We start from the raw sequence: 72,089 nt of genomic DNA on the forward strand, positions 1-72,089 counted from the left end.
AAAAAAGAAAATCTTAGGACATAAACAAATGAGAGGGGAAATTGAATGATCCTCGTCACTTTTGGGTGCGAGATTTCAATATATCTGCAGTCTTTTGGATACAAATACATCCATTGTTTCAATCTAGAGCTCTAACAACACAATTGTCCCCACTGTTATAATGTTATGGTCAGGCATAATAATATAATGGAAAAAAAATAGTAGAAACGCAGATTAGATAAGTGAAGACCTCGCATTTTTTGACTAAGATGGTGCTGCCATCAGAAAACAGGTAATCTGTAATGATCTCTGATATCAGATTAATTCCATACTTTTCTCACGCTCGAGTTGCTTTTACAAAATATTCTTGCACAAATATATGACGTTCGGAGCAAAGCAAATATGGGGCAATTTCAGGAAATGAAATAAACAGTTCTTCCCAGAACAAGACAAATTCATACTGGTTTCCTTCACCAGGCCACGGGCAAAGCATCATCAATAGACAACCCTTTGACCTTCAAACTTCCATTTACTTGGAATAATGAAACCATGAGAGATATCACCAATCACAGCTTCCCCTAATATAGAAAATAAACATTAATTGTTATTATAATTAGAAGCCAATATGCATTTATTTCAGCATATACCAATCGGAGTTGGCATAGCAACAAGCTATGTTCAATCTCTCCCGCCATGATGCAAAATTGCAGCAGAAGCATTTACAAGCTGTGCAGCTGATCTGATCATAGCCATCCTGCAGAGTACATCATATTCCAGAAGCAGATCAAAAAATTAGCAGATGCTCTCATTAAATAAAGATCAACCATTGGATGTGGCAGCACATTCTTCTCAACTAAAGTAGCAAGAGAGGTTCAGAAAGCATGATTTCAATGCAAAAAACAAAGTGCATATTTCTTCAATGAAGATCTTTTTGTTGAAAAATGACCTAAATTCAAGGGAGCACATCCAAGATACAGCAGAAAGCATATAAAAATGATTCAGACCTAAATGGAGAACCAAATAATATTAGAGAAGAGGTGAACGACAGTAACAGCACACTGAATTAAGCAATCATGGTACTCACTGGATGATTGTCTGGCATCTTCAACAGTTTGTATCATCAATTCATACAGGACATATCCACCGTGATGGCAGCCAGGCATCCTGAGAGCCATTTTCCCTAATTCATCCTAATTTGCAACAGCTTACAAGAAATTAATATACAAAATAAACAAAAAAAATCAACAAAATATAATACTGAAACTAACCCTTGAAACGGTGTAAAGCTGAGTGGACTCAAAACCATCTTGAGCTCTAGAATACAGCTGGTAAATTTTCTTTGACTCCATATTACATTTCAGAAAGAAAAAAGCTGTCGGCCTCACATTCATTTCCCTGCGAGATATTCCAATAAAGACTGGATCTGTCTGCATGCAGTTAAACACCTGTCAGCAACATGCATGGACTATAACATGTGCAATGCAATTTGAACGATCAGATGTGAAGCATCCATACTTGGAGTATATTTTATGGGAGAATATTAAGTTTGAAGAGAGAGACAAAGTAGAGACTATGATGGTATCTAGGACTTCACCCAAAACGGCTAGCCATAAGGTATTTTTTTGGGTTCCTTAATCCTGTATAAATACCAAAGATCTTCTCGGTGAATAACCAATGTGGGACTAAACATGTGCCGGCACAAGTCCGTACATACTCTCCGTTTAAGCTCGTCAGGCTAATGATTCAAATCCATTCAAATCTAATCACAAGCGTCATGATCATCCCATGGTCAGCCTCCACAAACTCTTGCTGCAGTGCCCCCTAATCCACTATGGGCCGCGTTCGCTCTGATACCATTTGTGAGGACCCGCGTGGGCATGTTTAGTCCCACATCGTTTATTCGCCGAGATCTTGGGTACTTATACAGGACCAAAAAAAATATATTCGGCTAGCCATTTTGGATGAGGTCCTAAGTTGTTACAAATGGTATCAAAGCTTAAGGTTTAAGTCCACTAGGGACTGTGACATAAGTGGCGTCAAAGTTTGAGGTTTAAAATTATTGGGGATTGTGACAATTGAAATCAGAACATAGATTAAATAAATTCAGTGCTTAGGTGTAAGATCACTAAACATTGTGATAAAATGTATGTATTAGATTTGGTAAACGATGAGTACAAAAGGACTAAATAATGTCTCTGATCATGATAAGAGAGGTTAGACCTAAGGTAAATATAGGAAGGTTAACCATAGCATACCTTATTAGTTGGTTATACTATACCAGCTAAATTGGTCCATATGTTGTTTAAATGACTCGGAAGTTTAAATTTGATGTGGGTTCAGATGTGATCGCACTTTTGGTTTTGCTGCAAACTATTAGAGTGGAATTTGTATATGGATCTTTTATAGTATTGGAGTGAGCTAAGAAAGATTTTTCATAATATTAGAAAGAAATATTCTTCGAAGTTAAATCCGTATGTGGATTATATTTGAAATTGGCATATTTGGATACTACAAATAGGTGAATTTGTTTTGGTGGAGTTAATTTTATATCTAAGGCCACAGAGTACGCAAATTGGTGGAGAATTCTAATTATTTGAATTTTTATGTTTGGATTGGGATACTATACCTTTCTCATTATTATTGGAGACTATTGGATGTGTTAATTTAAACTCAAGTCTAGATTTATGATTTGAGCAGGGATCTTTCATCATTGTCAATGAAACCATAAGTAAAATGTCATATTGAGTAAAGATGCTTACATGAGTTATTATATGTAGCATGGATGATAGATATTTAGAATCTTTGTGAAGAAAGATTTGGAGGTTAATGGAGAGAATTCTACTCATAATGATATTGGCTCAAAGACTTCTAACCCATTGAATTTGAAGTATATCCTGTTGGAAAGAAGATCGATATAGATTGTCTAATCAAATTGTTAAGGGAATTCAAGGTTAACCTACTCTAAATTAAACCTAGATATTCTGGATTTTAAGAAGGTTGTGGAGATCGTGCAGTGATCTTAAACTTGACTAATGGCTTAAGGGTTAGTTATGGTAAGTACACTCTACATAAATTGAGGACAAAGAGATCTAAAGGTTGCTAAAGTTCTACTTGAAAATTTGAAATTTCTTAGCCCCAATACGAACTGATACTTCCGTCATAAATCATTTAACCGCCTGAGAGTATTTGCCAGGTTAGATCAGACTGCGCAACGAAAGTGTGATTGTGGAGTACTTTCACAGTATGAGTCTCAAGTAAGTTAATTTCAAGGATAATTATTTTAAGGGGGGAGAATGTAAAAGCCCATAATAGGTTGGGCTTGGGTCAGCTTGGACCGGCCACTTGGGCCGCCAATGTGCGCCGACACATGCGATAGGGAAAGGACTCCCGATGGGAGTCGTCTTCTTCCTTAAGTTCGTCGCGGAAGAGTAATCCTAGGGCTCGCCAGACTCTGGTGAAAGCACTAGGAGTCGACCTATAAAGCACCTCCACTCTTCCCTCAAAGCCCTTGCTCACGGATCCCAAACAATCCTTGCCGGATTTTCTTTCTTTTTCGAGTTCTAATTCTAAATCTCTTTCCCAATTCGCCAGAAAAAGCCGTCGGACCACCTCACCGGACCGAGGTAAGAGTCCCTCATCTTCTTCTCCTTCTCCATCGTCTTAGCCTTTGATTCACTCCAATTTGAGCCGAAAATCACTGAAATTTCATCCGAAACAGGGCACCTCTGTTTCGGTCATCTTCTCCAAATCTTGCCACCGCTGATAGTCGGTTTGGCCGAGGCTGTGGCCGCCGTGGCCACCATCAAATGGGGGCAGGCCACCTGGCTGCCACCCCCTTGGATTTGCGAGGAGGATGAGAGGAGGGGCGGGCTGTTCGTGAAGAGAGGAGAGAGTTTCTCTCTTCTCCTCTATTTTCTCTCTTCTTCCTTTTTTCTCTCTTGGTGTCTCTCTTTAGTTGACCTAGTTAGATGGTAAAAGGGTCTCGGGGGACCAGATGATGGACCTCTGGGGAACGCCGGTAGGCGGGCTAGGTTAGTAATCCACTATTTCATTTGTTTTTGATAATTGAGTTTGATTCTGTAGAGAGTGATGTGCGCAAGAAGATTCTGATCGGAGTACTCTGGACCCAACTAGAGGCTTCCAGATGCTCTCATTGTAATCCCAGGTTGACCCCAGTAGAGAGGGCCTTGGCCCAATGTCCCTACGACTATCAGTCATGCTAGTCTTATCCTGGCCATTGTCGAGCACCGTTGGATTCTATCATCATGAATCTCTATTGTGTTATCTGTACCATGGCCTAATTCTTGTTTCATGATTTGACTGTGGCATAAGTGGCATCAAAGTTTGAGGTTTAATATTATTGGGGATTGTGACAATTGAAATCAGAGTATAGGTTAAATAAATTCAGTGCTTAGGTGTAAGATCACTAGACAATAGACATTGTGATAAAATGTATGCATTGGGTTTGGTATACTATGAGTACAAAAGGACTGAATAATTTGTCTCTGATCATGATAAGAAAGGTTAGACCTAAGGTAAGTATAGGAAGGTTAACCATGGCATACCTTATTAGTTGATTATATCGAATTGTGTTTATTGGTCCATATCTTGTTTAAATGACTCGGAAGTTTAAACTTGACAGGGGTTCAAATGTGGCGCACTTTTGGTTTTGCTGCTAACTATTAGAGTAAAATTTGTATATGGATCTTTCATATTATTAGAGTGAGCTAAGAAAGATTTTTCACAATATTAGAAAGAAATATTCTTCGAAGTTAAATCCGTATATGGATTATATTTGGAATTGGCATATTTGGATACTACAAATAGGTGAATTTGTTTTGGTGGAGTTAATTTTATAACTAAGGCCACAGAGTAAGCAAATTGGTGGAGAATTCTAATTATTTGAATTTTTATGTTTGGATTGAGCTACTATACCTTTCTCGTAATTATTGGAGACTATTGGATGTGTTAATTTAAACTCTAGTCTAGATTTATGATTTGAGCAGGGATCTTTCATCATTGTTGATAAAACCACAAGTAAAATGTCATATTGAGTAAAGATGCTTACATGAGTTATCATATGTAGCATTGATGATAGATATTTAGAATCTTTATGAAGAAAGATTTGGAGGTTAATAGAGAGAATTCTACTCATAATGATATTGGCTCAAAGACTTCTAACCCATTGAATTTGAAGTATATCCTTTTGAAAGGAAGATCGATATTAGATTGTCTAATCAAATTGTTAAGGCAATTCAAGGTTAACCTACTCTAAATTAAACCTAGATATTCTGGATTTTAAGAAGGTTGTGGAGATCGTGCAGTGACCTTAAACTTGACTAATGGCTTAAGGGTTAGTTATGGTAAGTACACTACATAAATTGAGGACAAAGAGATCTAAACATTATGCTTTAGTTCTACTTGAAAATTTGAAATTTGAATCTTCTTAGTCCCAATGCAAAGTGATACTTCAGTCAGAAATCATTTAACTGCCTGAGAGTATTTGCGGGTTAGATCGGAGTGCGCAACGGAAGTGTGATGCTGGAGTACTTTCACAGTATGAGTCTCAAGAAAGTTAATTTCGAGGACGAAATTATTTTAAGAGTTGAGAATGTAAGAGCCCGTAATAGGTTGGGCTTGGGCCAGCCTGGACCGGCCACTTGGGCCGCCAACATGCGTCGGCACATGTGATGGGGAGAAGACTCCCGATGGGAGTCGTCTTCCTTCTCAAGTTCATCACGAAAGAGGAATCCTAGGGGCTCACCGAACTCCAGTGAAATCCCAAGGACTCGACCTATAAAGCACCTTTCCTCTTCCCTCAAAGCCCTTGCTCACGGATCCCAAACAATCCTTGCCGGATTTTCTTTCTTTTTCAAGTTCTAATTCCGAATCTCTTCCCCGATTGTCGCCAGAAAAGGCCATCGAACCACCTCACCGGACCGAGGTGAGAGTCCCTCATCTTCTCCTTCTCCGCCGTCTTAGCTTTCGATTCACTCCAATTTGAGCCGACAATCGCTGAAATTTCATCCGAAATAAGGCACCTCTATTTCGGTCATCTTCTTCCAAGTCTTGCCATTGATGGTAGCCAGTTTGGCTGAGGTTGCGGCCGCCGTGACCACCGTCAATTGGGGTTGGGCCACCTGGCCGCCACCCCCTTGGATTTGCGTGGAGGATGAGAGGAAGGGGCAGGCTGTTTGTGAAGAGAGGAGAGTTTCTGTCTTCTCTTTCTCCTCTATTTTCTCTCTTCCTTTTTTCTCTTGGTGTCTCTCTCTAGTTGATCTAGTTAGATAGTAAAAGGGTCTTGGGGGACCTGGTGAATGCGGGTAGGCGATCTAGGTTAGTAGTCCACTATTTTATTTTCTTTTGATAATTGAGTTTGATTCTGTAGAAGAAGAGTGACTTGCGCTAGAAGGTTCTAATCGGGATACTCTGGACCTAGCAGGTGGGTGCCAAATGCTCTTATTGTAGACCCAAGTTGACCTCAGGAGAGGGGGTCCTGGACCAGTGTCACTGCGACAATCCGTCATGCTTGCCTTACGTCGACCATTGTCGAGTACCGCTGAACTCTATCAACATGAATCTGTATTGTGTTATCTGTACCATAGTGTGATTCTTGCTTCATGATTTGACTAACTTGATTGGCCAGAGCAGACCGACCTAGATTGTTGAAAGATGTTACTTAGTCGACCCTGTCCGTCTTACACCCGACTGTTGACAACTACCAGTTGAACCCATAATTGAAACCCCTGATCTATTCTCTTGATTTAATAAATGTTTCTTAATCAGATGAATTGGATTACATTGTGCTGGCCCATTCAAATAATTGAGCGTTGTTATCTAGTTGGCCTCATATATCTTTTTATATGAATCTATTTTTACAGTTGATTTTGTATCGAGCTACAGCCATTCGAGCAGGAAGAAGCCCAATGATATCTTATACTCTAGTTTCTTACTCTTCCTGTTTCTTTCTCTTGGTATTCTCTCTTTAGCTTGATTCAAGAAAATTTTTGGTTAAAGGGACTCGGAGGGTAGTTCTAGATTACTACGTGATGGTGGACCCTTTAGTGGACCAGTAGAGGATTCTAGGTTGTCGAATATCTTGGATAATTTTTTATGTTGATTTGATTATGTAGAAGAAAAATCTTTGGGGCAAGAAAATATTGAGTAAGGTTCTGCGCACCTCAGTTCGTACATCACAGTAGTCTGTCTGGGTTGTTAGCAAAGTAAGAATCCTTATACACCGACCTGCATGATATAGATATTTTTGTACCTATATATGTATGATATGTTAATGATCCAGATAAGTAAGAAGCAAGAATAGTTTTATGACGGTTTCTGCATTAAATCATATTTTGATCATGTATACTTGTGATTGATAATATGATGGATGCATATATTAACATAACTTACACTTGCATAATCGGACTAATGGATGTGGTGCTCTGGACTAACCATGTTATATTGATTACTCCATCACAGGCGAGAAACGTGACTGTGGTTAGTCTAAAGTCGGAAATAAAAAGAAATTGATGTGTGGATGTGAACTTGATTGAATGAACAAGGACTTAGGACTAATCTCGTTATCATCAGTTGCCCCATCACAGCTGAAAATATGATACTATGGCAAATCCTGTCATAGGTTGAAAATGTTATTTACATCTTAAAAAGATTGTTCGGGACGATCAATCATGAAGGATCCATTTTTCTCGAACAAATAAACTATAAACCTCAAAAGAAAAACTTTTAATGTTAATAGATTTGCAATTCCGAAAAAAATCAATTATTAATAAAACTTTTTTATTTTATACAATACAAATTTTGTTTTACTTGAGGTTCAAGAATTCTTCTTTTCCGTTAATTCCACAAAGTCAAGTAGGTGCAATATACGAATTTCCCCCCAATCGTTACATTACATTGATTTACAATTATTCATTTGAACCGAATAAGATATAAGATGAACCAGATAAAATACAAAAAAATGGGTTTTAGATCAATTCATTTTTACTATTTTTTTTCCTACACCTAATGGTAGATTTCGTCGATACCTTGGCAGACCTCGTGACGGAATCGAAATGTGATTCTATTGGTTGCCATGTTACCGGTTGAAAACGTGACCGAAATTTGGCCCAAAGTCAAAAAGATAATTGATCCGGATCAAGTTAAAAAGGAATGAAATGAAAAACATTAAAAATACTATTGAAGAATTATGAAATATCGTATGATATATTACTCTTTAGTGACCGAATTTTTATTCATATTTGATGTACATATTTATACTGATTATTCGAGCATTATTGTTGGTTTGTGATTTCATGATGTATGCAACGATATAAAGCTCAAACTTGTGTTATTATTGTGTTGGTGTGGATGTGTGGAATTTTTTACTAGGCTATAAAGCTCACACCACCTCTTTTGTTTTCTTTTCTTTTCAGAGTTACAGGTCGCTTGATACTTGGTTATAGTGAGGATCACGAGTGAAAGGATGAGCAGATAGACCATTACTGATACTGGTTGGATAATTAAATTTTGTAATTGTACCAGTTTTGTTAATTGTTATGAATTGAGATCATTATTGTTCAATGATATTGAAGTCCTCGGCGAATAGCCTGTGACAGGACTTGCCATAGTATCACATTTCCAGCCTGTGATGGGGCCTGCCATAGTATCACATTTTCAGCCTGTGACGGGGCAACTGATGATAACAAGATAAGCCCAAAATCCTTGTTCATTCAATCAAGTTCACATTCACACATCAATTTTTTTTTATTTCCGGCTTTAGACTAACCACCATCACATTTCTCGCCCGTAATAGGGCAATCAATATAACATGGTTAGTCCAGAGGACCACATCCATTAGTCCGATTATACAAGTACAAGTTATGCTCATATATGCATCCATCATACCATCAATCACAAGCATACATGATCAAAATATGATTCAATACAGAAACCATCATAAAATTAATCTTGCTTCGTACTTATCTAGATCATTAACATATCATACATATATAGGTACAAAAATATCTATATCAGGCAGGTCGGTGTATAAGAATTCTTACTTTGCTAACGACGCAGACAGATTACCGTGATCTACAAACTGAGGTGCGCAGAGCCTTACTCAATATCTTCTTGCCCCAAAGATTATTCTACAGAATCAAATCAATATCAAAAATTATCCAAGATATTTGATAATCCAGAACCCTCTATTGGTCCATTAAAGGGTCCACCATCACGTAGTAATCTAGAACTACCCTCCGAGTCCCTTTAATCAAAAATTTTCTCGAATCAAGCTAAAGAGAGAATACCAAGAGAAACAAACAGAAAGAGAGAGAAACTAGAGTATAAGATCTCGTTGGGCTTCTTCCTGCTCGGATGGCTGTAGCCCCATACAAAATCAGTGCTAACTGTAAAAATAGATTTATATAAAAAGATATATGAGGCCAACTAGATAACAACGCTCAATTATTTGAATGGGCCAGCACAACGTAATCCAATTCATCTGATTAAGAAACATTTATTAAATCAAGAGAATAGGTCAGGGGTTTCAATTATGGGTTCAACTGGTAGCTGACAACAGTCGGGTATGAGACAGACAGGGTCGACTAAGTAACAGCATTCGATAATCTAGGTCGGTGCGCTCTGATCAATCAAGTCAGTCAAATCATGAAACAAGAATCAAATCATGGTACAAGTAACACAATACAGATTCATAATGGAGTTCAATGGTGCTCGACAATGGTCGAGGTAAGACTAGCATGACAGATTGTCGCAGTGACACTAGTCCAAGACCCCCTCTACCGGGTCAACTTGGGTCTACAATGAGAGCATGTGGAACCCACCTGCGGGATCCCGAGTATCCCGATCAAAACCTTCTAGCGCAAATCATTCTTCCTCTACTGAATCAAACTCAATTATTAAAAAAAATAAAATAGTGGACTACTAACCTAGATCGCCTACCGGCATTCACCAGGTCCCCCAAGACCCTTTTACCATCTAACTAGATCAACTGATAGAGACACCAAGAGAAAAAAAGAAGAGAGAAAATAAAGAGAGAAGAAAGAGAAGAGAAGAAGAGAGAAACTCTCTCCTCTCTTCATGAACAGCCTGCCCCTTCCTCTCATCCTCCACGCAAATCCAAGAGGGTGGCGGCTAGGTGGCCCACCCCCAATTGACGGTGGCCACGACGGCCGCAGCCTCGGCCAAACCGGCTACCAGCGGCAGCAAGACTTAGAAGAAGATGACCGAAACAGAGGTGCTCTATTTCGGATGAAATTTCAGCGATTGTCAGCTCAAATTGGAGTGAATCGAAAGCTAAGACGGCGGAGAAGGAGAAGATGAGGGACTCTTACCTCGATCCGGTGAGGTGGTCCGACGACCTTTCTTGGCGACAATCGAGAAAGGGATTCGGAATTAGAACTCGAAAAAGAAAAAAAATCCAGCAAGGATTATTTGGGATCTGTGAGCAAGGGCTTTGAGGGAAGAGGAAAGGTGTTTTATAGGCCAAGTCCTAGGGTTGTCACCGGAGTCCGGCGAGCCCTAAGATTCCTCTTCCGTGATGAACTCGAGAAGGAAGATGACTCCCACCGGGAGTCTTCTCCCCGTCGCATGTGCCGACGCACGTTGGCGGCCCAGCGGCTGTTCCAGGCCGGCCCAAGTCCAACCTATTATGGGCTCTTACATTCTCCCCTCTTAAAATAATTTCATCCTCGAAATTACTTGACTCATACTGTGAAAGTACTCCACCATCACACTTCCATTGCGCACTCTGATCTAACCCGGCAAATACTCTCATACAGTTAAATGATTTCTGACGGAAGTATCACTTTGCATTTGGACTAAAAAAATTCAAAATTCAAATTTTCAAGTATAACTAAAGCAGAGCCTTTAAATCTCTTTGTCCTCAATTTATGTAAAGTGTACTTACCATAACTAACCCTTAAGCCATTAGTCAAGTTTAAGGTCACTGCACGATCTCCACAACCTTCTTAGAATCCAAAATATCTAGGTTTAATTTAGAGTAGGTTAACCTTAAATTCCCTTAGCAAAATAATTAGACAATCTATATCGATCTTCCTTCCAAAAGGATATACTTCATATTCAATGGGTTAGAAGTTTTTGAGCCAATATCATTATAAGTAGAATTATCTCTATTAACCTCCAAATCTTTCTTCACCAAGATTATAAATATCTATCATCATGTTACATATGTTAACTCATGTAAGCATCTTTACTCAACATGACATTTTACTTGTGGCTTCATCAACAATGATGAAAGATCCCTGCTGAAATCATAAACCTAGACTTGAGTTTAAAGTAACACATCCAATAGTCTCCAACAATTATGAGAAAGATCCAATAGCCCAATCCAAACATAAAAATTCAAATAATTAGAATTTTCCACCAATTTGCGTACTCTATGGCTTTAGATATAAAATTAACTCCACCAAAACAAATTCACCTATTTACAGTATCCAAATATATCGATTCCAAATAATTCCACATACGGATTTAACCTCGAAGAACATTTCTTTCTAATATTATGAAAAATCTTTCTTAGCTCACTCCAATACCATGAAAGATCCATATACAAATTCCACTCTAATAATTACCAGCAAAACCAAAAGTGCGATCACATCTGAACCCATGTCAAGTTTAAACTTCCGAATAATTTAAAAATATAGACCAATAAATACAGCACGGAATAATCAACTAATAAAGTATGCTATGGTTAACCTTCCTATACTTACCTTAGGTCTAACCTCTCTTATCATAATCATAGACAAATTATCCAGTCCTTTTATACTTATAGTATACCAAACCCAATACATACATTTTATCACAATGTCTAATGATCTTACACCTAAGCACTGAATTTATTAACCTATGCTCTGATTCCAATTGTCACAATCCCCAATAATATTAAACCTCAAACTCTGATGCCACTTATGCCATAGTCAAATCATGAAACAAGAATTAGGTAGAAAACACAATAGAGATTCATGATGATAGAATCCAGCGGTGCTCGGCAATGGTCGGGATAAAGCTAGCATAACTAATGGTCGCAGTGACACTGGGCCATGACCCCCTCTACTGGGGTCAACCTAGGCCTACAATGAGAGCATCTGGAACCCTCCTGCTTGGTCCAGAGTACCCCGATCAGAACCTTCTTGCGTACATCACTCTTCCTCTACAGAATCAAACTCAATTATCAAAAAAAAACGAAATAGTGGATTACTAACCTAGCCCGTCTATCGGTGTTCACCAAGGTTCCATCACCAGGTCCCCCGAGACCCTTTTACCATCTAACTAGGTCAACTAAAAAGAGACCAAGAGAGAAAAAAGGAAGAGAGAAAATAGAGAGAGAAGAGAGAAACTCTCTCTCCTCTCTTCACGAACAACCCGCCGCTTCCTCTCATCCTCCTCAAAACTCCAGGGGGGTGGTGGCCATTGTGGCCTGCCCCCACTTGACGATAGCTACGGCGGCCGCAGTCTCAACCAAACTGGCGAACGACATCAACAAAACTTGGAAGAAGATGATGGAAATAGGACTGCCCTATTTTGGATGAAATTCTGGCAATTGCCAGCTCAAATTGGAGTGAATCGAAGGCTAAGACGGCGAAGGAGAATAAGATGAGGGAATCTTACCTCGGTCCAGTGAGATGGTCCAACGGTCTTTTCTGGCAACAATCAGGGAAGAGATTCGGAATTAGAACTCGAAAAAGAAAAAAAATCCGGCGAGAATTGTTTGGGATCTGAGAGCAAGGGCTTTGACGGAAGAGTGGAGGTGCTTTATAGGTCGAGTCCTAGGGCTTTCACAGAGTCCAGCGAGCCCAAAGATTCCTCTTCCGCGACGAACTCGGGAAGGAAGACGACTCCCATCGAGAGTCCTCTCTCTGTCGCATGTGCCGGAGCACGTTGGCGGCCCAAGTGGCTGATCCAGGCTAGCCCAAGTCCAACCTATTATGGGCTTTTACATTCTCCCCCTTAAAATAATTTCGTCCTCAAAATTAACTTACTTGAGACTCATACTGTGAAAGTACTCCACCATCACACTTCTGTTGCGCACTCTAATCTGACCCGGCAAATACTCTCAAGCGGTTAAATGATTTATGACTGAAGTATCAATTTGCATTGGGTAAGAAAATTTAAATTTCAAATTTTCAAGTAGAACTAAAGCAGAACTTTTAGATCTTTGTCCTCAATTTATGTAGAGTATACTTACCATAACCCACCCTAAGCCATTAGTCAAGTTTAAGATCACTGCACAATCTCCACAACCTTCTTAAAATCCAGAATATCTAAGTTTAATTTAGAGTAAGTTAACCTTGAATTCCCTTAGCAATTTGATTAGACAATCTATATCGATCTTTCTTCCAAAAGGATATACTTCAAATTCAATGGGTTAGAAGTCTTTGAGCCAATATCATTATGAGTAGAATTATCTCTATTAACCTCCAAATCTTTCTTCACCAAGATTCTAAATATCTATCATCAATGCTACATATGATAACTCATGTAAGCATCTTTAGTCAATAGGACATTTTACTTGTGGCTTCATCAACAATGATAAAAGATCCCTGCTCAAATTATAAACCTAGACTTAAGTTTAAAGTAACACATCCAATAGTCTCCAACAATTACGAGAAAGATCTAGTAGCCCAATCCAAACATAAAAATTCAAATAATTGAAATTTTCCACCAATTTGCGTACTCTATGGCCTTAAATATAAAATTAACTCCACCAAAACAAATTCACCTATTTGCAGTATCCAAATATGCCAATTTCAAATATAATTTACATACGGATTTAACCTCGAAGAACATTTCTTTCTAATATTATGAAAAATCTTTCTTAGCTCACTCCAATGCTATGAAAGATCCATATACAAATTTCACTCCAATAATTAGCAGCAAAACCAAAAGTACGATCACATCTGAACCCATATCAAGTTTAAATTTTCAAGTTATTTAAACAACATATGGACCAGTAAACACAATACGGTATAACCAACTAATAAGGTATGGCATGGTTAACCTTTCTATACTTACCTTAGGTCTAACCTCTCTTGTCATGATCAGAGACAAATTATCCAATCCTTTTGTACTCATTGTATACCAAACCCAATACATACATTTTATCACAATGTCTAGTGAGCTTACACCCAAGCACTGAATTTATTTAACCTATGCTCTGATTCCAATTGTCACAATCCCCAATAATATTAAACCTCAAACTGTGATGCTACTTATGCCACAGTCAAATTACGAAACAAGAATCAGGCCATGGTACAAATAACACAATAGAGATTCATGATGATAGAATCCAACAGTGCTCCACAATGGTCGGGGTCAGGCTAGCATGATGGGTGGTCGCACTGATACTGGTCCAGGACCCTCTCTACTGGGGTCAACCTGAGTCTACAATGCGAGCATTTGGAACCCTCCTGCTAGGTCCAGAGTACTCCGATCAGAACGTTCTTGCGCACATCACTCTCTCTCTACAGAATCAAACTTAGTTATAAAAAAAAAAAGAAATAGTGGACCACTAATCTAGACCGCCTACCGGCATTCACCAAGGGTCCGTCGCTAGGTCCCCCAAGATCCTTTTACCATCTAATTAGGTCAACTAGAGAAAGACACCAAGAGAGAAAATAGAGAGAGGAGATAGAAGAGAGAAACTCTCTCCTCTCTTCACGAACAACCTGCCGCTTCCTCTCATCCTCACAAATCCAAGAGGGTGGTGGTCATGGTGGCCCGCCCCCACTTGATGATAGCCACGGAGGCCGTAGCCTCAACCAAACCGGCGACTGGCGGCGGCAAAATTTGGAAGAAGATGACTAAAATAGGGGTGCCCTATTTTGGATAAAATTCGGGCGATCGCCGGCTCAAATCAGAGTTAATTGAAGGCTAAGACGACAAAGAAGGAGAAGAAGATGAGGAACTCTTACTTCGGTCTGGCGAGGCGGTCTGACGGTATTTCTCGGCGACAATCGTGGAAGGGATTCAGAATTAGAACTTGGAAAAGAAAAGAAATCCGGCGAGGATTGTTTGGGATCCGTGAGCAAGGGATTTGAGGGAAGAGGGGAGGTCTTTTATAGGTCAAGTCCTAGGGCCTTCACCAGAGTCCGACGAGCCCTAGGATTCCTCTTCCGCAACGAACTCGGGAAGGGAGTCCTCTCCCCGTCGCACGTGCCAGCGCACATTGGGCGGCCCAAGCGGCCGGTCCAGACCACTCTTAGGCCGGATCAGGCCGGCCCAAGCCCAACCTATTACGGGCTCTTACATATCACATCTAAAGATGCCCGTCCCAGCAAAACCCACATCAAACTAGCAACTAACATGCTCAAATATCACGCAATGCAACAGATAATGACAAAATGAATGTATCAGATCAGTAATGAACTGACAGACTGATGTGTATACAAATGCAATGTATGTATGTGTGAACAAATGATATGCACAAGTACATAACAAATGTATGTATGTGTTGAGATCTGTAGTTGGAAGGTAAACTATGCTATGCACAAGTACATATCATGCATAATTGATACACATACAATTCAATGTTAAAATCTAGACAAGACTAATCTGAAGTTAGCCTCAATCGGGCACTATCATACAAGTTACAACTACGCGACAAGACCTTACTATTTCCAACTGGTAATAAAGATCTGTAAATGAACTAGAAAACTGAACACCAAGCATGGAGCATTTTCTGCTGCTATATATTAGAGCATAACAGAGAAATAAGGCAAAGTTATGACTCGTAGCAATATAAGTATAACAAAGTTGAGAAACCAAGTACCATGAGAAACACAAAATAAAAGAAAATTAGGGAAGACACTTGACCAGAGATTCTGCAGGAACCCCAATTTCTTCAACCACTTCGCGGACGATGCCATCAAACATCTCTTGAGAAACCTTTCGATTTAGATCTTCAGATTCTGTCAAACCTTTGTCATTTTGATGGTCTGAAATTCCAAGTTCCTCGGGCTGCAAGAGACAAGAAAACAACCTTACTTGCATTGGTTCGAAATAGAAACTATATACTACTTAGTCAGGTTTCATAAAGTTTGCAACAGCTGTTCGTTGCTCTCGCATATTCTAAAGTTAGATGGATTACATTGCTTATTTATTTCAAAAGAACCTTGATATCATCAACGTATTGATATGAAAGAAATTCGGTATTTCTGCAGTCACAAGAACATGCTTTCCTTCCAAACTCATTCTTGAGAATGTAACTAGGTTATTAAAACCATCTACTGATAAGCATATTCAAATGAGTAGAAACTTGAATTAAAAAAAACATAGTTTGGCTTAGAATTCAGTATTGCCTATTGATATCACATAATAGGACACAAAAATTCATTCCAATGGAGCACCTCTTTTAATCAGGTGGTGTCCTTGACAGCGTTCAATAGACCCATGCCTACACAGCTACACCACACAGAGAGAAGATATGAGGCTATTTCAGGCTTTCAGCCGTTACCCATAAATAAAAGAAGAATCTTTATTTCCATGATGCATGGGCTTTTATGAAGCCAAAAGGTTTCTCTCTGAGGCCAACTTGTCCTGCATTTTTATTTGTTTCTTTTATGTTTCCTCAAGTTAAATCCAGCTAGGCTGCTAAAGTATGCAGTAGACTATAAAATGCTGAAGCAGGACTGAACAATTTCAATAGAAAACCAATGGCTACAGTTGGAAGGCTGATGAAAGTTGCTGCTTGGGTTGCAAGAGAAGTCTCTAGACAATTGTCAGTGACTAGTGTAGTTTTCTGCAGAAAAACACAGTTTCCTGCTATTGTCCTCTCATGCATATAAAAGAAGAGGTGATTTGGTTTAGAAAACAAATGTTTATCAGCAAAAGCATTTAAAATATTATATATGTTTGCATATCAATTTCCAAGTACCGGATCTCAGTTTCATGTCTATGTTTCCACTATCGCTCAGATAACGTAAGTTCACATTGCCTGTATCAGATGGCTTCCAAAGTACAGTTAAAAGTAACATAGGGATGATGAGGAGACTCACTGTTCACTGCTAGTTATCTAGTGGTTGACTGAGATGTTGAGGTACATCGTAGCCCAAAATACAAACATATACATAACACAATATATCTCGAAGAGGTTGAAAGTAGGCATTTAGAAACCACTATGCAATATGCAGTGGACTGAACTTTGACTAACATTTGTCTACCTATGATGAAATTATGAAAATCTCGGTAAGAAGCGCAAGCTAGGAGGTAATATAGGGCAAGATTGTGCAACAAAACCTACCTAAAGTTCGACGGTATGGACATATAAATGGAAGGGCTGCTCCAAGATGATTCTAGAGTTACACAAAAGGCTCTGCATGAAGACATAGCAGCAGCCAATCTTAAGGGTACCACAATAGCATTCTCTTGAATGATTGGACGTCAATGAATTACCTCTGAATGACCTCCAGGGAACACGAAGTATCCTGGAAATTCCCCCACATTATAGCTTCTTTGTAATACAAGAATCCTTTTGTCAGATGTTTCCACAATAGCACCATTACCTAGGGGACTTGATGTGTGTTGGCAACGCACAGGGTCATCTACAAAAAAACAAAATAAAACAAAAGCTTTGAATTAGTAATTAGCAAAAAAAAAAATAAGAATGAGAAAACATTGCCTGTATCTCTACTGATGAATGCAGCAAACTACATATAAATGATCTATTCATAAGAGAATGTGATATGAGCAAGTATCTGCTTTCATTTTGAAAACAAATGTAGAACCAAAACTATGACCCATCAAGCATCGTAACAATTTGGGGTTGGTTTTGTCAATTCTCTTTTGCCAAATTAGTTCCTAACTAGTGGTAGCTCTGATTTTATTGCAAGCTCTCTAAAAGCTAAAATGAAAAAACGAATACAAAAAGTAGTAAGATCTGTGCCTCTTATGTGTCTCATCTCAATTTGAAATTCAATTCAGCATTTTGCCAAATCTAGGTCGATTTGTTGATGGAGTACCACTGGCATTATTGATTCAGCCACTTACCTAATTACTCAAGAAAAGAATGGGGGAAGAAGAATAATAATCCACAGCAACACCTGGCACCTTTTATGCTAAGTGGAGAATAAAATAAAATGCCAAAAAAAGCAAGTGATGCGCACTTCAAATTTCCATGGTATGCTCTTCTTTATAAACAAGCCCAAAACAAGGCTCTCTGTATTAAAACTGCCTAAGTAACCATACACAGAAGTAATTCAAGCTCATTAACATAACATGTGGGACACAATTTTGGATTAGGAAATCAGCAGCCACTATTAGTGGGTTTCCTACTTACTTAAGCAACTATTTTGTGAAGGAAAAGGTGCCATACAACAAATTAAAGTATCAAAGGAAGATGGCTACACATGTGGCCACACAAGTTCAATTTTCACTTTGGAACCTTAAACATGCTTCAGATTTTAACCTTGTATACTGGGAGAATATCACCCATGTCCTCCTTGCTTATCTCCAATTTCCTTTTACCACTGCCAACTTCAAATTATAAATGAACTGCTGGGGTGAGAAGTACAAAAGGGAATTTTAAAAGCAAAAGGTATATGCATTTTTGGCCTCTTTCTAGTTGGTATGATCAGAAAGAAAGGGGCCAACAATGTGTAATGACAAACCTGACTGCATCAACAAAAATCAAATACAAGCACTATATATAAATTCGGCATAAATAGGTGAATCAGTTAGTTCACAAATACAAAGAGTCTGACTGCCCTTTATCAAGAATTGATCCTGACTTCAGAAACCTAACCTAAAAGAAAATCTGGCCTTTTACTAACCCTGAAGCACTAGTAAACTCCATGGCTTCTTACCTTTTTAAATCAGCTTTCTGGACCTAGTTAATAATGAACACCTCTCAATAAGGTACATAATCTTTAAAGTCTAAACTATGTAAAACAACTGCCAAAAAAGGAAAAAAGCAAAATTTTCGAGTTGCTGCTGAATTTCATACACATGACAAGCTTCACTAACCTGAAGGTCAAACAAAAAGATGACCTCTACAAATTATATGGACAAACATAAAAATTGACACTTCTTTAATATGATTAGAACTTGTTCGATATGTATCTATCAAAATGATGCATCTTGATGCAATCAATGTGATTTGATGTTACTCCAACATGATATGGTGATATGGGCTGCATTATGGCCCCAGGCTGAAAGGGAATTCCATCCTTCTACTACTTACTGATTAGTTTCAAAGAAGTGGCCTCCCTGAGACGCTCTTCCTTTGTTATCTTGATCTCTTCTTAGTTAAATGGATCTTCTTTCTGATGACCCAAACCATTAATAGTTTAATGATGCCAAGAAAACAAATCACACCTTTCTTCCGTAGCTCCACCACGACTTCACATAATTCGAAAATTTCTATTTAACATCTTGATTTGGATTTCCTTGCTTGCCCAAGCTGTCATTACTCTCCACTTAAAGCTTTTGGTGCCTGTCTGTGGACCGCTCTCCTAAAATCTCAATTAGGTGCTTCAGAGACAGCCAGCCAATGAGTCCACAAAAGCCAAATCTTACGTGCAACCAGCTACTTTTTGAGTCCACGCAAACCAAATCTTACGTGCAACCAGCTGCTTTTTGAGTCCACGCAAACCAAATCTTAGGTACAACCAGCTATTTTTCACATGCCTTCAGACTGCCTGAGAGAATAAAACAAAAAAGATAAGTCCTAAAGTTGAGCAGAAATTCCTGAACTGCACAAATTCCCTGATTGGATGCTCAGGTGTTGATTTTCTATGAGCAAATGATTTAAAATTTAAATTCACCCTCTTGATGATGTCATTCACTTTTCCCATTTGGTAACAAGAAAATCGATGCAACCTGCTGCAATTTTTCTCTGGTTTCATGCCATGTCTTCCCAATCTGATCACATGCTCTGGGATGCATCATTCTCTCCCAGTCAGTAGAAATTTCATCCTCGGGTTTTTACCATGTCAAGCATCAAAAATTGATCTCCGGAGCACCTTATCTATGATTTTTATCTGTGTTGCTCAAGGAAACTCAGACTAGACATGTATCGAGTTGCACATACGAAGTTTATTCTGTGGCAGGTCATGCACCATTAACATGACCACTTTAAAAGAATTAAGATGAATAGTCTGCCCTAAAATCCACTAGCCCACCTTTAGATGCTAAAGGACATGCTGATGTGTGACAAACTAGGAGAGGCCCAAGAGGGTTCTCACAATCTCAAATTCAGAATAATGAATGGTGTGGAGTCATCAACATGGACAGTGATTACTTTAATTAAAAGTAGATATTTACATAGTTAAATAATGATAAAGTTGCCAACATTCTCAAGTGAATTCTTACCACCCATCAGTAACCATACAATGGTGCAATACAAGGTAATAGTTTCAGAGCTGAACTGGCACTTATTGATCTGATCTAGTGATGCATCAAGATGCCAACATTTGCAGTTCATCAGATAAGTTTGTTCCATGATTATTACTCACCCTGTACTTCACATTTATACAAGATGGAGAATTTATAAAACAAGGGTACACAAGGATTGTGTTCTAGGCAATAGTATATGCATGCAGAACTTGATTCTACAATGTAAAGAGTAATTACAATATCAGAAACATGAAACTTCAGATTTTGACACAATTAACTATAATAACAACCTGCTCTTAATTTTCAGATTATATGATTTCATAGATACATATAAGCATCGACATCATGCAGCATCCCAATATTATCTGCACGCTTTACCTTCTGAAGGAATGAGAAACTTCTCCCATAGAGGATTCAAATTTGTACCCACAAATGTCCTGAAAAGTATACAAGTTTAAGGAAAATAATTGCCTGCAACCAGCATTAATATCCAAAATTAACAGCTCTAACAAACACCATGAAAATGAAAAAAAAAACAGACCATTTAGTACAACCAGTACCTTGGCGACCAATCTCCGAATGAATGATATTAAACATTAGAATGTTAAGATGATACTTGATAATATGAATCCCCTGACTAAAGAAACATGAATCTGGTACATCGACATGGACAGGTGATGAGAGTACAAAAGTGAAATTTTCATATTATCTTAATTAGTATTATAGCTAATCTTTATTGATAAAATTAATTAATTAATGTTTTATTTGTGTTTGAGTGCAAGTAATTCAAAAGACCCAATAACGCTGGATTTGAGCCCAATGCCTGGCGTTCCGAGCTCAACAAATCCTTAGCATCTCATCTGAGTCTCATGCCGTCCGTCATCCGCATGCAATCCATATCACTGTATCCAGATGTTTCAGCTAGCACAAGTGCCTGCGTCGTGGAGTTTTCCAGCATCTTCAAAACCGTTCGTGTGGCTCTCCAAGCATCATGGCATCTCATCCAAGGGACCTAGTCAAACCCAAGGAACCTAAGCCACACCGGCTCTTCAATTCAAGCCACATCTCATCCATAGTGTCCGTCTCCCCTGTTTCAAGAATATTCAAGCCGTATTCAACATCCGATTGTTTCATCTTCAAATTCCCTTCCCACAATTCCAAACCTCCATGCATTTCAGCCGCATTCCATTCTTCCCATCATTCATCTGAGGAGTCTTCTCAACTTCCCAACATCAATGTCTTCCGAAGTTCCCTAGTCCTTCTTCTCCAACGGTTTCGTCTGTGTTTCAAAATTCTCAACGGCAGCGAGGGAACTCCAAAGCCAATCCATCCGTTCGCATCCCTGCAGCCGAAGAGTTCCAAGCAATTCATGGCATCCAGATTTCATTCATCCCGTATCTCAAGCAACCGCGGATCATCTCCAAGCTACGAAGTCTTGCATTCAAATCTAACATCAATGTCTACAGTTGCTCAAAATTCTGCAACGTTCCCAGCCGAGGAGTCCCAAGCCATGTCTCATCCGCTCCCAGTTCCTAAGCGTCCGCAACGCATCCTTCGGTCTTCCCAGCCACACTGCTGAAGGTGTCTATAAAAGGAACCCAAGAGAGAGGAGCAAGGGATCATCCGGTGGAGGTAGAACCAGCCGACGGGAGAAGAAGAGGAGGATCTATCGGCATTTTTCCAGCCGGACGGAATAAAACAGAAAAGGAGAAGGCCGGATCCATCCAAGTTCGGGCGAAAGAGGGAGAGAGGAGAGGAGGACAGCCGGCCGTGCGACGAAGGAGGAAGAGGCCAAGGGAACCAGGAAGCTCCCTCTTCCGATCTACCTTCTCAGCCGAACAAGAGAAGGAGGAGAAGCAACGGGAGGAGAAAACCCAAAGAAAGAAAACAGAGCACCCTGTTTTCTTTAGAGGAGAAAGAAAAAAAAAAAAAGGATTTATATTTATTTCATTTACTCTATGCTAATCCTTTTTATAAAATTGCTTGCATCTCATATGGATAGCTAAATATCTTTTAGCTAAGGCTAAGGAAAAGCCTAGCATTTTCTTCATGTATTTCATTTAATCATCAATGGGATTTTAATGTTTTTGATTTAATTTATGGTGCAGTAAATTTATAGAAATTATTTCAAACTTAAATATTTTCTTTGATTTGTTATTACCTCCGGGTATAACAGATGCTTAGAAATCCCTGTAGTTTAAAATAGAATTATTGTAATGCTGCCCATAGAACTAAATCTATTTTATTATGATTAATAGATGATTTTAAGAAAAGCATGATTAAGTGCTAGGCTGAATCCTAATGCCTTAGTTATATTTTTAAATCTGAATATTATTTAGCCTTAAGTTTTTTTTTTTTTTCACTATCAAATCCCTGTGGATTCGATCTCGGACTCACCGAGAATATTACTTTGCTACACCCAATACTTGGGGTATTCTACATTTAATTTTCCTTTTTGAAAGAGCAAGATTAAAATCGTAGCAACAGGTGTGTCAGGTGTTGCATATCTAAGGGTCAAAACCTTCCAATATCTAAGAATTTCTTCTTATGGATGAGCATCCAATATCATACTAATACTCTATGTCCAAGTGTCAGGTGCAGGTCCTTGAGGCTAAACCAAAGGGTCAGGGTAGCATTGCATTAATCTCAATTTAACCCCACAAGTTGACTGATGGAAAATAAAACAAGAACCAGCTTTAACCAAATCCCTCACTTATCCAACTGATCTACTCCAACCTTGACATAAGCACACAAGAAAAAAGAAAGAAAAAAAGACATAAGCAGATCACAGCAACTTAAACCTCCCCCCACCCTCCATAACAAGTAAATATGACCAGTAATATGAGAACATGTCGCGCATAGGTCTTCTGGCATAGAATAAGAAGAATTTTATATCTGTGAACTAAGATTTGACTGATGGGAATTTAGAGCTGATTGCATGGGTGTATTGCATGGTTAATTCATATTTCAAAAATAGATATGGTGAAATTAGGCTGTTGGAGAGGTGCCGTACGCCAATTAGAATAGGTGCTTCTAAACAAGCTCAAAGGGGTGACTATATCTCCTCATTTAAAGAAGACCCATATAAATACCTCGTTAGTAACTAGTAAGATGGTATCCTACAAAAGATCATACGCTACCGCAATATCGTGTACTGACTATTGCTTCATTTCCCGATGCAAATTGCACTTATCAATAGTAGATACATCAAATATTAGGTTTACGATGATTTCTGATATGTGGACCATTACTTGATAAAAGGTATCTTTAAAAGAACCTACAAATGTTTTCAGGATGACCATTACTTGTCACATCTGCTCAGAAAGTGAATTATTACCATGTGTGATATGCAATGCTTAAACAAACTAAAAAGGATGGTGTGAAAATTATGCTTTAAGAGGATTACATGCACAATAACATTATAAATATGTCAGCATTTAATTCTCATAAACGGTATGAACAATTTCATTGAAGCAAGAGTCTTAATATATCCATTGGACATCGTCTGGAAAATATAACCAACAAAAGAAATAAAATCAAGAATATGGAGAAAAAAGAGAAAACCTGTAATCTGTCAGACCTAAGTGAAGGCATACAGATGACTCTTGGTCCAAGCCATCCACATGATGCAGAGTATGTCCAGCATACTGAAATGCAATGTACCAGTTAAATGAAATACCCAATCTCATGCCAGGAAAAAACTACCGAGCAAGAAGGCATGACAAAGCATTGTAAAATGCATGTGCAATTAAGTCAACTAAAAAAAAAGCTATTCCAGACAGACAAGCCTCTGTATAAAATTTGAAAGCACTGAAAGGTAATCCAATTTATGATAAATAGAACCAACTTAATTTAGTATCTCTGAAAATTTCCAACATCTCCAGAAGCATAAACTTGGAATTTCTAGATTAAAGTTAAGACAAAAGAGTATAAAAAATGGTTGCCACTAACATTGAGGAAATGGTCTTCAGTTGTAATTTAGGCACTTAAAACAAGTATCACCAACTAAAGACATTTAATTTCACAAGGCAACAGCATGATAAACTACTATCAAGATATATCAAAAAGACAGACAATCCTCTGTTATAAAAGAAGTACCCATACACATGTCAGGGAAAATTACTGAGCAAGAAGGCATGACAGAGCATCAATCTCGAAATACATTGTAAAATGCACATGCAATTAAGGCAACTAGAAAAAAAAACTATTCAAGACAGACAATCCTCGATTATAAAATTCAGTTAAAAGCACTGAAAGGTAAACCAATTTATGATAAATGAAACCACCTTAAGTTAGCATCTCTGAAAATCTCCAACATCTCTAGAAGCATAAACTTGGAATTCTAGATTAAAGTTAAGACACAAGAGTATAAAAATAGTTGCCACAAAAATTGAGCAAATAATTTTCAGTTGCAATTTAGGCACTTAAAACAAATATTACCAACTCAAGACATTTAATTTCAACAGGCAGCAGCAGAGACAAACTGCCAGCAAGATATATCAAAAACAGGCATACTAGTAAAGCAAAAACTACAGATAGATTAAGATCAATATACATCAAAGGCAGGCAAACTTGCAGAAAACTACCAACCCTGAACTTTTTTCCATTATACAGTGACGTATTCTCTTTCAGTCGTCGAATCCAAATCTACAATATATGAAAGAAAATCTGGTAAGAAGAGATACATATATCTGATTTAAATGCCAGTTCAACTGCTGAAGCTATCCAGCAAATGTAAGATTGCATCACAGCAATCGACTAATGTTCAATTTGAGATGATGCCTAATATAAGGCTAAACAAAGTTAAATGGGTAAAGAGGTTAACTATATACATGCATGCATACATCAATTGTCCCAAGCATAAAACTGATTTGAAAAACAGTTTCAAGAAAGAAACCAGTGCTATAGAGTAGAAACTCTTCACTAGAAGCCAATTATTCCCATTGTCATGAATAGCATTGATTCGCTAATAGAAAACATTACATGATTACCATTTAGAGCATTCTTTGAAGAAAATTCTGTAGGAAATAGGATACCCTGGTAAGTGCTGGATGCAGCTCTAGCATAGTTTGAAGGAGGAAATGGGGCTGGAAACTAAAAAAAATACAGACTTCGTACCTCATTTATCGATTCTTCTAAGTTGGCATCTGGATGAGGAATTCTGTCGTAAGACGGATTAAAGTCGACATAAACCTTCATAAACATGGTACAAAACTTTAATATTCAGTAAAACTTGGAATTTCTTTGAAAAAATAGAACTGCAAAGCAAATACAAATTTCTAAAAAAATCATAAATTACTTTTTAGACACGAGGCATTACATAATTCCTTGCGTCGATAACCCTATTCGCACAAACTAAGAGAGAAATCAAGTATACACCTCAATAAACATCTAGGAAAATTATTTGGTAATCAGAACTAAACATTACAAGAAGTCTTGCTACCCAAGTTTAGAACCCATATGAAGGCATCAAGATCCGGCTGGATTTTAGGAAAAAAGAATATCCGCTTCTGTATCATATATATATTACAAAGAACCAAGAATCAAATCTAGCACATGATACCATGTTGCGAAAAGAAAGTAAACAAAGAAGAGTTTGCCAAGGAATTTCTTTTAGGAACCTATCCTAACTCCAAGAATGTAGCAAGGACAACATCATTCCAAAAACTCCAACGAATTTGACATCACAATTCTCATTCTTTTCTCAGTCTTGAAGAATGCAGCAGGAGAAGCGCTATCGAGATCAGGCTACGGTTTACAAACCAAGAATTCTGAATTGTTTCGTAACTGGAACCCAAGAAAACCCGAGAGTAGATAAATCCAAGATTGATGTCATGAAAAAAGAAATGGGAAGAGAGGGGGAGCGTGAAGGCAAAATTATTGCTACCCAAGTTTAAAACCCATATGAAGGCATCAAGATCAGGCTGGATTTTAGGAAAAAAGAATATCCGCTTCTGTATCATATATATATTACAAAGAACCAAGAATCAAATCTAGCACATGGTACCATGTCGCGAAAAGAAAGTAAACAAAGAAGAGTTTGCCAAGGAATTTCTTTTAGGAACCTATCCTAACTCCAAGAACGTAGCAAGGACAACATCATTCCAAAAACTCTAATGAATTTGACATCACAATTCTCATTCTTTTCTCATTCTTGAAGAATGCAGCAGGAGAAGCGCTATCGAGATCGGGCTACGGTTTACGAACCAAGAATTCCGAATTGTTTCGTAACTGGAACCCAAGAAAACCCGAGAGTAGATAAATCCAAGATTGATGTCATGAAAAAATAAATGGGAAGAGAGGGGGAGCGTGAAGGCAAAATTATTGCTACCCAAGTTTAGAACCCATATGAAGGCATCAAGATCAGGCTGGATTTTAGGAAAAAAGAATATCCGCTTCTGTATCATATATATATTACAAAGAACCAAGAATCAAATCTAGCACATGATACCATGTCGCGAAAAGAAAGTAAACAAAGAAGAGTTTGCCAAGGAATTTCTTTTAGGAACCTATCCTAACTCCAAGAACGTAGCAAGGACAACATCATTCCAAAAACTCTAACGAATTTGACATCACAATTCTCATTCTTTTCTCATTCTTGAAGAATGCAGCAGGAGAAGCGCTATCGAGATCAGGCTACGGTTTACGAACCAAGAATTCCGAATTGTTTCGTAACTGGAACCCAAGAAAACCCGAGAGTAGAGAAATCCAAGATTGATGTCATGTAAAAAGAAATGGGAAGAGAGGGGGAGCGTGAAGGCAAAATTATTGCTACCCAAGTTTAGAACCCATATGAAGGCATCAAGATCAGGCTGGATTTTACGAAAAAAGAATATCCGCTTCTGTATCATATATATATATATATATTACAAAGAACCAATTATCAAATCTAGCGCATAATCCTATGTCGCGAAAAGAAAGTAAACAAAGAAGATTTTGCCAAGGAATTTCTTTTAGGAACCTATCCTAACACCAAGAACGTAGCAAGGACAACATCATTCCAAAAACTATAACGAATTTGACATCACAATTCTCATTCTTTTCTCATTCTTGAAGAACGCAGCCGGAGAAGCGCTATCAAGATCAGGCTACGGTTTACGAAACAAGAATTCCGAATTGTTTCGTAACTGGAACCCAAGAAAACCCGAGAGTAGATAAATCCAAGATTGATGTCATGAAAAAAGAAATGGGAAGAGAGGGGGAGCGTGGAGGGAAAATTACCCGAGATGGGGGAAGACCGGAGGGGCAGGAGAGTAGTAGCTTGAAGGCATTCCCTGAATCAACGGGATCGCCGCTTGCTCCCTCTCCCGCAGGCATGGATGTCATCTTCCGGCGCGAGCGGAGGCGGAGGGGACTTCGAGGAAGAAGAAGCTGGAAGAGAGGGCGGCCAAAAGGACGACTCGGTCTCCAAGGGCGGCATCCAGCGCACGCCTCTGGGCTTTGTAAAGGAGCTTATATAGCCCGGTGGAAAAGTCCCAGAGTAGATGCCTCGCGGCAGTACCTTAGCTTAAGCCCTCCCCCTAGGTTCCTTGGTGCTGCAAATTCTAGATAAAGCGTATATACAATAACATTACGTGGCCGGAAATGCTCTAGGCCCAACTATAGCAGTAGGGCTGTTAAGGAGCCGAGCCCGAGCATGAGAGAGCTCAGTTCAGCTCGTTTCACAAAAGCTCGGGCTCGGGCTCGGTAACGAGTTCTATATTGGGCTCGAGCTCGGGCTTGCTCGGCAAAGCAAAAGCTCGGACTTGAGCTCGTAAAGCTTGTTTTAATTACGAGTTTCAGAACGAGCCGGAGCTCGGGCTCGTAATCGGGCTCGGGCTCGATAACAGAGCATTTTTCTCTATATGGTCAGATTTTTATGAATTATAGTGCTAAAATAAGATTTTTTAGTGGGAGACCAGAGCTTGTTTGGGTTCATAAGCTGTTCGGGCTCGGGCTCGGATGTAAACGAGCCTCGTATTGGGCTCGGGCTCGTTTGACTAACGAGCCGAATCCGAGCCGGGCTTTTACCAGACCGAGCCCGAGCCTAGCTTGAGCAACTCGGCTCATTAATAGCCCTATATGGCACCTCACTTGCTCCAAGACTACGTGCCAGGCGGCTTGGCGTCCGTTCTTTTGTTGTTCTACAGCTGAGATTTAATTAAATTGGAACAGGCTATCTCCCGCTAAAAATTTAAATTTCTTTTTCTTATTTTGTCAAAAATTTAAATTTATTCAAATTTATTTACAAGTGCTATAATAAGCTTTAGATTATGGACCGGATCCACTCATAACTCTATCCAAAAAAAAATAGTTAAAAAATATTATTTATTTTTTTTAATTCTATATAAATATCAAAAAAACTATTCAGGCTAAACCAATTGTGCCCTCACCTTTCTCCTTCCTGATCCCATTATGCGGCGCTCTGCTCCGGTCCCCTCCAAGTCACCCTATTCTGATTTATCATCATCGAGATGTCTGTCGCCTCTAAATTAAAGCCCCTTCCACTGCCAAATTTTAAAAAAACTCTTTGTTTACTCTACTCCACTCAATCTATCGTCGACGTAAACCGTTGGATCGTGCAATGCAAAAAAAATTTAGAGTACTTTGAAATCTGTGCAATATGTGATTCGATGGTTGATATACTAAAATAAAATCAATCATTCATTCATGCAAAAAGACACAATCCTATCCCCGGATTGTGCCTTTGAGATTCAAATTTTGGCTGACTTGGCAAATTCTAAAGAGCCTTCAAATTTTGGCTGACTTGGCAAATTCTAAAGGGCCTATTCCATAAAATGCATGACATGGCCATCTTCAAATAGATTCTTATTTAGGGATGACAATTTATGACCCAAACTATTGATTCAACCTATGAACAAATAGCTTGATTTGGATTTGACATAAACAAATTTAGATCGTAAATGGATAAACCCATCTAAACCTATTTCTTAAATAAGTTGAATTCAGATTTAAACCTTTGACCAATTTAATAACTAGATTAGATCATAACCTAACCGATTTAACCTATTTAAAATTTATTTAACCTATTTTCAATATGTTTAATCCGACCGACTTAACCTATTTTTATCCATTTAACCCATTAAAAATTCGTCTAACCCATTTAATCTGACTTGATCTATTATACAGGATCAGGATGGGTTACTAATTTAATAAATAAGTGGAATTCAAATTTAAAATTCTAACCTACTTAATAAATAGGCCGGATTTGAGTTGATAAATTTTTAATCCTATACACCCAACTCGACTTGATTGCCACCCCTAGACTCTTATCATGTAAGATAACAATGCAGAGCATTCTTGGAACTAAAACATTACCGGCTATATCAAACGTTGCTCGCATGCCAGGATTTCTATGTTCCAATAAGTCCCACCATTCATGCCAGAAGGATTTTATGCATTCTCAATTCTCATGCATCAAGAATGTAACCAAATAAGCAAGATCATTGTTCGCCTACGTAAAATTAATCCCAAGAAGAAAGCATACTGGATATCCTGGTCAACTGCAGCATGAAAAATAACTACTTCACATGAACAAACCAGCAATCCAACTCAAGCCCCCAACAGATCCCATCTCATGGTGAGACTGCTAATATAAAGACCCATCATCAGGTTTACTCCATGGCCTGATAAAATGGATGTCTTTGTATTTTGCGATGGATATCATTTTAACATAAGTAGATACAAGGAATCATAAGGAGGTGCGAGCATATATTCCTTCCATAAATCATTAAATAGCAGACCTCACCAGGTTTTTGTACTTGGACAGAGAAGGAATCAGCCAAAGGGATTGAATCACAAAGCTTCCTTCAAATGGCATAAATTTTATCGACCTCAGATTCAGAAAAATCAGAATTATGATGCCATGAGGTTGAGCCACTCCTTGATGATTTCGCTCTCTTCCTGATAGAACGGGTGTGCTTGGACTTCACTACATAGTAAGTCATGGTCCCGAGAACTCCAGCCATTGTCACCCCGCCTATTAGTGTAACCAAGATAGCTGCCCATTGGAAATGCCGACCCACCACAATGTAAGAAGAGGCGATAAATGCAACAGTTGTGCACACAGAAGCCAGCCACATCAACTTGTTAATCACCTCCACAACCCGTCTCTCTGTTTTTGTTTCCCCCCTAACAAGGGTGATCTGCACCACCACCACAGCCAAAGATGTGAAAAGGGAAATAGCATTGAAAATGAAAAATATTTTGAACGACGCGTACTGAACAGCTACTGCCACTCCGTCATCTTTATTTCCACCTGGCACTGTAAAGATGGCAGAAAATGCCACCGTGGCAAAGAGCACGGCAACCACGGTGACCGAGTTGGTGGCATTGTTGATGCCTGCCCTGTGGAGTTTCCTGAGCCCCTTGGCAATTCCATGGACATTCTTGTTGGTTTTTCTAGTCTGCTCTAGCTGTGTATGAACATCTTTCTTGATCTCAGTTACAGTCTTCCGCAGCTCATCTCGAGGCTGGTTTAGATCATTAGCCCTGACTGCGCCATAACGAGATAAGCATTCCTTAATATCAGCAGACTCTTCTGAGAGAGGTAGACTTTCCGCTATGTCAAAAGCTGTTTTGTGGTCTCTCGTCAGTGCATTTACGTGGGTGTCTGGTAGGAGCAACAGAACATCAACTATCTGCAAGAATAAAGAGATAAATCTAATTTTAGCAAGATAACAGAAACTGCAAACTTCTCATTGCTTGAAACTATTGAACTCCTCATGCAAGATATGTAACAACTCAGGACCTCATCCAAAATGACTAGCCGGAAAGTATTATTTGGGTTCCTTGATCCTGTATAAGTACCCAAAATCTACCCAGCAAATAACCGATGTGGGACTAAACACACGCTCGCACGGGTCCTCATATACTCCCTCCATTCAAGCCCTGACGTCTTCGTCAGGCTAAGGGTTCAAATCTATTCAAATCTAATCACAAACACCACGATTGGCCCGTGTCAGCTCCAATGGATCCATGCTGCAGTGTCCCCTAGTCCACATAGGTTATGGGTCAGGTTGGCTCTGATACCATTTGTAACAACCCAGGACCTAACCCAAAATGGCTAGCCGGAAGGTATTATTTAGATTCCTTGATCCTGTATAAGTACCCAAGATCTACCCAGCGAATAACCGATGTGGGACTAAACACACGCCCGCACGGATCCTCACAAGATAATATGCTCAAAAACACTGCACTCGAGTTTTTGAGTCCTTAGTTTTCTGTTTATAGCAGTGCAACTTAGTATGTTTTTTGGTTATAGCAAAAAATAAAAAAATAAATAAAGGGTATCATATTCAAGCTCCCTTGGTTTTACACATATATGGACCCAGAAATTGCAGTAACAAAATAGATAATAAACTTGCGCATGATTAGTTATTATTTTACAGTAGATTAATACTACAAAATATTAATAAACCAAATATTTTCATAACCAAGAGTTTTCTTAAAGAATTGGCATTTTCCAGCAAATCTTATGCTGGCAGTGGTGGAGACAACTCGGGATGATGAACTAACTTTCACTAATATCAAGGTAACTAACCAAATAACTCCAATTCGGAATAAAAAACAATACTAGAATTTCAAGACTATAACCGTTCTCCGTTCCATGAGCAAGTAGATTTGCAGAAACATGTAGAAATTTCTACCAAGTAGCAACAAATATAAGTAAACAGTGATAGAGGATAAAGCAGATGAAAACCAAAACCCATAATGGTCATATCCATGGCCCTTCCTAAAGAGTGCCACATGAAGTAAGGGGATTAAAATATTCTAAATTTCTTCATTATTATTATTATTTTTAAGATGGGTGTTTTGTTTTGGATCTACTTCCATTATTTTAAAGACAATTCAATCTTTAAAGGACTGAAGCACCAAAATGAGATGATGCACTTGATAGTTACAATCTAAATACCTAGAAGTAGATGATAGGCATATTCATTAACATGAGCTTGCTCTGGTTTATTCTAGAAGGGTAAGCTTCCTCTCAACAGCGTTTGTCAAATGGATACTAATTCTTTAAGATCTTCCAATCAGAAAAGCTAGGCCTACGACCGATGACGTGGCCAGATGGATTCTTAGTTATACAACTAGTGGATAAAGGAAGAAACTGAAACATTATATAGAAATGAATGAATATGATGACAGGAAAACTCTTGACTAATTTGATATGGGGAAAGAACGGAAAAATGCTGTGAAAAGCCAACTACTCCATATGACCGATGCTTTAATCACATCCAAATCATCAGTCATTGCCAAATGGAGTGTTATCCAATGGTTCAAACTATGTAATCTTCACTGGCTTGCAAAATAACTGATCAGAAGGTAAACTTTTCATAAAACATACTTCAAAGTCTCTGGTTCCAGCCTATTTTAAGTGTCAACACTTAAAGCAAATGCAGTCAAGGAAAATATGGAAAGGGTGTTAATGTCCAAACATCAACCATGTAGGAAAACTGAATGCAGCCAATCTAGAAAATCCCAAATCCGAGTTCGAATTCATAGAGCATCAAATGTGCATTTAAACAAAAAGTTAAGATGAATCAGTGATAACCACAAAAGCATCATAAAGCAGTACCTCTGCCCTCTTCTTTCTTGTAGCAACATGCAATGCTGTGTTCCCAGCTCTGTCGGGTAGCATTACAATAGCTGGATCAGCATCCACAAGGGCTTTAACAACTGCAGTACTTGTTCCCTTCACTGCCATGTGCAAAGCAGTTTGCCCCTTTTTATCAGTCCTTCGGGCAAGTTGTGGATCCTTTTCTAGCAATGCTTTTACAATTTCGACATGCCCCTGCCGAGCAGAAAAGTGAAGAGCATTTTTCCCATTGTTTTTTGACAGCTCAATTAAGCTAGCATCATGTGCTAGCAACAGATTCACTATTTCAGTATGACCTCTAGTTGCTGCAGATATAAGCGGAGTTGCATTTGATGGACCAAATGTTCTGCAAAGGGTTGGGTCATGGTCCAAAAGTACCTTGACAATAGCTGCATATAACTAGTTAGTAACAGATGTGCTACGTAAAAGGCGAAGAAATGGAGAAGAAAGATAGGGAGGGGGCTGGACCTTAAACAACAAATTAGAGGAGAGTAGGGTGAAGGGAGGTTGCTTAAACATCAATTTGAGACTTATGAATAAGCAGAGTTTTTTTTCCTAAATTTGGTCAATCACCACAAGCATGGAGTTGCTACATTTGGAGCCAAGGTTCACCATACCGGTACCGGACTCTGTACCGGTACCACACTAGCATAGTGTCGGTACGGTACGGTGCAAAAAAATTTTGGCATACCGAAGATCGGTACGCCACCCGTACCGGTACCAGTACCGAACCGGTATGGTATGGTACACCCAATACCGTCTGATACGAAACGACATACCATGTTTGAAGCTCATTTCAGCATTTATGGCTACACCATCAATGGCAATAATTAACAAATTAATATCATCTTCAAGTGAATCACATCCAGCTCTATAGGTGTAGACTTGTCGGCTTGCACATTCAGCTTAATATTTGGTCCATAGCACCCTATGCGCAGAGTCAAACTAAAGATAAGAGAAACTTTAGAATTCTTAATACATATTTAAGGAGTACAGAGCTTCCCAATCTTTAACAGTCTGACAGCAATAATTCAAAACTTCAGCACCCTTCGTACCAATAATAAATAGAGTGAAATCATTCACGGAGGACACAATCGGAAGAAGGTTACCTCGTCCAGGCCAGGTTTAACTTAAAGTTGACCTACAAGAACAGCTAAAGACAAAAGCACAAATTTAACAAAAGAACTTGCACACTGATACAGAAAGAATTATCAGCAAGACTAAGTGAACAGCTTATATCACTGCAGAGTATAAGTTGGGCAGTTTGGACCATTGCTAAGACATACCTAATGTGTGCCAGTTACAAATCAACCACTAGATGTCTTCTATTATCATGAATATTATCGACATAACACATGACTAATGATAACTGCACAAAGGTGTAAATTGTCACAAAACCATACATCAAGTAGGTAGTACAAAATTCTTGATGAAAACTTGTTGATAAGAGTGATTAGTGGGTTGCCTGCAACTTCACCAACAGAAGTACAAAACCCTCCTATCTCTGACCACCTACACCAAATTTCATGATTCAATTTCAACCCGAACCTATTCGCTGATTTTAAGACCAAGCAAGTAACAAATAAATTTATCTGAGATAGAAAGGTGAGAAGCACGCAGGTTTCTTATTCATCTGATAGATCAAGTACATTCAAGCTCTGCATCTAGTAGAGAAAAAGGATATTATAAAGAAGTATAAAGAGATGCAGGTAGCCAATCAATTCCAAAATTTTGAAAAAGAACTCTAGTGCAGTGATTAAGAGATTCATTAACATCTTTCTAGTGAGTCTCAAATCCAACTTGATTTCAGTTTTTCCCTCCTGAGGTCACCTGTCCAGCTTGGGACATAAGTTGTACACCAAACTAATTCAAGGGAAAAGCATACTTGTGAAAATTATAAAACCTTATAAGCCATAACAAATTTGGTAAGGACAAACTATTCCAGACCAACGTAATAGATAAGACATGACTGAAATTAAACACATTCTAAGCTCCACTCACCTTGATGCCCTTCTCGCACAGCGATATGGAAAGCATCATAACCCGACCTGTTCTTCCTCAAAAGACTCTCCCGATCAGTGTACTTAAGCAGCTCGACCACCACGTCAAGGAACCCCTTCTCCGCTGCTATAAACAAAGCGGTCTCGTCCACTTCATTGATGTCATTCACGACCGCTGACCGAATCTCCGCCACCTCCGCATCGAATTCCGCCCCGACGGCCGTCCCCGTCATCTGGGCATCGATCTCGCCCAGGATCCGCCTCACTGCTGCCAGATCTCCTCGGTGCGCCGCCAAGTGAAGCTCCGTGTCGTTGTGCCGCCCGGTCACCTGCTTCACATACTTCTTTTTCCCGGCCTGGTCCATCTTTTTTCCCGAGTTTGAGAGCACCAGCGACGGCGACGCCTGGTCCATCCGCTTCCCGGAATTGGAGAGCACCAGAACCGGGGTGGCGGGCGACGCCGACGGTGACGCCTGGTCCATCTGCTTCCCGGAATTGGAGAGCACCAGAACCGGCCCGCAGGCAGACGCCGTCCGTAAAATCGGGGATGCCGACGGTGATCCCGGGTCCATCCGCTTGGCGGAGCTGGAGAGGACCAGCGCCGGTGAGTGCGCCGCCCGGGGCGACGGCGACGGGAGCGGCGAGTTGGGGCTCCGGCCGGGGCTGACGCTCGTCGTTCCCATCTCCAGATCCCTCTCTCCTCCTTCATCGAAATCAATATAAATTAAAAAAAAAAAACCCATCAAAATTGGTTCGAAAAATCGGAAATTTAGACTAGAAAAAATGAGGAGAGGGTTTACCATCCTCCATCGTCGTCCTCTCCGCCATCGGTTCAAACCCTAGACGCGAATCGCCCTCGCTAGGGCTTCGAAGCCATGGGTCTTGGACAGAAAAAAGACACGGCCGAAGAGAAAAAGAGAGACAGGACGAACGGGGCGAACGAGGAAAACAGAAAATTATATTTTTATCTGCATTTTAATGTTTCGTTTTTCTTGCTTTCATGGAAAATTCGCATGAGACAACGAACTACCTGTTTCTTCACGTGGTTGCAGGGGATCGGGGTGGTGCGTTTCGCGCGAAAGAGGGATTCACCTTTCTTCCCGCGAATCCACCGTTGGATCGTCCATCACACAACTCTCAAAGCACTCCGAATTCGGCTCCCTCCATATTTGGGACGTGAAATCTTCGCGCGAAAGATCCAGGTGGATCGTGTCGGGGCCGGGTCTAGTTTGACCTGGAGCGGAACTTCAGTGGACTACGGGTCCGACGTTTGAATCCAGATGGAATTAAGTTTTGGGTTGGTCTCGATGAGGTCGGTCCTTAGTTTGGGTCCATACGACTCGATTTTATTGGTCGATCGAGTTCTATTAGGATATTGGTCTGATCTTGGAAAATCCATAGCCAAAGGTTTAGATTTGTCCTCTGTTGAAACCTGGAGAAAATATAGGCTAAAATAAATCTAATCTTAATTAATATCTTGTTTTCTATCTGAAAATAACAACGGAATATCTTTTTGTCTTTTTCCTTGATGTCTATAATGGATTTAAGAGTGTTTGGCGTTACATGAAAGTACTACTGTTACAGCTCAAAGTTTAGAGTGTTTGCCTGTATATTATGTTATATACCTCTGCAGCTCAACTTGCATAGATTTGCAGTTCACACTCATGCCATCGGTCTACATTGAATTCATCCCTTTGCAATCTTTCGGTATAATTTTTTACACTTTACGATCCATAGTATCATTGGCATCACAAATCAACTTTAGCGATCATTACTTCGATAATATGATCATCTCATTTAATAATCAGCTGAGACGTTCTTAACCTTGATAACGGTTGTTTTGATTTGGATTCATCAGCATGGTGAATATCTAAGAACTATTTGGCAGTATGAGGTTGTAGGGACGACAACTGCAATGGAAAGGACAGGCAGATTAATTGGAAGCATAACATTACAGAACTGCCTAGAAAGAGGCATTTCTCTTTGCATGGTATTTTGTATGGAAAAAATAGTGTAGATTTGGTGACCAAGTGATGAGGACATCAGAGCCCTTCATCCAGATGATCCTGAGCCCCCGGATTGAGCCAGACCCGTTTATTTGCATATTTATTTTATTATTTTATTTTTGGGCTTATTTGCATTTTAGGGCTTATTTGTGGTTTATTTTATTTCTGGGCTTATTTGCATTTTAGGGCTTATTTGTGTTATTTGTGGGTTCATTAGGATTTATTTCTGTGTAAGGGGGGTTTATGCAAGTTGTGTATTTGGGCCCTATATATAGGGAACTATTTTCATGATTAGGGTTTAATGAATGATTAAGAATTTCTTTTCCCCCCAGATCTTATTCTTCCTCCTCCTCCTCCCCTTCTCTTCTTCCTGTGTCTCTAGAACCTCTTCTTCCTTCTTCCTCTCTTGTTCTTCCTTCTTCTCCTCTTTTTCCGCATTTGGTCCGGCATCAACTTGGTATCAGAGCCTCGGCTTTGCCCCTGTGCCAAAGCCCCAGATCCTACACAGCGCCTTTCTTCTTTGCTGCCATTTGAATAGTCACCCCCACGCCCGCTGCACAGCTTCACCCCACCGCCTCCGCCTCCGCCTTTCTCCTTTGACTTCCCACTGCCCACTACCACCCGCTTCCATCATCAAGCCTTCCAAAAAAAAAAAAAACAAACCTTTGCAGGTTCCCTGTTCCCGTGACCACCCGTCACCGCGATCGCGGCCACCGCTTCCATCCCTCACCGACGACAACACCAGCACCGCCGCTTCGACTCGCTGCCGGAGGTCGCCGTGACCCCACGGAAGCCCGCCGTCCTGATATCAACCGCGCGGCAACCGTCCTGACGGAGGAAGCTCTCGGCCGTGACCCCTGTGGCCACCGTCCGTGGCCAGATCCAGAAGTGGGACACCGCTCTCCTTCTCCGTCGCCGCCCTAACGCCTCCCTCCGCCGCTGCAACCCGGGTCGCCCGCGTCTGCCGCCAACCGCCTGCATCGGGTCCATAGAGGGGACCGCCGCCGACCTTCGCCGCAGGCCACGAAGCCGTGGCCGTGACTCGCCGCCGCCGCAGGTCGTGGAGCCGCCGTCGTGATCCCTGTCCCGGCCCGCAGCCGCCGCCGCGAAGATCGACGCCCTCCCGAATCCGTCGGGAGGTTGAAGAAAGACTCAGGGTAACGGGGAGTTCTCAACCCGTTAACCCACAACCCGTAACCCGGGTCCAAAAAAAAAAAAAAAAAGTTTCACGTGACCCACACGTGACGGGTCCGTAAAGGGTATCGGATCGGGTCAAACCCGTTAACCCGAATCCTAACGGGTCTGAGTTAAAAAAAGTAAAAAGAAAAAAAGAAAAACAAAAAGAAAAAAAAAAGGAGAAAAAAAAAAAAAGGTACCTGTTCATCTTCCTCACCGTGAGCACCCTCGCCACCGCCTTCGTCCGCCGTCGCCGCCCGCCTCGCCGCCTTGCCACCGCCTTCGTCCGCCTTCGTCACCGCGGCCGTCCACAGCGCCGCCCGTCCTTGCCGCGACCGCCGTCGCCGTTCCACCGCAGCGCCGCCTTCGTCTTGCCGCCCTCGCAACCGCCGGTCCGAGCATTTTTTCCACCACGCCGCTCCGCCTGGCCGCCTTCGCCACCCCCACCGCTTCTTCTCCGATCGCACGCCGCCCACTGCTGCCTCCGCCTCGCCGCAACCTTCCGAACTCCCATCGCCGTCCCCTCCACCAAAGCCCCTCGCCGCCTCCGGCTTGCCCTCCGTTTGCCGCTGCACCAGACCGCCGCCACCTGCCTGCCGCCTCCTCTGCTCCGCCGCCGGCCGTCCCCATCTCGAACCCCTGTCACCTTCCGCCGCCCCTCTTCCCCTCAAACCCCTTCCTATCTGGCCGATCCCACGCGCCTCCCACCCTCCTTCTAAAGTCAACACGGGCCGACCCCAGGCCCACGCAGCAGGAGCCTGCCCCGACTCTCTCTCACGAGCCCAAGTCAGCAGGCCGAGCCACTGCAGAGCCCCTTTCAACGGGCCTTTTCTTCTCCAGGGGGGCCACACCACCCCCTCCCTCCTCCCTTTTCAAGCCCATCAGCTGCACTTCGCTTCTGATAGTCGCCCCAGACCTCGAACGCACCATTCTGGTTGACTGCATCCGCCACAGGTGATAGGTTTCCATTTTTCTTGGATTTGTTCATTTAATTATGTTCTAGTTCTCTTGCATGATAGCCATATACTTGAAAATTTATATTGTTGTCAAAATTCAGAACATAGAACCCCTACTTTCAAACCCATCCTATTTGCCCTATTAAAATCTAAATATTAAATTAGCACACCCTAACAACTGGATGCTTCTCAACATTCTTCGATCATATTGATTTAGGATCAGAACAACTGTACTACTTGATTGCAATCTAACTTCTTAAATTGAATAATCTTAATCCTTAATTCTGAATAACCGAAGTAAAAATCAGCAACATTTAAATTTTAAGTTATTATTGTGAAGACTTGCTGATTTCTGAAGTCATAACAGATTGCATTAGTAGGTTGTCCAGCATCAACTTTTGTCACGACCCCCGTCCCGTTCCCGGCGGGCCGCCGCGACGGTCCTAGGGTGCGGGTAGGCATAAGGCCACCAGCCACCGCGTAGAACCCTACTACCTATCAATCATCAATAAATCTTGAAAAATTTGGCATGATGCATGCACAAAATGATCACTTTTCCTATAGTGACCTGTCAGGATTATCTCAATACATACAACACACTACCTGTCAGAGCAGCAATCACATAATCCGTCACATAATGAACCTGGACAATATATATCAATACAATATCTCAGGCATATAACTCATATGTATAAAAATCTGGTTCCCATTCCATCCATGGTCAAACCCATATCCACAACAGGATCTATGACTGTAACTATACACTATATACAATAGAAGGTTTATAATACACCAAAAGGGTATAAACCTCTATCTACATTATACTATACTATACTATGGAGCGGCACAGCTAGCAGGCAACCACTAATCCTGCTCTTCTCTATACAATACCTGCCCTGCAATCAAAAACACCAAACTGGGGAGTGAGTATATAAATACTCAGTGAGTGGAGTAGAGAGTACTATGCACATGAGACAGAATATAATCATGGCTCGAGATGAAATCTCAAGATCAATAACAAGATGAACATGAACTCAACATAAAGAATATGGAGTAAATCATCAATATCACCACAATCAATATCAACTCATCTGAAGCATATATGGAATAATCAAGTCAACATATATGCTACTCATGAATATGTTCAACAGGTCATAGTACTGAATCATATAAATCAGGTGTCAATAGGCTGAATCATCAACAAGACAGCTATCGGGAGGTGGGTTTTACGCCCCAGGCGAACCAGCAACAACTCCCTACTGCCATATGCATACATCGAATATGACACCACACCAATATGTAAATCATCACTAGACAGCTGTCGGAAGGTGGGTTTTACGCCCCAGGCGAACCAGCAACAACTCCCTACTGTCACATGCATATGCAGGATAAGACACCATACTGATAACATAAATGCTAGACAGCTATCGGGAGGTGGGTTTTACGCCCCAGGCGAACCAGCAACAACTCCCTACTGTCACATGCATATGCAGGATAAGACACCACACTGATCATATAAATGCTGGCCAGTATCCAGAACAGAAATCCATCTCACATCTACATACTAAACGGCACCTCGCGGGAATTCTACATCCGCGGAAAGCCATACTGCACCTCGCGGGGTCTTACTATGCCCGGCGGCAAGCAGAATATAAGTCGTAGGACCGGCCGATCCTACGCCTAGGGCCGTGTCCCCCCCTAGGAAGGGACTGGGCTCCGCCCACCCAGAAGGCTACTATGTGCACAAAGGCCGATGTTCAACCCCATCGACTATAGGTGTCCTGCAGATACTGTCAAGCCATGCATGAATGCCATAATGCACCCTCCCAATACTCTACTAAAAGGAGCATAATTAAGACTACCACTCACTCGACTCCGACCCAATCATAAACTAACATCAGGTTTGGGAGTGAGGGGTCAAGGGTGTGCAATGCAACTCAATATACCACTTACAAGTCTTTGAAATAGAGGAAATGAAATCAATTTACAAAAGAAGTCATTTCACAATTCAGATCCAATTTAATTACTCATAAAGAGTATAATCAAGGTTACCACTTACAAGTATTTGAAATAGAGGAAATGAAATCAATTTACAAAAGAAGTCATTTCACAATTCAGATCCAATTTAATTACTCATAAAGAGTATAATCAAGGCTACCACTTATAAGTCTTTGAAATAGAGGAAATGAAATCAATTTACAAAAGAAGTCATTTCACAATTCAGATCCAATTTAATTACTCATAAACCCCTCGTAATTCTTCTCAATGTTTCCTCAAATGCATGTACAGAATAATCAAGCATGGAGAATCAAGATTATAGAGGAATCTACTACAATATCAATCAATATGCTCAAGTGGAATCAATTCACACTTGGCGACATTTATGAAAATGAATTAAGAAAGCTCATGGTGCAAAGTACATGACTCCCACTCACCTGTCAATCTGGCACAGCCCTGATACGCCTCCAAAACTTTATGGTAGGCAGTAGGGGCTTCTTCTTCTTGCTTCCTAACTTCTTGCCCAACTGTGACATGCATTTATAATACATTTAGTCTTGTATCAAGGTCATAATCTACGTGTCAATTATAATATAGGGAACTTTAATTGATTCAACTCCCATGTTCTCTAAATCTTTTCTTTTCTTTCTTTTTTTCCCTTTTTAATTAATTAACTCACCATTTATGTGTATTAGGGACTCCTTTGCATGAGTACAAGGTCCCTTTTTGCTTGATCTAGGCTTAATACTCTATTATAGCATGAAATCCCTTATTTTCCACCCGGATGAACAGTAACCCGGACCGACAGCCGGTTACTTCATCCCGGGTTTGATCCACTTTTTAGACTTCAAATTTGATGAAATTTTTACCTAACATTCTACACTCATAGAGGATTCCAGAATAGTAATATGCATCACTATCGGAGGCCGTTTGACCCCCGAAATAATTCGCCGAAGTTGAGACTTCGACACAGTTTTTCCGTAATACCGGAAAAATTTGTCGAAATCCGATTCTTCCTCTTTTAACCACCTCTACAACCCTTATCCGACCCCTCTAGACTATATCCACCCTTTGTATAGCCTAATGTCACCAAAAGACTAGATAGGGACGGATATTTACCTTTTTCTTTTTGGAAATCGAGGTCCTTGCGTAGAGGGGAAGGAGATCTACGTTTTTCCCTTCAGCTAGAAGTGCAACCGGAATCTCCTTCCTCTTTCTTTCTTCCTTTCCTTTCCTCTTCCTTTCTTCCTTTCCTTCTTCTTCTTCTCTTTTTCTTTCTCTCTGTGTCGTCTGAGAACCCCCTCCCTCTTTCTCTCGGTTTCATCAGCTCAAACCCTCCAATTAAATCACATCAAAACACTATTCACCCTTTGTTTAATATTATTAAATTCCCATTTTGCCCCTAACACTTCAACATATCTACCGTTATGCCATTAACTTTTGATTCCTTCCAATTTTACCCTTACCACTTCAACGCATCTATAACTATGCCATTATCTTTTGATTCCTTCCTATTTTACCCCTATATCAATTTTAAAGGACTATTCTATCCCTTTTTATATATAAAAAAAAAAATTTGGGGTTATTACATCCTCCCCCCCTTATATAAAATTCGTCCTCGAATTTAAAAGAGTAAATTATCTGATTACTCAAAGGGGTGAGTGTATCTGCTCTTCATATTCTGCTCGGTGTGGTATTGGAAATCAAATCAATTAGAAGTGTTTTACCTTCTATCTCTACCACACAGGTAGGATACACATACTTCGCTTTTATACTATCCCCTTAAACTCCGAGGTTCTGAGCCTCAGAAATTCCTGTACAGTAATCCCCTCATCATCTAGAGCTCGCCTGGCCAAACTTCTTGGCACAGGTACAGGAGGTGGGATGGATACTACTGACGGGGCAGGAGATTTCCCCCGAGCAATCTGCTCCCTCAGAGCCTGATTCTCCGCCAGTAACTGTTCCATCAATGTATCTCTACTTCCTACCTCTCCTTGATCATTAACCCTCCGTCTATCAGCAGGAGGAGATTTTTCTCTTTGGGGCTCGACATGTGCGGAACCCGCATCCAATACTATATTTGGCTCCATCCTCTTTCCAGGACGAGCAGGTCCTCTCCTTGGAGGTATTCTTTATATGTCTCTAAAAGAGTTAAAAAAAAGAGGGTAGTCGTTACACACTGAGTCATAATATATTTTACTGAATTGTAAATGACTCATAAATTAATATATAGAAAAATCCTATGCTCCATAGTATAATCCTATACTTAATCCTGACTCATCCTATTGCTCTGACAGGACTCTTCTTAACCTTTGCTCTGATACCAAGCTTTGTCACGACCCCCGCCCCGTTCCCGGCGGGCCGCCGCGACGGTCCTAGGGTGCGGGTAGGCATAAGGCCACCAGCCACCGCGTAGAACCCTACTACCTATCAATCATCAATAAATCTTGAAAAATTTGGCATGATGCATGCACAAAATGATCACTTTTCCTATAGTGACCTGTCAGGATTATCTCAATACATACAACACACTACCTGTCAGAGCAGCAATCACATAATCCGTCACATAATGAACCTGGACAATATATATCAATACAATATCTCAGGCATATAACTCATATGTATAAAAATCTGGTTCCCATTCCATCCATGGTCAAACCCATATCCACAACAGGATCTATGACTGTAACTATACACTATATACAATAGAAGGTTTATAATACACCAAAAGGGTATAAACCTCTATCTACATTATACTATACTATACTATGGAGCGGCACAGCTAGCAGGCAACCACTAATCCTGCTCTTCTCTATACAATACCTGCCCTGCAATCAAAAACACCAAACTGGGGAGTGAGTATATAAATACTCAGTGAGTGGAGTAGAGAGTACTATGCACATGAGACAGAATATAATCATGGCTCGAGATGAAATCTCAAGATCAATAACAAGATGAACATGAACTCAACATAAAGAATATGGAGTAAATCATCAATATCACCACAATCAATATCAACTCATCTGAAGCATATATGGAATAATCAAGTCAACATATATGCTACTCATGAATATGTTCAACAGGTCATAGTACTGAATCATATAAATCAGGTGTCAATAGGCTGAATCATCAACAAGACAGCTATCGGGAGGTGGGTTTTACGCCCCAGGCGAACCAGCAACAACTCCCTACTGCCATATGCATACATCGAATATGACACCACACCAATATGTAAATCATCACTAGACAGCTGTCGGAAGGTGGGTTTTACGCCCCAGGCGAACCAGCAACAACTCCCTACTGTCACATGCATATGCAGGATAAGACACCATACTGATAACATAAATGCTAGACAGCTATCGGGAGGTGGGTTTTACGCCCCAGGCGAACCAGCAACAACTCCCTACTGTCACATGCATATGCAGGATAAGACACCACACTGATCATATAAATGCTGGCCAGTATCCAGAACAGAAATTCATCTCACATCTACATACTAAACGGCACCTCGCGGGAATTCTACATCCGCGGAAAGCCATACTGCACCTCGCGGGGTCTTACTATGCCCGGCGGCAAGCAGAATATAAGTCGTAGGACCGGCCGATCCTACGCCTAGGGCCGTGTCCCCCCCTAGGAAGGGACTGGGCTCCGCCCACCCAGAAGGCTACTATGTGCACAAAGGCCGATGTTCAACCCCATCGACTATAGGTGTCCTGCAGATACTGTCAAGCCATGCATGAATGCCATAATGCACCCTCCCAATACTCTACTAAAAGGAGCATAATTAAGACTACCACTCACTCGACTCCGACCCAATCATAAACTAACATCAGGTTTGGGAGTGAGGGGTCAAGGGTGTGCAATGCAACTCAATATACCACTTACAAGTCTTTGAAATAGAGGAAATGAAATCAATTTACAAAAGAAGTCATTTCACAATTCAGATCCAATTTAATTACTCATAAAGAGTATAATCAAGGTTACCACTTACAAGTATTTGAAATAGAGGAAATGAAATCAATTTACAAAAGAAGTCATTTCACAATTCAGATCCAATTTAATTACTCATAAAGAGTATAATCAAGGCTACCACTCATAAGTCTTTGAAATAGAGGAAATAAAATCAATTTACAAAAGAAGTCATTTCACAATTCAGATCCAATTTAATTACTCATAAACCCCTCGTAATTCTTCTCAATGTTTCCTCAAATGCATGTACAGAATAATCAAGCATGGAGAATCAAGATTATAGAGGAATCTACTACAATATCAATCAATATGCTCAAGTGGAATCAATTCACACTTGGCGACATTTATGAAAATGAATTAAGGAAGCTCATGGTGCAAAGTACATGACTCCCACTCACCTGTCAATCTGGCACAGCCCTGATACGCCTCCAAAACTTTATGGTAGGCAGTAGGGGCTTCTTCTTCTTGCTCCCTAACTTCTTGCCCAACTGTGACATGCATTTATAATACATTTAGTCTTGTATCAAGGTCATAATCTACGTGCCAATTATAATATAGGGAACTTTAATTGATTCAACTCCCATGTTCTCTAAATCTTTTCTTTTCTTTCTTTTTTTTCCTTTTTAATTAATTAACTCACCATTTATATGTATTAGGGACTCCTTTGCATGAGTACAAGGTCCCTTTTTGCTTGATCTAGGCTTAATACTCTATTATAGCATGAAATCTCTTATTTTCCACCCGGATGAACAGTAACCCGGACCGACAGCCGGTTACTTCATCCCGGGTTTGATCCACTTTTCAGACTTCAAATTTGATGAAATTTTTACCTAACATTCTACACTCATAGAGGATTCCAGAATAGTAATATGCATCACTATCGGAGGCCGTTTGACCCCCGAAATAATTCGCCGAAGTTGAGACTTCGACACAGTTTTTCCGTAATACCGGAAAAATTTGTCGAAATCCGATTCTTCCTCTTTTAACCACCTCTACAACCCTTATCCGACCCCTCTAGACTATATCCACCCTTTGTATAGCCTAATGTCACCAAAAGACTAGATAGGGACGGATATTTACCTTTTTCTTTTTGGAAATCGAGGTCCTTGCGTAGAGGGGAAGGAGATCTACGTTTTTCCCTTCAGCTAGAAGTGCAACCGGAATCTCCTTCCTCTTTCTTTCTTCCTTTCCTTTCCTCTTTCTTTCTTCCTTTCCTTCTTCTTCTTCTCTTTTTCTTTCTCTCTGTGTCGTCTGAGAACCCCCTCCCTCTTTCTCTCGGTTTCATCAGCTCAAACCCTCCAATTAAATCACATCAAAATACTATTCACCCTTTGTTTAATATTATTAAATTCCCATTTTGCCCCTAACACTTCAACATATCTACCGTTATGCCATTAACTTTTGATTCCTTCCAATTTTACCCTTACCACTTCAACGCATCTACAACTATGCCATTATCTTTTGATTCCTTCCTATTTTACCCCTATATCAATTTTAAAGGACTATTCTATCCCTTTTTATATATAAAAAAAAAAAAATTTGGGGTTATTACAACTTTGGTCCTACATTATAGTTATTAAGGTTTCATTAGTGACACTGCATTTCACATCATCACCCAGTGTCATCATTGCATGCCAACCTGTAGTGATATGGAGTACTATCTCAGTCAACCTAAAACCCCTGTAGCTACCATGAATTCCGACATTTTGAGGTCTATCAAGGAACAGATCGTTGCCATACGGGCTGGATACAAGGAATTCAGACAAGAGATCCGTGAGCTTGTGCAAAATTCTAGGACCCCTAAATCGCCAACCCCTGTTACAGCCCAACCTAAAATCAGTTTGGTCGCACCACCTGTAGTCCTTCCCCACTCTCCTAGGCACCAAACCCAATACTCTAGGTGTCAACAATTCGGCCACATAGCGCCCCAATGTTCCACTAAAACCTACTCGATTACTGAACCAGAAGTTAGGAACCAAGAGGCCGAATATGTCGAAGAAGTCTATGAACCAAATATAGAAGACTATGAAGAAGACTTTGAAGACGAACTTACAGAATTAGACTTTGTCCAAAATGATTCCCAAAGGGAGACTAGTGATCTAAGTACAACCAAGCCACTTCACATCACAACTGTGGAAGAGGTAGTGACAGATATTGAGAGCCAATCATCTGAATTGGCACTTGTAGCTAAAGTTACCCATGCGGAGTCCAACCTTGAACATTCCCCGGTAGTAGTTTTCCTTCTAGAGGAGTTTCATGATGCACTCCCTGATGATCTTCCGGATGCACTTTCTCCAATGCATGATATCCAACGCGCAATCGATCTAGTTCCCGGAGCATCTCTGCCCAACCTTCTACATCATAGGCTCAGACCGAATGCATATGCTAGGACCTGGAATTTAATGTTACCGACAGTTGAGTTTGCATGTAATAGTTCGGTTAACAAGTCCATAGGTATGAGTCCATTCGAAGTAGTGCATGATTACAAACCTAGGCAACCCATAGACCTGTTTTTCATGTCTCATCAGTATAGAGTCTTTGAGTCTGCACAATCAATTGTATCACATCCACATTCATTGCATCGAGAAATCAGCAATTGTAGTCACTTTAATAACTTAAAATATAAATCCTTTGCTGATTTACACAGACGTTATAATGAGTTAAGTGAAAGAGATTACATCATGATAAGAATTAGGTTTGAACGACTTTCTTCGGAAACGTTTAAGAAATTGCAAATTTGTAGTGCAGAACAGTTCAAAATCTTAAAGAAAACCAGTTCGAATGCATATGTTGTGGATCTTCCTGATGACTATGGGATTAGTGCGACATTTAATATTGAAGATTTAGTCCCATACAAAAAGATAATATTCCTGCCTTTTGACCCCTTTATTGCTATACCTGCCCATGTTGGACACCCTGCCCTATTACCTGCTGTTGAGCCACCACCTCCCAAATTTCATGCACGCAGAGAACAAATAGAACATATATTGGATGAGCAGGTTATTTCAAGCAGGAACGGTGGTTACCAACGTTACCTTGTTCGGTGGAAAGGTCGACCAAAGTCTGATGTGACGTGGATTTCCAAAGCACAGTTGCAGCGCATTGACCCCGATCTTCTGGAGCAGTACGACAGCCGGCCAGACCTGTACTCGACGGGGTCGAGTTTTTCTCACCCGGGAGGAGTTGATGGGGACATCAGAGCCCTTCATCCAGATGATCCTGAGCCCCCGGATTGAGCCAGACTCGTTTATTTGCATATTTATTTTATTATTTTATTTTTGGGCTTATTTGCATTCTAGGGTTTATTTGTGGTTTATTTTATTTCTGGGCTTATTTGCATTTTAGGGCTTATTTGTGTTATTTGTGGGTTCATTAGGATTTATTTCTGTGTAAGGGGGGTTTATGCAAGTTGTGTATTTGGGCCTTATATATAGGGAACTATTTTCATGATTAGGGTTTAATGAATGATTAAGAATTTCTTTTCCCCCCAGATCTTATTCTTCCTCCTCCTCCTCCCCTTCTCTTCTTCCCGTGTCTCTAGAACCTCTTCTTCCTTCTTCCTCTCTTGTTCTTCCTTCTTCTCCTCTTTTTCCGCATTTGTGCGGCATCACCAAGGGACTCGATCCACATGAATACTTTTGAGAAGAGTGGGAGGAATAGCTACCTACGATATGAGATGTTACTGTGGAAGAAATTTATTTTGCCTATGACTTTATTTTTTCTACCTTTTTTTGAGTTATTTGCAGCAGCACTTAGAAGATCTCGCTGGATACTGTTAATGCTTACTTGTCATAAGGTATTTCTTCAGTCTAACAAAAGGAATGAGAGCAGAAGAACAGTTACATGGACAGAGAAAGGACGTATGAAAAGAAAGGAAGCACCGTTAACATCACGAAACATCCAATGTGCAAACCACAAAAAAGGATTTCGAGTCCACCTCCACTTTTAGAAGGAACACACACCAATATTTTTATTTTATAGAAGTATTATAAAAAAATAATTTACTAGAATAAAATCAGAAGTTTGAAAAGAACATACCTGAATTGAGACATGTGATATACATTGTTCTAAAAACGTGATTCGTCCTCTACATATAGACCGATTTAGCCCGATCCAATCTGGCTGTCCCAAATGTCTTGATCCAACCTCTTTATCCCTAGCAGCCCTTGCAGAGATAAAAAACTAAAAAGACCAATCAAGTGATCAATCAACCATCTGATCAAAGAAGGATTAATCACCTGATAGCGTAGCTGGTATATTTTTAGCTCTTGTCCAAATTCCTCCAAAAACTGACATGAGATTGGTATCAGAGAGAGAGAGAGAGAGGGAGGGAGAAGACCGAACGTTAGAAACCTGCAGGCCTTCAGCAGCCACCCGCATGCACTATGGATTGCCATTTGAGGAAGATTCTCAAATTCTTCTCTCCAACATCCCCAAGCTGGAGCTGCATACAGCATGAGAATGACCAGCTAAGCTGATTTTGGAAAACTCCTTCTCCAGTCAAGATCCAGAGAAATTCGAAGAAGGATAATAATAGATGCATGCAGAACCCCTACGGAGGAGAAAGCAGCCTTTCAGATAGTGGAGAAGAAATCACAGTTCGAGAAGAGGCGATCATCAACCGTCTCGAGTGCCTGGTGGCACAAAACACATCGATCCACCCACATTCTCTCCAAGTTTTCCTAGCAAGCAAGTCGATCTCTGGTTTTCAGTTTCTTCTTCCAGCATAGCCACATGAAACATTTGATCTTGAGAGACACAGGGAGGTTCCAAAGAGAGGCATTTAACTCCCCGTTGTATTCGAAAATTGATGAAGAGATACAGAGGAGGAAGTGTCTTTACCATGCATCTTCCAAGCAAGCTGATGCTCTTCCTGTACATTAGTGCACTGCTCATGATGTATGGATCACTGTAATTTTAGATGCTTTTAGATGTGCCAGACGTATGAACCAGTTGAGAACTCTCTCTTTATAAATCACGAAAAACAAAATCAGTTTCTCCATGGCGTGGTGGTGCAGGCAGAAGATAAAGAAAAGAGGTCTCATCTGGATGGATTAGGTATGAAGGTCACCTACTTCTCCATGGCGTCCAGCCTTGTTTAGTGCTAGATGCTGGTGTCCAATGTCTAGCCAACGCCCATGAGCAGCGAGGTTCTCCAGTTGTGGAGACGATGAAGGCCAAACCAAAGCCACGGAGTTTTAGTACGCGAAATTGTTAGGTGGATCGAATCTGCCAGCTCAGCTGTAAACCAGATAAAATAAAGAGAGACTTCGAGGAGGCCGGTCATCCTCATCCTCCTCTTTCGCAAAGCAGCGGTGCTGCTGGTCATCATCTCCATCGAGGACGATGAGCTCGTCGGTGCTGTGGAAGGCACCGTTGTCGGCGTCATCACAAAGGATGGCGGGATCGGATGAGGAATAGCTATCGGTAATCATGCAGTCTAGAAGACATTATAATTTTCCACCATCCAACTAATGTTGTATGGTAGAGAATTTTCATCCCCTCTATCCCTCATGTTGCTGGTAGACCGTCTCACTCAGTATTTCACGTGGTGGAGGAGCGGCTAGCAAAAAAACCGACTCAGTCTGCAACCATATTTGTCTTTCGGTATACATACATAGTTTGGAAGGCATTACAATTTTCCACCATCCAACTAATGTTGCATGGTAGAGAATTTTCATCCCCTCTATTCCTCATGTTGCTGATAGACCGTCTCACTCAGAATTTCACGTGATAGAGGAGCGGCTAGCAAAAAAAACGACTCAGCAACCATATTTGCCTTTTGGTATACATAAACAATCTGAAAGGCGTTACAATTTTCCACGATCCAACTAATGTCGTATACTCGTATGGTAGAGAATTTTCATCCCCTCTACCCCTCGTGGTGCTGCTGCTCCTCACCGCATGTTGCCTGCATCTAAAACATGTGGCTTAGGTATTCAAGTCCACGTGTTATCATGCACCAATAGAAGCCTTAAACTTTCATAGGGACTGTTTTGTTTATTTATTAAATATTGCATATTAACGTTACTTGCCCCTCTATGGCCCAATTTAAGATGTGATGTTTGCCATTTCGTTCTTTGACTTTTGTCGTCTGGCTTTTCTCCCATACGTTAGCTTTTGAGTTTCTGCACGTCCTTTAATTACTGTTTTCTCTTAAACTTCTCTCACTTTGGATTTCTCCTTATACCTTTCTATCATTCCTGTGAGGTTGCTTTGCCCTCCACTAAATACAATTATGAATCTATATAATAATTTTATCCTAGATTCACGACAAACCTGATCCACTTAATAATTTTTTCTCTACTTAATAATTTCTTCTCCACTAAGCATCCACGATATCCGTGTCTATACGAAAGATACGACCTGAAAAATAAAAGGGAGGAGTGCCTCTTTGATTGGAGAATTTTTTTTGTTTTTTTGGAACCATGGAGATTTTTTTTTTAATGATATCGAAAGATTAAAGCATGTCTTTGGATGATGAAGGTAACGCAAGATTTCAAGCAGGTGGTCCTTAACAAAGATTAGTGTGAGATCAACAACACCGGCTTCTTTATGGGGTTCACTATAACATCTTACACCAGCTTTATTTGTTATGGGGTTAACCATAATAAACCACTTAAATATTACCATTTAGTAAGCCTGCAAATCGTCACCTATTGTTTAAAAGTAATTCCTAGAAGATTCGAAGGGAAGAAAATTATTGGCAAAAATTCAACTTTTTCTAGAAAACGCAATTTCCCTCCATCCATTCGGTTCGGCTTGTGGAATATTTGTCTCTTCAAATACCTCTGAAAATGGAAAAGGAAAATCTAACATCTTTTTGAACAATAGAACTATCATTTATTTTCTTCGGAAAAATATATTGAAAAAATAATGATGTCGTAAGCTTCTTTTTTCTTTTTGTGTAATTAAATAGAATATCACTCATCAAGCAACAATAATCTTTTTCAATCTACTCAAGCAATTAACAAGCAAAATAATTAAGCAATCCACACATAAGAGTCAACACAATTTTTTTAATGCGAAAAATTTTTCGATATGAAGAAAAAAACTGCGGGACCTCAGCCAACCAAAAACTTCTACTATTTAAAATAATAGAATTATAATAGATCATCTCTAGTTCAGCTGTACAAATATCAATAAGATTTATTCTTAACTTCCACGTCAAGAACATTTATCACCAATATGGCAAATTTCAACAATAAATAACAAAATAGAGGATGGATCTCACCTAGTTTTAATGCTTGAAATAATCAATAAAAAATTTTTTTTAAAAATTCAAACCATCCAATCTATAGTTTTCAATGTCGAAAATGATATATTGAAATTTTAGTTACTTAACAACTTAGTTTTTTTTTTTTCACTTTTTTTTTTCAGACCCGAGACTCCCAGATTTCTATGATTACCTCAGGGACTACCCCAACACCTTTTGACTGCCCTTTTCGTGTTCCAATCACTATCAGATTAGTTTTTTTTTTTTTTAATTCTGGTATGAAGAATACCGTTCCTTTCGTCTTCCCCATCCAAACGTTCCCTCGCAATGAAGACAAAACTAAGTGCTTGAAATTTTCAGTGGAATCCATTAAATTACACGGTAGGATCTTTAAATTGGCGAGCCATATAAGCAGAATTAGAGAAAAAAGTCACAGAGATTCGTATATGGATATGGAGTGGATTAACTTTTAAATTTATGAACGAAAACGATGAGTTATTAAGCAATAATTCACAAGCTGCATGCACGTATAGTTAATTAACAATAACAAGATGCTAACAGGGGGGAAAAAAGACGAACAAATGAGTGGTCTGCAGAAAAGAGCACGCACGCAAGGATTAACGAGAACTGAGTACAGAACAGGGTAAAATGTGCTCTTATGCGGACCGCGACGACCACTTTGACCCACCGGAAACAGAGCCGGATCCGAGCCGGTAACCGGAATAAGACTCCGAGCCGGAGTCCGAACCATCCGAGCCAGAGAAGAGCTCCGACAAGCGGCTCCCCACGTCCTCCGGCGAGAACTTCACCACCGCCGAGTCGCCGAGCTCCGCCCGGCACTTGACGTAGAATCCCCGGTACGCCGGCACGATCATCCCCCGGACCACCGCCCTCACAACCTCCCTCATCCCAGCGTCCGCGACGACCCACTCCGCCTGGTTCCGGCAAGCCTTCTCGAGGCCCGCGTTGAACGCCCGCATCCGCTCCCGCATTTCAGCCGGCCCCACCTCCCCCGCCGGGATCGCCGCCGCCACCTTGCTCCAACCAAGCCGCTCGAAGTTGGAAGCGTACTGCCTTGCCTTCGCCGCGTGCCGCGTCGCCCACTCCTCGCCGAGAAGGTGACTAAGCCGACTCCCCCGAACCTTGTTCACTATGTACTGAAGATTGTTGGCGAGGAAGAGGTAGGATAGCGACACCTCCCGGTAGAGCCCTGCCTTGTCGTCAAGCTTGCAGAGGAGTACAAGAATAAGCCGTGCGAGCCGGACGGCGACCGGAGATCCGGGGTTCTCCTCGTAGTTGGAGGTGGAGGCGGCGGAGGAGGGAGCTGGCGACGGCGGTGCCGACGCCTGCGACGTGTCGAAGAAAAAATCGGGAAGTGAGGACGGCATGTGAAGAGTGGAGTCTGCGAAGATGTCAGCAAGGGCGGCATCGTAGTCTGCAAGCAAGGCGACGAAGTTCATAGAGTAGCGGGTCAACGGATGGATCCCACCGCCGGGGATCGGCGATTTGGAAGTGTCCTTTTGCATCGCCACCTCGAAGTCGGCGATGGTGGCCCGGGCCGCGTCGGCGAGCTTGACAAGTGAATTCAGCGCCTGAGTCGGAACCGCCGCGGTGGATTCAAAAGAAAAGACGGGCTCGATCTCCGGCCAGAGCTCGGCGATTGCATCGTGGAGATCCAATATCCGGAACATCTTCTCCGGCGACCGCTTCGATTTTGCCACCAATTCGGGAAAGCTGAGGAATTGGACGGCGGCGTCTCTAGCGATGTCCGCGAAGCATGCCTCCCGGATGGAATCCGACCCGGCGAAGACGTGGTCCAAGAGTATCCGCTCGCCGGAGAAGAGCGTCTTCACGGCTACCCGGGATGCAGCGAGCCAGGTTCGGATTTTGGAGTCGAGCGACTCCCAGTCCATCTTCTGGATTTGGGAGGGGCTGAGCTTCTCGAAGCCTAGGCGGTAGAGGCACTCGTCGATGATGGACTTGCGAAGGATCTTGTAGATCCGGAAGCATTCCTTGCCGTACCCGGCCGACATCATGGTCTCCGCAATTGCATGGAGGTCCGCCATGGCGATGGCCGCGGCACGCTCAACCTCGCCGATGGACTCCCCGGCGGCACGGATGTCATCCTCCGATGACCCGCCGACATCGTCTTCGGCGTCGGAGACGCTGGAGCGCGACGACCGGGCGGAGACGGACTCCGGGTCGAGGCGGTCGCGGTTGGCGGAGAGGATCTGGTAGAACTCTTTCTCGAGGCGGCGCATGGCGGCTTGCATCAGCGTCTGGGCACGGACCAGCGCATCCGATCCCGACACCAGGTTCCCCTTGTCGGATGCGAAATCGAGCATGGCGCGCTGGAGGTCGGAGACGGCCAGGAGGAAGCGGTGGGCCTCGGCCCGGTCCTGGTAGAAGAGGGAGGTGATCTTGGCGAAGGAGGAGGCGTTCGGGTCCCACTTGGTGATGATGGCCTCCACGGCCGTCACCTTGTCCTCCATCATGGTGGCGGCGGAGCTCTGCTGCTGCCGCCGGTGAGGAGAAGGCGGAGCAAGGGATCGGCCATCATGATGACGGGAGGGGAAGGAGTAGGAGGGGAGGAGGCTTCTAAGCCCTTTTCTCGGCATCCTCGGTAGCTAATCGAAGAAGCAAAGCGGTCACCTGAGAGAGAGAGAGAGAGAGAGAGAGAGAGAGAGAGAGAGAAGCGGACGAGCCAGAAGCCGACGGGTTTCTGCAGGCTCCGCAGGTTACAAAGTTCGTTAAGACTCCAAGAACGGTGGAGCTGTATTTATAAACACACACAGATATTAAGGGACACCGCCAAAGAGAGGAGCTACAAAAAATTATATGTTGGAGAGGCGCCGTACAACGGAAAAAATGACGTGGTGAGGGACGTAATATAATGTGTACAGGGCCCATTTAGTCGCGCATCATCTTACACGCAGAATCTTCCGGATATCTTTTTTCAAATTTATTTTTTACAACGGCTCACACTGTTTTAAAGCTGAGTGCTGCCAACAGAGTCCACCAACATGTGATGGCAGAGTCCGAGGGCGGCTACAAAACACGTTTAAAGACCTCTTTTGAGTAAGGAGCGGTAAATAAATAAATTTTTGATAGTTCGGAACAGCTGGAACTCCACATGTGCTTGTGGAGCCTCTCGGTTAGTATTTTTCACCTAGAAATTTTCACCTTCGAGTTTTTTCAAAATCAACTTCGACGGATGCGTCCTGCAGAGCGGTAGGCGGGACGGGGCAGGCTTCGTGATCAGGGATCCTGATTCCAGGGTGATTCGGCTGGGGGCTGCCACTTGTCTGATACATCGGGGCCAGGGACGGAGCTGAGAGCGGCCTGGTCTGGTCTGTGTTATGTTCGGCGTGCCTTGCAGAGGAGAGACGTTCTTCTAAAGGGTAACTCGATGACAGTGATTGGGTGGATTCTGCAGGTTTCAGGTGGGGTCGGTGACTATCATTCGTTTTTTAGAGATATCCGGACTATGGCTCATGATGGATTGGTGCTCCAAGCGAAACACGTGTTTAGAGAGGCCAATGGGGCGGCGGATTGACTAGCATCTTTTATTGCTAGCCATTCAGGGGACCACTTATGAGAGGGTGAGACGGAGCTACCTACGACTCTCCATAATGTGCTGCCTTTTGATTTTCTTAGCTGTATGCGTACACGTTATGTATGATACTTTCATTTCAGCAAAAAGAAAATGACTCAGTCTGCAGTTTTGTTTGCCATCCGATATATATGAGTAGCCTAAAATGAGTCACAGACTTTTACTATTCTGCGAATATGTTTGAGCAATGAGTGGCCATCATTCAAATGCCCTGCCATACGATTTCTGCACCATAAAATTTTACACATAACATCATTTGCCTAAAAAATGAAGCCGTGGTGGCTATCCTGGGACCTACGCGTATCATCTATCAAATTTTCTACATGGTTAAACGTGTTGCTCTCGTTGTGGAGAGAGTAGGCATATGAGGCAATTTGATCTGTTGGCGTTCTTGACCTGAAGAAGCCGGACCCAGCGAAGAATGTTCAGGGCGGCTTGACGAGAAGAGTTGCACCGGCGATCGAGCACTTCCACGCAGTCAACGGTAGAAATATTGTGTGGAGAGAAGACAGCCGAATTCATGTTGGGAAGTGGTGGCGGCGGCGGCCGGAGAGAACGATGCCGCCGGCGTAGCGGACAAAGTCACAGGTTGGTTTTGCGGTCTTCGGCTCGCGCCGTCGCAGCGTTTCGTTTGGCTTCTCTCCTTTTTGTTGCTTCTGGAGGCTTAATATTGGTTGGCTAAAACGGGCGAAAGCAGCAGATACAAACGGCAGCCAAGCTCTATTTCACGTACAGCCCATTCTGTCATTGCTGTAGTTGGTCCCGGATACAAATGAAAAAATATCATGAGATGACTCTTGCTAACTTGACGTAGATGCATACCAAGTATCATGACATGTGTAATTATTTCATGTTATAAACTAGATTGTATCTCGAGATATATTGAATAGTATTTGCAATGGGTAAAATTGGTTTTCTTGCTGAATAAAATCATGTTATTCAAAAGATGGGACTTTGAAACGATGCTATGCAAGAAACCGGCTCAGCCATTTCTCTTTGGACTCGGTGCAACTTTGGAAACGATACGGCTTGTTCTTATTCAACTAGATTGCATCAACAGCCTACACTAAGACTAAGGAAGCGCAATAAAGTTAGCCACTATGACCTGCAACCAAACGACTCTCGCCTATTGGATGAGTGTAGAATTGGCTCGGCCATGTGAGTGGAGAATTGCATGTGCGTGACAGGCTGGTTATATTTGTCGATAAGTGGAAAGAATTTTTTATCATTGGAATATTTTTCCTACGAAGTTGATATCTAACTATCTAATGTTTGAAAAAATAACTTCTGCATAATTGGTAGACTATGAAAAAGTGGCATTCTAGAATAGTTCATATTTGGTTAACCATCTATTTTTCTAAAAAAATTATGTAAAATACCTGTTATGCTCTTAATAAAAAAAAATTTGCTTCATTCTATCAAAAAGATATTTTTTGAAAAAAAAATAATTCTTAATTGATGAAAATTGAATTTTTCTATATCCCACATGAATTTTTAAAAATTTTATTTTTATGAGAAAAACCATATTTCTATTTTTTTTAAAAAAAGTCTAACTAAATATATATAAATCTTGCCTTATTCTAACAAAAAGATATTTTTTGAAAAAAAAATTAATTCTCAATCAATGAAAATTAGATTTTTCTAAATTTTACATGAATTTTTAAAAATCTTATTTTTTGGGAAAACTATATTTATTTTTTTTAAAAAAACTCCAACTAAATATAAGGTATTTCATTACTTTCCTATCCCTCTTTTTTTTTTTTTCCCTCTCTTTCTACCGACCAAATGAGCCCAAAGTTTCCATCCACAGAATAGTGCGCTCATGGCAGGCTCGCACGCGTTGGCCACGTGGTAGATCCATGCCCATAAGCTCGATCCCGGCGTCCCTTGTACGCACCCACTTAGCAGCGGCGAACGTGACTTTAGAAACGTGCCTGCGGTGGGTCAACAAGTCAATGGTGACCCGGTCAAAATGAAGGGATGAAGAGGGGTTGAGCCATGCACTGTCCTTTCTTGGCGTCTCCGACCAGGGCTCTTAGCTGCCAGTCCTAAATGCAGACAAATTTTGAGTCTAATAAACCGTTCATGATCTTGTGTGAAAAATTTTTAGAGAAGAGCTGACCACTTGAACTTAGGTTTTAGAGATATCTTCCCTTGTGAATGCCCTCTGCTTCCGATTCTCTCCGTCTCCCTTCTCTTGCCGAGCGTGTTTGGTGCGTAAAAATTTGTTTGTATTAGAACTACTAAGTTCTCCTTCAAAACCTTGCAGTCAATGTTTGAAACAAAAAATGCCTGTATGAATCTTCATATATAAAAGAGAAAAAATAGTACGACCGAATTAGATAAACTTGCAGTGCCATCAACAAGATTATAACATATAAGGTAAATCAAAACCATCAGCCATGTCTAGCCGTTCTATGGTGGAATTTAGAGGATGAAGGTTGGTCTCTGGACAGATGAACCTATATTTCTTAGCCATGCGTTTTCCCACGGTACTCCGTTATAATCCATAGGTTTCTTCGCAAGGTGGGTGGTTGCATGAGGTTTCGTCAGTAACGTCGCAACGGGTTCTTGTTGCCGCTATTGATTAGGTCGGCCACGAAAGCAATGTGGATTGTGACACACTTTGAAAGACTCGCTTGCGTGCGTGAGAGCCCATGACACATGAAAGAACAAGCCATTCCTATCAAATGAATTGATGGATGAAGAAATAAAGAAATCATAGAAATGATGACAGTGATGGAGGGCAAAATGGATCGCCCTGCTTAAGGTAGAGGATCATCCCACAACACCGACCGAGCAAAACTATAACTCTGCTCAGAACCGGCCCGATTTCAGACTCCGCCGAAAGCTCAGTTGACCTCGGCCGGATCTCTCCGTTACTACGACCTCCCGTAACATCTAATGCCTGTAATGACGTCTCGAGCCCGAACTCGGAACGCTCTGCTGAGTCAGTTGCGAGCCAAGGAGATTCTTCAACCGCGGAACTATTCGCCGACGTACTCCGATCGAGCTTGGAGTGCCCTCACGTTCGCCGATACGCTCCGACCGAGCTTGGGGCGCCCTTATATTCGCCGACGCGCCCCGACCGAGCTCGGAGCGCCTTTTATATTCGCCGCTACGCCTCGACCCGAGCTCGAGATGCCCTCAATATTCGACAACGCGCCCCAACCCTTGAGCTCGGGGCGTCCTACCGAGCAAAACCTTGGAATCGGGGAAGCTAGGCCGACCTCAGCACCTGCCAAAACGACCTCGCCGAATGCACGATGGGACCCCTCATCGAGCTTGGCTTCGCCCACGACCACATCCACGTGCGTGCCCACGCCTGCCTACGTGGCTGTACATTACAACATCACCGCACCATGCTTTGCTTGTTAGCCAACGACAGTCAAGGATGACGCCATGCCGCTCCAGCTATACCCCGTCACACCTATCGACGCCTTACCGTTCACAGGAACAGCTTACGCCATTTGTCTGAAACCCATCTCCTCCCATGATGAGGACGGGCCATACCTCCGCTACCTGGACACCTTTCCAAGAACTATATATAGCCCCATCAGATAACACTACGGAAACTTTTTGGACCAATTAAGATCCATCCTAACTTGAGCATCAGAGGGCCTCACCGAAATCACCGGTGAGGCTTTGTGTAAGTACACCGTCGCATAGGAGGTGGCTCATTTTCTTCCTCAACATTCCGACAGCTTCCTCGACTCCCCCGGCGTGGTCACTCTTGGGCCAAATTTGAACCACAACAGACAACATCGCTAATATTGTGTCCATGCAATGTTCCGGGGATTCCATACATGCATGAAGAGCTGTCGATGCTTTATGGATTGTGAGAATCTTTGCAAGGCTCGCTACCATGCATTAGAGTCCATAATATGTGTGCTAGAGAAATAAGAAGCATACGGTCACATCTTCGACAAGAAGCGGTCATAAAGGGCTAAGGCGTGCAAGTGGAGGATTTACCATGCTTACGTATAAGAGAACAGATCGAGCCATGCCTATCAAATAAATAAATAGATAAACAAATAAAAGAATCATTGTTATCGTAACTAATTATATTGTTTTGATGTAATATTATGTGGATATATAATGAGCTTTTGTAAGAGCAATACTTGACAGCCGACATGTCAACCAATATTTTGCTTTCATTGTAAGAGCTGTTCTAGTTTGGCTGGTGAAATTATTTCATTTACTTGCATAATGTGAATACATTTAAAAAAGTCAGTAAATAACAAATTTCAAAACGCTTTAAGTATCTCTCTTTCACCGATCTACAAAAGTCTCCTAAAATGACATGTCATAAATAAAGCTATCCAACTTTTCTGTAGGCATATTTGGCCTGAAAGGCGACGTCTCCTCCTACTAACTTTTTTCTCTATCGATCCAAGTCTAATCATCTCATGATGGCACAAGAAAGACTTATTTGAGTGGCAGCGATGGAGCACTTGTATTTGAGTGATGTCGATGGCTTCCCAGTTGCATCCAACTGCGGCCGTGGAAAGCAACTTTTGAGGACCACGAGAGGCATAAAAACCATTCTTCCGCGAGGAAGCCAATGGCATGGAAGGGAGGTGAGCCCCCACTTAGGAGCCTCCGAGCCCCAGGATAGTCTCATGGTCCAAAACTCTCGGTTATTAAGTGTGCCAAGCTTTTCTACAAGGATTTGGAAATTTGTCATCCCATATACATCCGTAGCCTAATAAGTGTGACAAAGGAAAGATCAGTCTACCACCAGTATAAGACAGCATGCCATACTTTATTTTTCAATTTTGTAAGATATATTCGTACTAGTATAGTATTGTCTTTCAAATCTGATGCGGGATTTGCACCCCGTCACCAGCAGAGCCCACACACCAGCCGAGCAGGGGAAGAGAGAGTGTCCCTCAGAAGGTATTGTCCGCTTTGGGTCCGATTTGGGGGTCGAGCGTACCCGGAGCCCTCCTCACGGCGCCTCACGGTTTTGCCCCACAAAAGGCGCCTCCTGAGGGAAGGGTGATTGAGCCCCCCATTATACGGCACAGACCTTCCCGCTGATTAGCCGATGTGGGACTAAATTCGGGAACCCCCCGTAACACAGCCCCCCCAGCGGGGAGGTCCTGTGCCCGGGTCGGCTCCTTGCTGGATAGGCGGAGGGCCGAGGCCCTCCTTCTAGCGCCATCTGATGCGGGATTTGCACCCCGTCACCAACAGAGCCCACACACCAGCCGAGCAGGGGAAGAGAGAGTGTCCCTCAGAAGGTATTGTCCGCTTTGGGTCCGATTTGGGGGTCGAGCGTACCCGGAGCCCTCCTCACGGCGCCTCACGGTTTTGCCCCACAAAAGGCGCCTCCTGAGGGAAGGGTGATTGAGCCCCCCATTATACGGCACAGACCTTCCCGCTGATTAGCCGATGTGGGACTAAATTCGGGAACCCCCGTAACAAAATCTATAAAAAAAAAAGACAAAAAAAAAAGCCAATTTGGATTCTCTCTGGGTGAGCTCTTGGCCCCAACTATTACATCGTTATCTAACGCAATTATCAAAATATAACAAGAGCACAAGCAAGACTACCTTGACATATCTTAATAAAGAGGATGGTGTTTCCTTCTGCATAGTCCATGTATCTGTCCTAACGATTTAATTAGCTAGCTGTAATTAGGGACTGTCTTCTGTTTTCTTGCTTGCCAGCCATAGACTTAGAAAAATATAAAGCATGTTTACTCATCATACTGCTATCTTATTCCACTGTTTTTTTTTTGAAAAAAGAAAAGAAAAGAAGGGGCAAGAATGCTGCATATAGCTCCATTCAAAGTCTCTACTTCTTAATCAGTCAAAGATTCAGATGCAAGCATTGCAAGGAGAGTGGATCTATAGCCCTTATGATTAAGTGACACTAATTTTTCTTATACGGTAAGTTTGACGGCATCCTTTGGAATAATTGTGACTGAAGAAAGAATCATGGGCACGATCGCAGAAGATTTTTATGGAAAAATTGAAAGTTGATTGCTCAAATGAATGTTATGAATCTTTGGCAACCAAGTTTAGATCCTTTGCGAGCGAGATAGGGCTGTATATTTTGCTCGAAAGAAGGGTTCACTTTTCTCCGCACGAATCCAGTGTTGGATCCTACGATGGTTGCTTCGAGGTCTGTGCAGATGGACAAATCAACCTAAAATTTCATGGAAGGACAGGGAGTTCCATATATATACACACATATATAAATACATACATACGTACGTATATAGTTACATACACACACACACACACAAACACACATTTATTTATTTATTAAAGAGAAAACAAAGAATCCTACCTGTGTTGGTTCTTAGGATATCCTGGACCGATCTATTTAGCTGGAGCGAACCTGTTGGCTTCATCAATGCTTTGTAGGCATCTGATATAGGATCATCTTTTAGGCTGCAGAAATGCAAAATGATCATGCATACTATGACATACGAAAAAGATCTTCCAATGAGAGTGTTTCAGTTGAAGTTGACAAGGGAAGGGATGAAGTCAAATAAGATTTTGGTTACTTAAGGGAGGCAGCAGCTGCATATTATCCAATAAAACTAGGATAATTAGTTCCACTGAAATGTGGTTTTATGTATCCTAGAAAAAGCCATGCTAATTAATGGAACCTGGGCTCCCAATCTCTCAAAATTCTTAACCTTTGGATATCTCTTTCTTCAATCTTTTCTGATGCGTGGAGAAGATAAATGTGGATTACCTGCTCTACAATCTAACTCCAACTTAATTTTACTTTTTACAGATAATCAAGTCTGTTCGTACCTAAATCCTTATCTCTCTAACAAAACAAATCGTTATGCATGTCTTCATGAGAGGCCTCTAAGTCACTGTCATCAAACTTATTCTAAATTTGTCAGCTCCAGAAGGTTGCTTATAAGCATTGATTTACGAAGATGTTTGCAACATCACCAAGAAATCTTAGAATTTCTTATAGCTCGAAACATGAATAGCTGGAAGGAGAAAGAGTCATGATATCGTTTATCCAAGTTCAGTCTTTTCCATTTCAAGCCCCATTAATGCTTCTCCAAAAATTAATGCTGTAGCCATCAATGCATGAACTCTCAAAGAAGAGGGTGGCCTCTTTGTGCAGGGTCATCATGTAGAACTTGGGGAATGCTCTGGTGTTGATTGTCTTCTATGATAGCTTGCCATGGTTATCTTTTCCTTCTACCACTTTGGTCATGGGGATTTTCCTCATGGTTTGACCCTTTCCAGGACTTACAGATGCTAACCACTGTATAGTTTTGGTGTTGGAACTATGAAGAATGTCTTGTTGTGCTTGGTCTGATTTCTGAAGCAATTGCTGGAAAGAACATGTTCAAGTTGTATTTTTTTTTTTTTTTTGGGTACAAAAGAAGACATGTACTTGTAAGCAGTATTTTGACAGGTGTTATGTTTCTTGCTAAAATGAAAATGGTCGAACAGCACATTTGCGAATCAGTCAATTTGATATCATATTAATTTCAATCCTGTTCTGCCATGAGCAAGATTTTTTTTTTTTCCCCGAATCAAATGTGTTTTGTGACGTAGACTATATCACGTCAAGCATGAATTAAGAAGCATGTTGGTGAATTTGTTTAACTTATTTTGCAAGATCATGAATTTTCCAAATTCTTCAAGCCGGGACAACCGACATTTCTGAAAGTATTTTCTGATGCCTATAACATTTTGCACCAATTGGAAATTTTTCAAGGAAACTACTCCGTATTTCTTAGCTCTAGCAGTTATTATTGCATCTGTAACTAAGGTAATCTCATGCTTAGTTTGATAGGTGCGCACTGTATCTAGTTGGAACCATCTCATTTCTACTAATTCCCAACTTGAATTTCAAAATAGTAGGAAGATGGGACTTGCTGAAAAACCAAAACATGTTTTTCATACCAGAGCTTTGCTATAGTTTTTAAATTTGAGCTAAATTTCACAAGTGTATGTGCATTTCCATAATGTTGATTTCCACCATGCATTGGATGACTGCTACATCGCGAGGATTAAAAGCTGAATTAACTTGCCTATCTATTATAATCTAGAAATGATTCTAAACCCATGGCATTGTCTAGTAAAAGCTCTTTGGAGGTACGTTTTTAGCATAGTTTTAATTTAGTTTTGAGCTTATCACTATTTTTTTTTTATCTGAGAAGTTTGCACATTATTTATTTATTTATTTTTTTGGTATAACGGTGGCTCACACCCGTCGGATATGAATGCGGATTTATTTATTAGGCATCATTGAAGACAGAGCGGCAGAAGAAAAGGAGATGTACTTACGAGTGCTTTCCATCGTTCTTACTTTTATACTTGATGGGGATGGCTTTGCTTTTTCGTGTTAAAAGATTGGATTTTTTTGTATGAATACCCTCCTAAATAACGAATTTTGCACGAATACCCTTCCAAAATTGATATTTGCATGTATACCCTCGTAAAACACTTGTTTTGCCATTTTATCATTTTTTTTTATTTTTGTTTTTGCATATGTACTCACGCTAACTAACGACGTCAAAAAATTAACGGTTTCAAATTAAAATAACTAAAATATCTTTAATGGGTAGACATGCAAATAGATTGCGATCCCGATAGCAGGAGAAGAAAACAGAGACAATAGCATAATTTTGAAATTTTAATTTTTTTTAATTAATATAAATATGATTTTTTAATACCGTTAGAACAACCGTTATATTACGGACATTTGTACAATAACAGAGTTTTATGAGGGTATACATGCAAATATCAATTTTAGAAGAATATTTATGCAAAATTCGATATTTAGAAGGGTATCCATGCAAAAAAAATCCTAAAAAATTATACTTGATTGGTGATACCAGGTTTCTTATTTCTTAAAGATTATACTTTTATAGCTGTGGATCGGTTGAAAAATAATTGCATTCCCTAGAAACTGAAATATATAAAAAAATCAATTTGATGAAAAAAAAGAGAATAAAAAAATAAATTACATTTTTGAAAAACAAAAGCTAAAAAAAGAAATAAGATCGGTCGAAAAATAAATGCATTCTCTAAAAACTGAAAAACAGAAAAGAAAAATCAATTTGATGAGAAAAAAGAGAATAAAAAAAATAAATTATATTTTTGAAAAACAAAAGCTAAAAAAAGAAATAAGATTGGTCGAAAAATAAATGCATTCTCTAAAAACTGAAAAATAAAAAAGAAAAATCAATTTGATGAGAAAAAGGAGAATAAAAAAATAAAGTACATTTTTGAAAAACAAAAGCTGAAAAAAGAAATAAGAAAATGTTTCAGAAACAAACATATAAAAAGAAACAACCATTTTTTTGTTTTTAAAAACACCATGGTAATCTCCTTTTGCAAATTAGGAAGGAAATATGGAAGCGACCACAGTGGGAGTCGAACCCACGACCTTCTGATCCGAAGTCAGACGCGCTAATCCACTGCGCTATGCGGTCGTCTCGTACGATGCGCCGCCGCTCTATTACTAGTTTTTATAACTTCCTCCACCCTGTCGGTCTGTCCTCGTGCCTCGGCAGCGGGAGCAACCGACGCCCACAACAACCACCGAGAGATCTCCATCCATGGAACCGGTTGTCTGATCTCCCCGCGGAACAACCAGAGATCCTCCTGGCCCCTCCGATCCCGCCATGAAGCAGCTCCACAAGCAACCCAGCCTCAACCAGCAGCACCAGATCCCAACCCACACCCACACCCCCTCCTACTCCAGCAAGTCCGCAAAGCAGCAGACCCGCTCCTCCTCCTTCCTCCGGTCCGCCGCCTCCTACCTCCTCCGTGAGCAGCGCCTCCTATTCGTCCTCGCGGGCGTCATCATCGCCTCCTCCTTCTTCCTTCTCTCCCCCTACTACCACTCATCCCTCTCCCGCCTCTCCTCCTCCTCCTCCGACGAAGGCCCCCACCGTTTCCTGCCTTCCTTCCGTCACCCCTCCCTCGACCGCTCCTCGACGACCAAGGCGTCCGTCGCCGGCGGAGGCGGAGGGAGGAGGGTGCCGGTGGGGCTGCGGAAGCCGGCGCTGCGGATCGTGGTGACCGGTGGGGCGGGGTTCGTCGGCAGCCACCTCGTGGACAAGCTGCTGGCCAGGGGGGACAGCGTTATCGTCCTCGACAACTTCTTCACGGGGCGCAAGGACAATCTCGTCCGCCACTTCGGCAATCCCAGGTTCGAGCTGATCCGCCACGATGTCGTCGAGCCGATCCTCCTCGAGGTCGACCAGATCTACCACCTCGCTTGCCCGGCCTCGCCGGTGCACTACAAGTATAATCCCATCAAGACCATTATATCCTGGTTCTGTTTTTTTGGTGATTTTTTGCTTCACTTTTTCCCAGAATTCTTGGATTAGGAGTTAATATCAAGTGAATTGGGGAACATTTTGCTTGTCAGAAGCTGATTTACATTGGGGTTGCCAGTAATTACGTTTTGTTGGTATTGTTTGGTTTTTGAGGTAGCGAGTTTCTTTAATTTGGAGGTGAATCGAGGGATATTTTGCTTATTTAAAGTAGATTTTAGATTGGATATTGAAGCATTTATGAGGTGTGAAGTTGTTAGAGATGCACATCTGCTCGCTACCTGTTGTTTCCTTGGCAACATCTTAACTGAATTTAATTTACTTTATTAATTTTGAATTGTTTAATTCTTTACTCTTCCTTGGCATGGGAGAGAGACTATTCTCTTTGTGCTTGTTTGTGTGTCTCTGCCATTTTTTTCTTTAGTTTCTTTTTAACTGAGTTTTCCCTTGATTTGTATTTAATCTTGCTAATGATAGGCTTCTCGGTATAGTAGCATTGATAAGTTTTCCTCTTCAAGACATTTGCTTTAAATCCTTAACCATGAATACAAGACGAATGTGATGGGAACCTTGAACATGCTGGGCTTGGCAAAGAGAATTGGAGCTCGCTTCTTGTTGACTAGTACTAGTGAGGTTTATGGCGACCCGCTTGAGCACCCTCAGAAAGAGACTTATTGGGGCCATGTCAATCCTATTGGTAAGCTATATATCAATGAATGATTGTTAGTTTCTTTTATTAAGGAGGATAAATAGTCTGATGCATGGTTCGCGGTACCATCTCAAGCAGGATGGTACAGAGCGTACCATACCAGTTTAATACCGGTATTCGGTACGGATGGCGTACCGACAATCGGTACATTAAAAAAAAAAATTTATACCATACTGTACTGATACAGTGCTAGTGTGGCACCGGTACGGGATCGAGTACCGAGACGGCGAATCTTGGTCTGAAGCAGTCATTGCATGTTATTATTGTACATTTTGATGTCCGGCTTCATTTGTTCTCTGCTTATATTGTGTAATTCTGTGCTATTGCTCTTTCATTGCTTGATCTGTCAGTCACCCTATAAATCTTGTTAATTCTATTTATTTATCTTTTTAGGTGTTAGGAGCTGTTATGATGAAGGGAAAAGAACAGCAGAAACTTTGTCTATGGATTACCATCGTGGTGCTGGCGTTGAGGTAATTGCATTATGACACCATTCAACTTTGTACTATATCGGGTATTGATGGTGCTGCATAAAGTATTATGCGATCGTGATAATCATGATCATGTAGCAGTTCTGCAATGCATTGTGCATCTTAATTTTAACTTATTTCTTTATTTAAAAACTAAAGTATGTGGAAACCAAGCGTTTTGGAGCATATGCACTAATTTTCTCGGTTACATGCCTTTTTGTTCATCACTAACCCTTGCATGGGATTTGCTTTGGCTTAATTGTTATAGTCAATTTGAATTTTAGCGTGTCATTTACCTTGTTGCATGCGCCTTGCTGTTTGATCAGTCAGTTCATACCGAATCTGAAACTTCATAGTAATTGTCTTTTCCATTTCTTCATCAAAGTTCATCTGAAGCGATTATTAGAGGGATGCATTTTGTTGTCAGATGTTTACCAAATAAAGTTTTGTCACATAGTGTTTGTAGACAAAGAACCATCTACAGTCATAACTTTAATAGAGAATGAATTTTGCCATTGTTAGCATGAAAACTCCCACCAGGGAATGATAATTTTCTAGAGTCATTAATGATGAGCATGATAACCGGTCATCCTGCAGTATAGAGCTACAACAATATGCCATCATCCTCTTCTATATCCTTGTATTTAGTCTACTATGATGGAAGGCCTCCTAATGACGGTCGGAGACACTCACAAGTGGAAGATGCATTGCTCACAATGTGTTGCTTGCTGCAGCAAAGATGCTTCTATTTGTTCTGTAATGCTCTGGGATGACTTAGGCTCTCAAATTTGCTAAAGGATTTAAATTAAGATGGTCTTGTTTTAATTAAATGCTAAGGGCATGCATTAGAGAATCTAGATATGTACTCACAGGAAAAGGCAGAATTTGCTATGAATGAATGCACAATATGAAGTTAACTGAAACTTGCTGTGTTCATCATCTTTAAACAAAACCATTATTTGTCAAGTTTAAAAGGGTTCTCTGAAAATGAGGGAAGGAAAATCAATGTTACAATTCAATGGCAAATTTTCGGAAATGAATTAGTTTGCCACAAAATGGGGAAATATGGACTCAGCTTTTGGAACAATTTTTTTTGGCAGCAATATATTAACATGTGTTATGCAATAGACAAATAATTTATTTAGTTTCATCTGCTCCTGCGTTTGGATTCTATAATTCTATTTTTAACTGCTGTCATCATCTTGTCCTTTTGCCATTTATTTAAAAACAAGAGAACTCTGAAGGGAAACAGAACCTCATGTGTCAACTGTTCTCTCTTGACCATAGTGGCGGCACATCTGCTTAATGTCACCTGGATTAAAACAAGAATCTTGGGAAAGTAACTTAACGGAAAACACATCATGTGTTTTTTCATAAAAGACTTTGAATTGCATGATGAGGCTAATTGTCTGTGGTATGTATATGGCATACTATAAGTAATAGGTTGGCCCAATAAGGAAGTCAGTCTATAAAGCGACTTACAGAGAGGAAAACTAGAGGCTAAATCCACTGAAGATTAAATGGAAATTAATTTATTAAGAGTTTAATAATATATGTTCTGTGGAAGATGCAGAGAGCAAGGAAAGATGGAAACAGTATATTACGATGATTCATCGGAGAAATTGAATTTGTCTGGTCAGGATTCTATTTTATTGAAATTTTGGTGCAAGGCAACACATAAATCGGGGTGTAATATTATAATAAACTATTGAAATAAAAAAAAGAAAATCTCATCCAGTTTAGTGCACCTAGGAAGGTGTGCCAGATATTTTCTTGGCTACGAATATGATGTACATAGAGAAACATCATGACCAATATATTCTTCTGTCAAGGAGCACTTCATGTTTCACTTTTTCTGTGATTGTAATATAATCAATATAAACAAGCCTTATTTATTAAGTTTCAGGGTTCCTTGGCATCATTTTTTTTAATTAGGCTTGAGATGTGAAATAGAACCTGGTGGCTTCAATTTGTCTAGGCCTCTGTCAGAGTGGATTGGGATTAAGCCAACAATATTTGTTGTGCCCATTTATATATGTGGCTGCATAATAATTACTAAAATATTACTTATTGTTATCTCCAAATCATGATTTTAATAAAATATAAATATATGAATTTTGGAGATAGCATTTACCAAAGGCATTATATGGTTATCTTTCATAGCAACAATGTGACAATAGGAAAGTGAATAAGTGATATGTTTCTATTTCCATATTTGTGTAATTTCTGTATAAAGCATATCATGCATTCAGGTTGCGTTAGTTGGGCCAGGCATGATGAAGCCGAGAAGGTTAGCCCAAAATGAATTTACTAAATGGGTTCGGTCAGGTCAGATGTGAACTTGGACAGTAATGCCTAAGGGGCTAGGTTCAAGGTGTTGGGAAACTACTTTGAACCTAGAAGCCTGACCCAACTCATTGAAAAACTCTAGCTTGTGGCAGCAATTAGAGGTAAAAATTGTAGCGATAATTTGTGCTCTCTGTCTTGTATGGGGTTTTGGAACCTCAGGTGAACTATCATGAAAGTATGAAACACCTCAAATGAACAAAACTTACAGGAAGGAATAATGCTGAATCTTTCTGCTTTCTATCTCACGAGTAATCTTTCCTCTCTGGCTGTTCTTTACAGTTCCTTTGTTAATTTGCCAAATTTAATTAACAAATTCTCTTGCAGAATGATGGTTGAGTTTTTGAACCAGGAAATCATAATTTAATTTTTCATACAATTCTTTAAGTTCCTTCTCTATTATTGCACTTCTTGCAACTTCAAGCTAGCTTCTTATGTGTATGCTAGAAAATTGTTTCATGGAAATGAAAGTATGGCAATTGCATTTTCAGGTGCGTATTGCACGCATATTCAATACATATGGGCCTCGCATGTGCCTAGATGATGGTCGTGTTGTCAGCAATTTTGTTGCACAGGTTCATTTTACCTTCAAACATAACTTTCATTGTCATACAGCTTTTCTTGTGCAACTTTAAACACTGGTTTGACAGATATAATGATCCAAATGTATTAATAATTATGCTTCACAGGCCCTGCGTAAACAGCCCATGACAGTTTACGGTGATGGAAAGCAAACTCGAAGTTTTCAATATGTTTCAGATTTGGTATCAAATTACTATTCTCATCCTACTTATTTTTGCTGCAAATCATGCATACCTTTTTGTTTTGGCATCCATAGATTGTTTCCTTGGGAAGTCATTTTTTTTGTTTTGAAACTGTCAAAACTGTCAATTATTTTCCAAGTTAAAGAATTGCAAATGCATCTATCATCTTTGAAAAAAATGATTTTCCAAACTAATAATGAAAGGTTACATACAACTAAGCTTTGCGGTAAGCTATGGAAGATTGATTGATGGACAAAACAAAATTAGCCTCTATGAAGCCCGAGTTAGCAAAGAAACGATAATAACCTCATCCTTTTTCTCTATGCATGTATCTGGTGGCAACCTCTCAATAAATTTGTTGTTGATTTGCAGGACCTAATGATCATGCAGAAAAAGATGAAAAAAAAAAAGAAAAAGGAATTATGCTCCAGAAACGAGCAACTATGTCTAGTCAAGGTTACACTTGCTCGTCTATGACTTGGCATATGGAAAACAGTGGTCTTTTTTGTTGTGGCTGTAGGCCAAGTGTCCTAGCTGGTTGAGCCTTAGCTATAGTATAACAAAGGAAACCATAGACTGTTGGTCAGAAGTCTTGAAAAACGAGACTGTGTCTAAAGACATGCTTAAACTTCTTTTTATCAACAGAAAGTCTCAAGATATATTTTTTTGCCCACCACCCCCCACCCAAAGGAAAAAAAGTTACAAGACTTTAAAAGAGTTTTAAGAAGGAACAAAAATGCCCAAAGATGTAAGGTTATTGTTTAGCATATTGAAGAGGAAACTAACGAAGGCGGGGAATAATTTTGGTTTCTATGTTTGAGAAAATTGACCGATTGACTAATAACATCGGGGTACGTTGTGGGTACGAGAGGTTATGTTTTTCCCATGTACTGTTAGAACTTAAGCTGTTCTTTCTATGAGAATATCAGAAAGCATTGTGACCAGAAGAGTTACAAATTTAAATTTTGTGACAGTCAGTGCAAAATTTTCTTCTTTTTCCTTCGCACAACATTTTCCATATAGAGGATGGAAAACTCAAAATAGGAGATAAAGGGGGTACTTTTCTGGTGGTAGAATTCAGCCAATATAAGAGAAGTTAGTCAATCAACTGCTCCATCTTGAGTTCTTGGATCTTGACATTTGCACTATTATCTATAGCATGATGCCAAGTTCTTGTCCAGTGTCGTGGAACACATCAATCTGAGTTTAAATGTGATCCAAATGTAGTTACTTACTACTTTCTGTTCAGCAGGGTTTAGTGTTTACTATTTAATGCAAATTTTCTAGGTTGATGGATTAGTAGCACTGATGGAAGGCGACCACATTGGACCCTTCAACTTGGGGAATCCTGGGGAGTTCACCATGTTGGAGCTGGCTGAGGTTTTGTCGAAACTTAAGATCGATTAGCTGAAATTTTCTGGTTCCTTCTTCCAAAATAACAATATTTCAACTTCTACACAGGTAGTGAAGGAGACGGTCGATCCAAGCGCAACCATAGAGTTCAAACCCAACACTGCTGATGACCCTCATATGAGAAAGCCGGATATCACCAAGGCAAAAGAGCTGCTAAATTGGGAGCCAAAGATTTCATTGCGGCAAGGGCTGCCCCTGATGGTGACTGACTTCCGAAAGCGTGTTAACGA

The 72,089-nt window shown here is 40.8% G+C and overlaps 3 protein-coding genes, 1 non-coding gene and 1 pseudogene across 8 annotated transcripts in view; 1 reads left to right on the forward strand and 4 right to left on the reverse strand.

Moving 5' to 3' along the window:
* Positions 1–272: 272 nt before the first annotated feature.
* NUDT9 (nudix hydrolase homolog 9) lies at positions 273–27,781 on the reverse strand. Of its 4 annotated transcripts, XR_005514581.2 has the most exons (11): positions 27,568–27,781; positions 25,465–25,539; positions 24,937–24,993; positions 23,911–23,993; positions 20,725–20,783; positions 17,407–17,555; positions 15,829–15,972; positions 1,248–1,406; positions 1,064–1,169; positions 627–733; positions 273–557 (listed from the first exon to the last, which is right to left on the reverse strand). XR_005514581.2 is itself a non-coding variant. In XM_039133066.2 (10 exons), exons 1-10 carry the CDS (start codon positions 27,670–27,672, stop codon positions 723–725), a joined length of 948 nt encoding a protein of 315 aa, XP_038988994.1. In that variant the 5' UTR covers positions 27,673–27,781; the 3' UTR covers positions 273–722. The 4 variants fall into 4 exon arrangements, 2 of the variants coding, with proteins under 2 accessions (XP_038988994.1, XP_038988995.1); XR_015974387.1 differs by lacking the exon at positions 24,937–24,993; XM_039133066.2 differs by having other exon boundaries at positions 273–733.
* Positions 27,782–29,772: 1,991 nt separating this feature from the next.
* On the reverse strand, positions 29,773–36,010 carry LOC103706628 (ankyrin repeat-containing protein ITN1-like). The gene is made up of 4 exons (XM_008790780.6): positions 35,745–36,010; positions 34,946–35,647; positions 32,924–33,333; positions 29,773–30,986 (listed from the first exon to the last, which is right to left on the reverse strand). Exons 1-4 carry the CDS (start codon positions 35,770–35,772, stop codon positions 30,156–30,158), a joined length of 1,971 nt encoding a protein of 656 aa, XP_008789002.3. The 5' UTR covers positions 35,773–36,010; the 3' UTR covers positions 29,773–30,155.
* A 16,694-nt stretch (positions 36,011–52,704) lies between these two features.
* Positions 52,705–55,066, reverse strand: LOC103706626 (exocyst complex component EXO70H1 pseudogene; annotated as a pseudogene). Its single transcript, XR_015974454.2, has one exon. The product of XR_015974454.2 is annotated as an exocyst complex component EXO70H1 pseudogene (transcript).
* A 10,168-nt stretch (positions 55,067–65,234) lies between these two features.
* TRNAR-UCG (transfer RNA arginine (anticodon UCG)) lies at positions 65,235–65,308 on the reverse strand. Its single transcript has one exon. It is a non-coding gene; the product is annotated as a tRNA-Arg (tRNA).
* Positions 65,279–72,089, forward strand: part of LOC103706625 (UDP-glucuronic acid decarboxylase 1-like) — a 6,931-nt gene continuing 120 nt past the window's right edge. Inside the window, exons 1-7 of the mRNA XM_008790777.6 lie at positions 65,279–66,148; positions 66,707–66,854; positions 67,260–67,339; positions 70,174–70,257; positions 70,372–70,446; positions 71,734–71,826; positions 71,908–72,089. The exon at positions 71,908–72,089 is cut by the window's right edge and continues 120 nt beyond it. Coding sequence (XP_008788999.2) covers positions 65,501–66,148; positions 66,707–66,854; positions 67,260–67,339; positions 70,174–70,257; positions 70,372–70,446; positions 71,734–71,826; positions 71,908–72,089 — 1,310 coding nt within the window. The 5' untranslated portion in view covers positions 65,279–65,500. The remainder of the gene's footprint in view (positions 66,149–66,706; positions 66,855–67,259; positions 67,340–70,173; positions 70,258–70,371; positions 70,447–71,733; positions 71,827–71,907) is intronic.

The sequence above is a fragment of the Phoenix dactylifera genome, chromosome 17 (genome assembly GCF_051530095.1).
Source record: "Phoenix dactylifera cultivar Ajwa chromosome 17, Ajwa_hap1_PhDact_Kaust_v1.1, whole genome shotgun sequence".
NCBI lineage: Eukaryota > Viridiplantae > Streptophyta > Magnoliopsida > Arecales > Arecaceae > Phoenix > Phoenix dactylifera.

Coding starts and splice junctions, on each gene's coding strand:
- NUDT9 (XM_039133066.2), bottom strand. CDS start 27,672: ATGACATCCATGCCTGCGGGAGAGGGAGCAAGCGGCGATCCCGTTGAT. Junction 23,994..24,936: donor ATAATGGAAAAAAGTTCAGG/GTTGGTAGTTTT, acceptor ATTGCATTTCAG/TATGCTGGACATACTCTGCA. Junction 20,784..23,910: donor TTAGGTCTGACAGATTACAG/GTTTTCTCTTTT, acceptor TATACTTTTCAG/GACATTTGTGGGTACAAATT.
- LOC103706628 (XM_008790780.6), bottom strand. CDS start 35,772: ATGGCGGAGAGGACGACGATGGAGGATG. Junction 35,648..35,744: donor GAGGACGACGATGGAGGATG/GTAAACCCTCTC, acceptor ATTTCGATGAAG/GAGGAGAGAGGGATCTGGAG. Junction 33,334..34,945: donor TGTGCGAGAAGGGCATCAAG/GTGAGTGGAGCT, acceptor AGTTATATGCAG/CTATTGTCAAGGTACTTTTG.